At 38.6% G+C, this 72,089-nt stretch overlaps 2 protein-coding genes and 1 long non-coding RNA gene across 8 annotated transcripts; 2 read left to right on the plus strand and 1 right to left on the minus strand.

The window, feature by feature from the left end:
- Positions 1–2,570: 2,570 nt before the first annotated feature.
- Positions 2,571–6,845, plus strand: LOC104093737 (pentatricopeptide repeat-containing protein At2g27610). 3 transcript variants are annotated; one of them, XM_070188658.1, is made up of 3 exons: positions 2,571–5,852; positions 5,961–6,101; positions 6,272–6,845. In XM_070188658.1, exon 1 carries the CDS (start codon positions 2,745–2,747, stop codon positions 5,355–5,357), a length of 2,613 nt encoding a protein of 870 aa, XP_070044759.1. In that variant the 5' UTR covers positions 2,571–2,744; the 3' UTR covers positions 5,358–5,852; positions 5,961–6,101; positions 6,272–6,845. The 3 variants fall into 3 exon arrangements, with proteins under 3 accessions (XP_070044759.1, XP_070044760.1, XP_070044758.1); XM_070188659.1 differs by having other exon boundaries at positions 2,571–5,778; XM_070188657.1 differs by having other exon boundaries at positions 2,571–6,101.
- A 675-nt stretch (positions 6,846–7,520) lies between these two features.
- On the minus strand, positions 7,521–13,420 carry LOC104093735 (protein SUPPRESSOR OF K(+) TRANSPORT GROWTH DEFECT 1-like). Of its 3 annotated transcripts, none has more exons than XR_011412379.1 (8): positions 12,651–13,414; positions 11,200–11,305; positions 9,192–9,421; positions 8,990–9,058; positions 8,844–8,918; positions 8,635–8,733; positions 8,297–8,452; positions 7,521–7,891 (listed from the first exon to the last, which is right to left on the minus strand). XR_011412379.1 is itself a non-coding variant. In XM_009599536.4 (8 exons), exons 1-8 carry the CDS (start codon positions 13,129–13,131, stop codon positions 7,766–7,768), a joined length of 1,311 nt encoding a protein of 436 aa, XP_009597831.1. In that variant the 5' UTR covers positions 13,132–13,420; the 3' UTR covers positions 7,521–7,765. The 3 variants fall into 3 exon arrangements, 2 of the variants coding, with proteins under 2 accessions (XP_009597831.1, XP_018625470.1); XM_009599536.4 differs by having other exon boundaries at positions 9,192–9,390; positions 12,651–13,420; XM_018769954.3 differs by lacking the exons at positions 7,521–7,891; positions 8,297–8,452; positions 8,635–8,733; ... (1 more) ...; positions 8,990–9,058; positions 9,192–9,421 and adding an exon at positions 10,108–10,322.
- A 626-nt stretch (positions 13,421–14,046) lies between these two features.
- Positions 14,047–39,140, plus strand: LOC104093739 (uncharacterized). Of its 2 annotated transcripts, XR_011412198.1 has the most exons (4): positions 14,047–14,301; positions 14,460–14,553; positions 37,968–38,220; positions 38,290–39,140. It is a non-coding gene; the product is annotated as an uncharacterized lncRNA (long non-coding RNA). The 2 variants fall into 2 exon arrangements; XR_011412197.1 differs by lacking the exons at positions 14,047–14,301; positions 14,460–14,553 and having other exon boundaries at positions 37,162–38,220.
- The last annotated feature ends 32,949 nt before the right edge of the window (positions 39,141–72,089 follow it).

Here is a 72,089-nt window from a genome sequence, read left to right on the forward strand (position 1 = left end):
TCTTAGGGAGCTTCCTAAAGCAGTAGACTATTTAAAGAAAGAATTTGAAATGAAAGATCTTAGAAAGACAAAATTTTATCTTGGTCTACAAATTGAGTATATGAAAGATGAAATTTTTGTCCATCAACCAGCATACACTAAAATAATTTTAAAGCGATTATATATGGATAAAGCACATCCATTCCGACCTCATGAAAATAATGAAGAACTTCTTGGTCCCGAAGTACCATATCTTAGTGCAATTAGTGCACTAATGTATCTTTCTAACATTACAAGGTCTGACATAACTTTTTCAGTTAATGTCTTAACAAGATATAGCTCTGCTCCTACAAGGAGACATTGGAATGGAATCAAACACATATTGCGGTATCTAAAAAGGACTACCGATATGAGATTATTTTATGATAATGATTGCAGTCCTGATCTTGTTGGTTATGCCGATGATGGGTATTTATATGACCCACACAAGGCTTGATCTCAAACAGGCTATGTATTTACATATGGAGACACTGTCATATCTTGGCGATCGACTAAGCAATCAATCGTGACTACTTCATTTAATCATGCTGAGATAATTGCTATTCATGAAGCAAGTCGAGAATGTGTATGGTTGAGGTCTATAATACATCTTATTCGAGACAAATGTGATTTGAAGTGTGACAAACTACCCACAATTTTGTATGAAGACAATGCAGCATGCATAACCCAATTGAAGAGAGGATTCATAAAGGGGATAGGACAAAACAAATTTTACCAAAGTTATTTTTCACACATGATCTTCAAAAAATGGTGATATCAATGTGCAACATATCCGTTCAAGTGATAATATAGCTGGTCTATTCACCAAATCTCTATCGACGTCAACCTTCAAGAAACTAGTGTACAAGATTGGGATGCGAAGGCTCAAGGATGTGAATTGATGCTCTCATCAGGGGGAGTTAATACGCGTTGTACTCTTTTTTCCTTACAAAGTTTTGTCCCACTAGGTTTTCCTTCCAAGGTTTTTAACGAGGCAACCAAAAGGCGTATTTCTAAACATGTGTACTCTTTTTCCTTCACTAGGATTTTTTTCCCATAGGGTTTTTTCCTAATAAAGTTTTAACGAGGCACATTATCTATGGACATCCAAGAGGGAGTGTTATAAGAAAAATTAAATTACGGTGGATGTCTACTCTTCCTCCATGATCTTCTCAAATGCTTAATGACATATTCAATGACATATTTCTATGCTTAATGACATATTCAATGACATATTTTTCTTTACTTTTCATGCCTATATAAAGGTCTTGTAATAGATAAGAAAATACACACAATTGAAGAAGAAAATCTCTTCCTTCTCTCTATCTCTATTTCTTGTTCATGTTTTACTAAATTGCTTTTATTTCATAACAACATGTCTTGTTCATGTTTTACTAAATTGCTTTTATTTTATAACAACTTCAACAATTTCTCATCATTATTATTTTCAACTCCATAACTATAATACAAAAAGACAGAGAAGATGAACTTTTACCTTCTCTTTTTTTTTTTTGCAATTATATACTTCTAATTTTTATAATTTTTTTCAAAATATTTCCTTCCATGTTTCCGCTAATAAAATTTTCATTATTGTGTATGGAAGTCACTTTATTAAATTTTGTGAGCCAAAAAAAGAGCTTAGAAATATTTTGTAGAACAAACACTTGTAAGTAAAGCAGAATAGAGAGTGTAATCCCAAATTTGACCAATCTTGTAAAGTAGAGGCATATATCATTTGCTATTAAAAATTTGAGTTTAACTAATATCCACTATGGTGTTAATATTTTTTATAATATTAAATCATTTTTAGTTATTGTAGTGGGTGATTTATTTTGTTATCAAGATTATAAATCGTAAAAATAGTACGGACTAGCCAGTTTTCGGACTGGTAATTCAAAAATAGCCAGCGTTTGCAAAGTCATTGAAAAATAGCCACTATTTTGCTGCAACACGGACCGGTCCAACATAATATACTGTAGATTGATGCACCTGTGTATGAACTTTCAGCATATTATGTTGGAACTCCAACACGCAGAAAGTTCCAACATAATATACTGGAGATTAGAGCACATGTGTATGAACTTCCAGCATATTATGCTGGACCGGTATATTGTACTGGAACTCCAGTATTATACTGGAGTTCCAGTATATTATGCTGGAGTTCCAGTATATTATATTGGAACTCCAGTATATTATGCTAGAATATTTTTCGGATTTTGAATAATATTTTTGTTCAGATTTATCTTTACATAAAAAAAGGTTAAATTTCGATTACTTTTGAAACTGTGACTATTTTTCAATTACCACTTGTAAATGTGCCTATTTTTGAATTTCTCCCTTATAAATCTCACTTTATAGGGTTACCAACAGATATATAGTGTAAAAGCTTAGCGGATCATGACAACTCGACCCGATTCAGAGACGAACGTTTAAATTTCAGTTCCAATGGTTCCAGCTGTAAAGCCAGCAAAACGAGCAATGATTGTAAGGCCCTGTTTTAAAAAATGGTTAAATTTCGATTACTTTTGAAACTGTGACTATTTTTCAATTACCACTTGTAAATGTGGCTATTTTTAAATTTCTCCCTTATAAATCTCACTTTATAGGGTTACCAACAGATATATAGTGTAAAAGCTTGGCGGGTCATGACAACTCGACCCGATTCAGAGACGAACATTTAAATTTCAGTTCTAACGGTTCCAACTGTAAAGCCAGCAAAACGAACAATGATTGTAAGGCCCTGTTTTAAAAAAATAAGGCCGCTCCTGCATTTCAAGAATCCATTAGACAACCATTATTGTTCTCATTCGCACGCCATTGATTTGGCAGCAGAAACTCAAACTGTACCGCCTGAATGTTCAGATTATCGCCACGCCCACCACCTGTTTGATGAAAATCTACAGAGAGTTTCTCTGAACAATCACTTACTTTTTGAGTACTCCAGGAACAGTTTCAATGAAGAGGCTCTGAATCTCTTTGTGGGTATTCATCGTACAGGACTTTTGATTGATGGATCTAGCGTTTCTTGTACATTGAAGGTCTGTGCATGCCTGTCTGATCTAACTTTTGGTAAACAAGTGCATGCTCTCTGTATAAGATCCGGATATTTTGACAATGTTAGTGTTGGGACTTCACTTGTTGACATGTACATGAAAATGGAGAACGCGGATGAAGGTCAGAGAGTGTTTGACGAAATGGAGGACAAGAATGTTGTGACTTGGACTTCGTTGCTTTCGGGTTATTCGTGCAATAAGCTGGTTGATAGAGCGTTACAAGTGTTTCATATGATGTTAGTTGGAGGAGTTAATCCTAATGCGTTTACTTTTGCAACAGTTCTTGGAGTTTTGGCCGATAAATGTGCAGTTGAAAAAGGAATTCAAGTGCATACTATGGTTATCAAGTGTGGTTTTGAGGTGATAACATCTGTGGGAAATTCTTTGATCAATATGTATTTGAAGTCTGGGATGGTTAGAGAGGCCACAGTTGTATTTGAAAGTATGGGAAATAGGAATGAAGTGTCTTGGAATGGCATGATTGCTGGTCTTGTGATTAATGGGCTTTATTCTGAAGCAGTTAAGTTGTTCCACATGATGAGACTTGCAGGTGTGGAACTGACGCGGTCGATCTATGTTACAGCTGTCAAATTATGTACTAACCTTAAAGAATTGGTTTTTGCTCGGCAGCTTCATGGTCGCGTAACAAAGAACGGGTTCTATTTAGACAATAATATTAGAACGGCACTCATGGTCTCTTATACTAAGTGTGGGGAAATGGATGATGCCTTCAACTTATTCTGTATGATGCACACATTCAGGAATGTGGTTTCTTGGACAGCGATGATTGGGGCGTATATGCAGAATAATAGACCAGAGCAAGCAGCAAATCTCTTTTGCCAAATGAAAAAGGATGGTATTAGACCAAACGATTTCACTTATTCAACTATTCTTGCTGCTCAACCCTCTATTTCTTTGTTCCAAGTACACGCAGAAATTATCAAAACCAAGTACGAAGGTTCACCTACTGTAGGAACTGCATTATTAGACGCTTATGTGAAAACAGGAAATATTGGTGAGGCTGCAAAAGTTTTTGAAGAGATTGATGAAAAGGACATCATTGCTTGGTCTGCTATGATATCTGGTTATGCGCAAAGAGGAGACATTCAAGGTGCTGTGAGAGTTTTCCGGCAATTATCCAAAAGTGGGGTTTGGCCAAATGAGTTTACCTTCTCCAGTGTCATCAATGCATGCACTACTTCCATGGCATCGGTGGAGCAAGGAAAACAATTTCATGCAAGCTCAATAAAATCAGGTCACAGTAATGCTTTATGTGTGAGCAGTGCCCTGGTTACTATGTACGCTAAAAGAGGGAACATAGAAAGTGCAAATGAGGTTTTCAAGAGACAGCAAGAAAGAGACTTAGTCTCATGGAACTCAATGATATCAGGATATGCACAACATGGTTATGGCAGAAAAGCTCTAAAGATATTCGAGGAAATGCGAAAAAGGAATTTAGAAATGGATAATATAACTTTCATTGGAGTTATTTCTGCCTGTACTCATGCAGGACTGCTGAATGAAGGTCAAAAGTATTTTGACATGATGGTAAACGACTTACATATTTCACCAACAATGGAGATCTACTCTTGCATGGTAGACTTGTATAGCCGAGCTGGTATGCTGGATAAAGCCATGGCTCTTATCAACGGAATGCCATTTCCTGCTGGTGCTATCGTATGGCGTACTCTTCTGGCAGCAAGCCGAGTTCACCGCAATGTAGAGCTTGGGAAACTTGCCGCAGATAATCTAATTTCCCTTCAGCCTGAGGACTCAGCTGCATATGTCCTCCTATCTAATCTCTATGCTGCAACTGGAAATTGGCAAGAAAGAGCAAAAGTAAGAAAACTAATGGATGTGAGAAAAGTTAAAAAGGAGATTGGTTATAGCTGGATTGAGGTTAAGAACAAGACCTACTCATTCATGGCGGGTGATGTTTCACATCCCTTATCTGACAGTATATACATGAAACTTGATGAGTTAAACGTCTGGTTGAAGGATGCAGGGTATAAGCCAGATATGAATTATGTTCTTCATGACGTGGAAGATGAACATAAAGAAGCCATTCTTTCTCGGCATAGTGAAAGGTTAGCTATTGCTTTTGGATTAATTGCCACATCTCCGGGAATTCCTATCCACATTGTGAAGAATCTCAGAGTCTGTGGTGACTGTCACACTGTTATTAAGTTAATCTCAAAGATAGAAGGAAGGGAAATTGTTGTCAGGGATTCAAATAGATTCCATCACTTTAAAGGAGGTCTATGCTCGTGTGGTGATTATTGGTGAATTGAAGCTCCTTCGAAAGATCTAAGAGATATCAGCATATCATTGTTGGTGTTTATAGAGGCAAAGGTTCCATTAGCTAATGGAGCTTTAGCTGACAGGCCTATATCCAGAGTTGCATCAATTATCAGCTTCCAGATAGTGCTATCATAATGGTTGTAATGTTCATGGATCCAACCTTTGATACTGCATTGTCAAGAGGAAGAAACAGAGACTATGCCAACTTCAGATATCTTAGGGAAGTCATGAGATTTTATTTACGGACTGAGGAGATAGCAGAGTTCTTATTTTGGCTGATCTTTCAAGAGCAGTCAACACCCTGATCGGCCTTAGAGATAACAGTCAGAAGCGTTAATTTGAGTGGAGGGGTTTTCTCCTGCAGCTACAAGAGGTGGTGCCTCTTGTCACTACCCCCAGATTCAAAGTACGTCTGCTAGTATGCTGTTCAACATGGTTTTTCTGGCCTTGATGCTCCTAAGGCTGTATTCTATAGAAAAGGTGATCTTGCAGCAACGATGCAAAGATCAACTAGCTGCTCTTTCATTTCTACTCTTCTTTATGATTATGTTCTCATTATAACCTACTGAGCATGCCAAATTCATGAAGGATCTGGAAATAAACGCGCCCAGGAAGGACCATTCAGTAATGTCTTTTAACCTGGCTGAAACCATGGAGATCTCCCTGCTACCCATATAAACCTCTTCTAGAAGATCTATATCCTCGATGCTGCTATTGATTCAGATACTGGTGAGAACCTTTAAATGTGTTTATGCCTTGCTACATTACTGAAGTTCATCTAACTGATGAGTTGATTTTTATATTGACGCAATGAGTTGAATTATCTTAGGTTTTCCCTGATTTTTTGAAACTTGACTAAATCCTCACTATTTTCTTCCTTTGTTACTGGCAACATGAAGCTTTGGACTCAATTGCTAATGAGGACGTAGCTACAAAGACGAGGGGAGAAAAATGGAATAGCAGTTGCCTAGCAAATATGTGCTGGGATGCTGGTGCATATTCGCCATCTTTTGATTCTGTTGACCTTTGTGCGTGTATACATCAGACTTGGAGAAGAGAGGTTGTGCATATGTACTGGCTTTTCGACTTGTGTGCATCTGTGGTCAACTATGTTTTCTGGAAATTGTTAGGTTTCCTTGTTTGGTGAGGATTCTGGGGGGGGGGGGGGGGGGGTCTGTAAGAGAAGCTTGTAGTATGTCTAAAAGGAATCTTGGATGGAGTTTTTGAGGAGAGAACAAGGACTGAGAAAAGAATTCTTGACAAGACAAGGGTTTTAACCAGATATTCTTTTTCTTTCTACTTATTTAATTCCTAGATTCTTGATGTTCAGGAGTTCAACAATGATGTTCTTAAAGTCCTATCTTGAGCTAAATTTGTTCTAGGTTATGATGGATCTTATTATGCAACTTGGATTGTTTTGCTACCGTTCGTGATTCCTATTAATGAAGAATGAGTCGTTTATTCAGTCATGTATTTCATGATTCTAATTGACTGACCGATTAGATTGTTCAAGTAATATGATTCGTTCATGCAATATAGATATATATACTTATTATAATCCACATGCAGTCAAAGTATGATTGAGTCTTCATGCATCTGCCATATCCTAATAACCACAGTGATATAGGTTATTAGTTAAGAAATGTTTAAAAGAATGTGCGCCCACACATGTTAGATCCATTTGAAGATGAAGCTTGCACCAATCATGAGCTTGAGCACACTTGTATTTTACTTAAGAGGCATCACCTTGAAAACTTAAAAAAGGTAAGTAGGAGGTTATGAAATGACTACAAACATGACTGAAATTTAAATTTGGAGTCTGGTGAGTCAGTTTAACATCGACTGGAATGTTGCAGATGAGGAACCAATTCTCACTATTTTGTTCTTTGATGGCAAGTCTTTGATGTCAGGTAAACACTTGGAAATTGTTTGATGTCTCACTATAAACAGAGCAGCAGTACTTTTTCCTTTAATATATTCCCAACCGGTAACACTCGGAAATTCTAGTTAAACTGTCACATTAATTAAGCTGATCACAAGAAAAGAGAGGTTACTAACTTTTGCACTATTCATTGTCACCATTCAACCAGCAGGTTTGGCATTTCCGGAGAAGCTACAATATAAAAGAATGGGAGCAAGTGCTGACAATTTGTGAATAAAGTGATTGCAATTAGAATTGTAAAAGGCATACAACCAAAGATTCTTGCAATGTTGTCTTGACAATGATAGATACATGCAAAGCTAAAACTAACACAATTCCTAAAAGGGTAAAGAATGTCAACATCCCGTTTGAAGAGCCTATGATGAATATCGCAAATTTTTCATACAAGAAGCAGAGAATACAAATCATGGCAACTCCAGGTATAGCAGTTACCAGTGATGAATCAATTTCTTCAACCTTCTTCTCCAAACTCCTTTGTGAATCTGTCATGCACTTCAAGGTCAGATTTACTCACTGTTGGTCTTTGACGTGCGAGAACCTTGTCAAAGTCTGTCTTTGTAATGGGTGGCGGGATTATCTGCAAAGGCATTAAACAGCAAGCTGTTTTAACTAGTCCATCCAGTTAGAAGGACAACTTATCCAAACCCATATCATACTAAAATATCAGGTGATATCGGCTACCCTTTCTTTTGGGTAATCTAGCCATTCAGGATAGAAACTTATGAAGATGTAGTTCAGTAACTGCTCCATCTCTTTTGTATGTAGTTCAACATACGTGTATGATGCGTAAACCTTATCAAAATATACAGTAGAATCACACTTAATTACTGAATGACTCAAGGAAGTCAAGTTTCCAGGAATGTGCAACTATTGACCCCCAATATATCCAGCTAAAACCCATATAAGCACAAGATACAGTTTAGCGGCCAAGTGAAAAATTAATTATCGTAGCGATCTCAAACTATAGATGTATCCAGAGTACCTGGGATGCAAGTCCTTTAGCAGCAAGCTCCTGCATAGTTGTCTGCACAGCACCCGGTTGCTTTGGTCCACATGGCACCCAGGTACCATTAGAAGTCTGAGTAAAGAACATAGCATCTTGCGTTTTACGTACAGGTTCAAATAGCACGTCCTTGACCTGTCCAGGAAGAGCAAGTATACATACATTAGCAGAACATAGAGGAATTGCACCCTTGTTTTCCTTCATTGTTTACCAGGCGGGATTGGAGTTGGAGAAAAGATTTCTTCCCAAACTACAAACTGGCAACGGACATGTCAGACGTACTACATAAAGTCAAACTCATTAGGCTCCAGACTTACGCAAACGGAAATATCTGAACCAGAAAACCCCTCTGTCTTACAGGCCAGGTCTTCAAAGTCACTCTCGCTCAAGTTATGGGGGGTATCGCCTAAGTGAACCTGCAAGGTGTGACAAGCCAAACTAAATAACCTAAAGTTCTGACAAGAGTAATAGCAGTATATATTTCATGAACTTCACTTTCCGAGAAAAATAACAGAACAGGATTTACTTTGAACATGTGTTGCCGTGCCTTCAGATCTGGGAGAGGAATGTAGATACGCTTATCAAATCTTCGCCGTATAGCCTGTAGAGAACAATATCTGTCAGCAAAAGACTTCTATGATATGCTACTTTATACCGCAGATCATTCTATACCTGATCTAGGGCATAGGGTGTATTTGTTGCTGCAAGTACAAGAACTTTATCATCATTGTGTCCAACACCCTGAAAATACAAATTGAATAAGAAAAAGGCGTATTTAGCCAGGGGGATTTCTCTTCCTCTTTTCTTTCTGATGGGGGAAGGGGTGGTTATGAGAGATCAAAGAATCACACCATAGCCACGATAAATCAATTACCTGCATCTGCACAAGGAGTTCTGTTTTAATACGTCGGGAAGCTTCACTCTCATTTCCTTCTCCTCGCTGTCCACACAGGGAATCGATTTCATCAACGAATATAATGGAAGGAGCGCTTTCACGAGCCATTTGGAAAAGGTTTGAAACTAGCTTCTCACTTTCACCCATCCACTTGGATACAAGGTCTGATGATGAGACACTGCATGAAAGTAGCAGTTGGCACTCGCCAACTTTATGGCCTAAGTTCTTGAAAATGGCACGACAATATTCATGCAAGCAACTCATGTTTATATACATTCATCTAGATCGTTATATGCAAGTTTAAAAGAGAAATCCATAGTGCAGTTGGAAGATTTATTACCAGCGGAAACTGCAGATATTTCAGAGTACTTGCAGGTAGGGTCATTAAATAAATCAGGCATCTTACATTGCCAGCATATTATGGCAGCAGAGCGCATCAAATTTTCAGGGAAGTAGTCATTATACATCTTATTTTTTGCTTTCAGAAAGACATCAAACCAATAACTTCAAATGCTATAGCATGGTTTTCCCTATACCAAAAATGCAAGGCATCCATATGACCTCGGCAGGGCAACTTTTTCTTTTGGTTTGGGGGGGGGGGGGGGGGGAGATTAGCTATTAAAGCATAGCTTCTATGAAGCAAAAGCTCTAAACGTTGACCTCAACCGGAAGTTACTTTGCGACAAACAAAGCTGATGGATCGAGCTCATATAACCCTACTAAAATTTATTATTGTAAGTTTGAAACTTTTTATTAAAATGGCTGCAATCACAACCAAGGCCTTAGCTGAAAGCTCAATTTGACTCTTCTCTACATCAAAATAGTACAAATATACTGGTCTGATCTTAACATTTATGGGTTTGCAGCACGTACATTGGCAGAGTTATCCGAATTTCCCACAAACAGGAGAACTCTGAGATCATTCCATCAGGTGGTTAAAACCACATACCAGTTGAGAAGCTGAACCATAAAACCCAAAATGACAGGCTTATTGGTCATCCCCACATGCTATACTATAGTCTTCACATCCTGAATACTTCCTAAAATGCACATCTAGGCAAAGTCATTGATATAATGACGGAGGCCGGATGCACTCCTTGATTTGGGCGGCTGTTAAATTGGTATCAAAAGAAAACATTCAACACTCTCGAATACAAGAGTATATATATCAACCAATTCCAACATTACATTCTGCCCTAGATGTATAGATCTGCAAGTGGCACACCACTGAGGCGGATGATCCAGATATGACATCTTTAGAGGAAAAGAAACTCATAAAAAAAAGAATCATAAATCCTTAACAGAAGTAGAGCCAAAGTAAATACTATAATTTATGAGCACAAAAGCATCTCCCACGATAAACAAGGAGAAAGATCTGTCTTGAGCATATAAACGTTCTGAGCGTCTTGAGCATATAAAGAGGCTTAGATCAGTCAACTCTGAGCAAAGACACAAGCCATCCCACCAACTCCAAGTAAAAAACACAGTCAATGTAAAAGTCTAGGCTTGGATAATAAACCACATTCTGTAATTAGTAACTGAGCCCTTCACATTCATTACTACTTCACTTCGGATTCTTTTAAATCAGGCACCAAATTATATGAAAGCAACAATTATGAGAAGAAGAAAAAAAAAAAAAAAAATTGAGAAACAAAGGCCATAAAAACCATACAGGAAATAAAAGAAAAAACCTAACAAACAAATGGCAGCAATCAGTTGCATCTTCACCCCCGACTTCTTCTACGTGTTGGTATTCCATAATTTTTCCTTTATAATCTTAAGGCTTGCTAAGCAGATTCTCATTTTGCTCAAGTTCTTTTCTACTAATGAGGATATGATGTACAAAATTTGCAATATAGAAAACAGCCCTTGGTTTTTTCCTAAAACAAATTGCAGTAAATCAGGAAATATCTGAAGTTGATAGCTCCAAGTGCAGCAAAATGGACGAACATTATAAACAAAAACAATTGCTTAGGAAGACAAATACCTAAAAAAAGTGGATTCTGCTTCAGTAGCAACAGCTTTGGCCAAGTAAGACTTTCCTGTCCCGGGAGGACCATATAGAAGAAAAGCTCTCCATGGCCGCCTCTTGCCTGAAGGGACATGAGAAAGAGAAAACAACACTCAAATTATGATGATTAGGTGATGCACCCGTAGCAAAACTACTCAACCATCTCTAACGTACCACAAAAAGAAAACGAACATAATTACTCACAATTTCCCTGCCTTAATGATTTTTATCCCACCATTACTTTTTTGGATGAGCTGTAACATGAATCCTCAGAGCAACTATAAAGCAAAACTTTAAAATATGGGATTCGCAGTTCATCTCTCGTACTCCAAGCTATTACACGGTCAAATTGATGATACCTATCAAGCTTCCATGTCCAAAGCATTTAGAGAGTACAACAAATAGCTCATCCACAAAATCACTAATCCACAGGCAAAACTGGCACTTTGTGATCCTCAAATTGAAAGGGTTTAAAATGTACAATAGGTAAACAGTCAAACTTACTTCTTCCATTGGTAGTTAACAACTAGGAACTAGTGGAACCCATGTAACCCCAATTCTGACATAAGTTAAAAGCATTGTTACTTATGTGGAGAGGAGGCAGAAACAATTAGTCATCTCTTTTTGCATTGCAAGTTGACTGTACAATTATGGAGAATTTTCATCAACTTAAGGGGAATTTATGGGCAATGCCAGGAAGAATACTTGAAGTTCTACCTTGCTGGAATAAAGAGGGTAATCTTTCTAGACATAAAGAGAGATGGAGAATTGTCCCAACCTGCATATGGTGGACAATCTGGGAAGAGAGAAATCAGAGATGCTTTGAAGACAAGTTCAGTAACATCCAGAAGATGAAGATGAAATGTCTAGCTCTTTTCTATTTTTGGAGTAAAGGAAAGTTTTTGGAGGATCATGAATCCATTTTTGATGTTCTAGAATCCTTGTGAGAAGACCAAGGATTATAAGTGTTTTGACTCTCTTTTGTAATTATGGGTGACTTCACAATATTAGTGAAGTCTATATACTAATATACAAATATGTTACCTTCTCAAAAAAAAATCTTTCTAAAATCAAGACTTCTCTTCCCAGAATCTCAAGAGTATCCAATCATTCAATGTATAGCAATAAGGGGTAAAGGAAAAACAATAGCAGCATAAATTCGGCATAACTGATACAATATTTGGTTTGCAACACAATACTCTGTATAACTACCTGTAATTTTCACCGCATAATAAGTACTATAATCCCTCTATTACCAATCTACGTCAAACCACGCCTAACATCTTAAAGCTACTTCCTTTACCACAAGATAATAAACCTCTCAAAACTACTTTAGAATCACAAGAAAACCATAAATCAAATCTTTACTAACAGGCAAAATCACAAATAAATCCAACAAGACCAAACACACACACACACACGCACACCTGTAAAGAACTGAGGGAACTTGACAGGCAAAATAACAGCTTCCTGCAACGCCTGTTTAGCACTTTCCAATCCAGCAACATCATTCCACTTCACATTAGGCTTCTCCCTAATAATCGCCGAATTAAGCCCAGCTCTAAGCTTATCTTTCTCAGGATCCTCCCCCCCACCATCTTCACCACCATCTTTGGGCTTAGTCTTGGGCTTAGCAACCACAGCTCCATCACCTCCATTTGAACCAGGCCCACTTCCACCACCTTCATCTAGCACGGCCCGAATCTCCTCGGCCCGGCGCAAGTACTCTGTAAACTTCTGAGTAATTGCTTCCTTAATCTTAGGGTTTTTCTCGTACTTCAAATGAGTTTTAAAGTACTCTAGAGCATTCATATATAAAGGAAATGCCTTCGCATAGTTTTCAGCATTGTCTTCTTGTACTGCTTGCCTAACGTACTCTATTGCTTGCTCTTTAAAATTGCTATACATCTTCGATCATATAGAAAACCACAATAATTTTCCAAAAGAAAGTTTATGGGTTTTGGTCAGAACTCAAAAGGGTGTCTGAAAAAAAAAATGATTTTGAAATTGGAACCCTAAAAGTTGGGATCTTTTTTTGATTTGATCAGAGCTGAGAACAGTGTTTGAGTAATTGATCTTTTTGTAATTTCTGAAGTTTTTGAGCATTTTTTCTTTTTTTTGTGTTTAAAGAAAGATTAGAGATAGAAGGTAATAGGAAAATGGATTATGGAAGAAGAAAACATTTTTGAAAGAATCCAAAATTCAGAGTTTGAACGTTGAATTATAGCAGAGTGGGTTTGGGTTCGGATTCGGGGAAAAGTTTATGGGAAGTACGCGTGAGACTCACGTGCGTGTTAAGGAAACAATAACTTTATTTATTGCGGTATGGCATCGTAAAATTTTGAAAATTATTGGAATCACTTCGAGCTTTTTTGGTAACATTTGAAACCATATTCGTATTTGTTACTAGGAAAGTTAAAGAGAAAACAATTAAAGAAGTAAGTACATATTTAGAAAAGGCTTTTGAGTTTTGAGGTTTTTTAGTTTGAGAATTTACTATGGGTTAACTTTTGAATATTTAAGTAGGTCAAACTCATAAATGGTCCCTTTAAATTGATTCCGTTTTTTATTTTGGCACCTCTACTCAGACCTTTTTCATTTTGACACTTCAACCCCTTACCTCATGTGTCATTTAAACACAAAACACTAACATGTGCTTTAACTTAGGCGCGTGTTCATAACCGCTGCCCACATGTAAAGTTAACGAATTACTTTCTGCCACTTGGGTTAATTATCCACGTAACTCCCTACCGGAAATATGATCTTGTACCATGTAAATAACCCGCCCCGTGAAAATAACCCGCACCCACTTAAGTAAAATAACCCACACCCACTTAATTTTCCATATGCACACATCGTCTCTCTCACCCCGCTAAACCAAAATCCCAAGCCCTAGGAGATGAAACCATGGATTCTCAGTCATTGTCCGTTCATTTGAAGGCTAGATAATCCAAAATTCGTCCGAAATTTCATCTGTACTACATTGCATTCAGTTTTTGTTTGGATCGATTCTTACACTGGACCTTCATTGTTTGCTTTACATATCACTAGTGTTCTAGTTCGTGCTTTACAATACTGGCAAGTGTCGATTTACCTATTTTAATAGTGTATTTATAGTATATTTTGGGTTTTGTTGTTACGATGGTATTTTTGAAATTTCAGATGGAAAATTAGGGTTTTCATTTGCGAATCCTCTGACGTGTGTCTTTCTTTTGCCTTTTTTCTTCTTATTGTAGGGTAAAATCGAAGACATGTCAGAAATATATTCTTTTCCGTTTTCATCACGGTGGAGTTTTTACCGAAGCTCCTGTCGCCAAATACATTTGCGAGGTAAAAGAGTTTCATATAGATAAGGACTATTTATCCTTGTTTGAGCTTGAGGGTATGTTTATGTTAAGGGCTTTTATGTATTTAATTCTAGGTCAGAAAAGTTTGAACACATTGAAAATGATGAACAATTGTATAATATTGGCTGTCATTGCAAAGAGGGGGTATTAGACTTATTTGTTTGTCATGTTATTGGGGACCCTCATTTGGAGGCGGTCCCAATTGCTCTTATCTGTGGGCCATAGGTGGTTGAAATAATTAATAACTCATTGCATGATGAGAATAGGGCAGAACAATATGCTGAACAGGTTGTGGAGGCTACAGTAAATACAGCTGTAGAAAATATTCAAATTGAAAATGGAGAGAGAGATTTAGATGCTGGTGGTGAAAATACAGAGGTGGATTTATCAGATTTATTGTCTAGTGACACTGATTTAGTTGATATACCTAAGGAATATGATAGTCAGTTAGATGAGGAATTAATAGCAATAAGGAAAGAAAGAAGAAGGAAGATTCTGGAGAAAGAAAAGATGAAAGAAAAGCTAAAGAAGAAGAAGAAGAAGAAGAAGAAGAAAAAGAAGAAGAAGAAGAAACCTACTCCAACTGAGGAGATTGAGCTAGGGGAAGCTGGAGCACACATAGGTTTTGATGACATTGAAAGGACAAGTAAGAGAGACAAATATACTGAAAAATTGGGGAGGGGGTGGTGAGGATTACTATGATAGTAGTGATATAGGAAGTGATGATAGTCAAGATGAGCTAGATGTGCTAGTTGAATTTGGTATTGACTTACCAGCTAGAAGGAGTAGTAAGAAGCTCAGGTTTGACCTAGACTGTTGGTTGGCTACTTTTGAACTTGGTATAGTCTTTGAAGGTGTTGTTGAGTTTAGGAAGGCTGTTCAATCCTATGCTGTTGAAAACAAAGTGCAACTCACACTTAAGCCTAATGAGAAACATAGAGTTAAGTACAAAAGTAAGGGTTTGTGCAAATGGAAGCTACATGCAAGCACATATAGAGATTCTGGTGATTTTATGGTGAAAAAGTATCATCCATGGCATAAGTGTACCACCAAAAATAAGAACATGTTGTGCACTTCTAAGTATATTGCTCATAAATTTAAGGATAGAATAGTTTCACAACCAAACATTAAATTGTGGGAGATTCAAGATTGGGTTAGGAAGAAGCTTGTTTTGTATATTGGGAGGACTATAGCATACAGAGTTAAGTCTATTGTAATGCAGGAGTTCATGGAGGACTGGAAACTAGAATTTTTCAATTTAGCTGACTATGCTGACACAACTAGGAGGACAAATCCAGGGAGTTCTTGCTAGATAAGAATTGATAGTGACACTGTACCAGGGAAGCACTTATTTGTCTACTTTTATGTATGTTTTGATGCTCTTAAAAGGGGATGGTTAGAAGGGTGCAGGGGAATCAGTGGCTTTGATGGATACTTCTTGAAGGGGTTATATAAAGGTGAATTATTGGTAGCAGTTGAAAAAAATGGGAACAGTCAGATATTTCTAATAGCATGGGCAGTTGTGGACCAAGAGACAAAACAATCTTGAACTTGGTTCATACAATATCTAGCTGTTGACTTGGAGTTAGGAGATGGTACAAACTTAACAGTTATGTCAGATAGTCAAAAGGTACATTCTATTTGATTACTTTATTTGTTCATCATAATTTTGTCTATTATTTTGTATTTATAAATGAAACTAAACTAGAACTTGTATTCTTATTGCAGGGATTAATCCCAGTAATTTAGGACTATCTACCCATGGCAGAGCATAGAATGTGTGCTAGGCATATATGGTCCAACTGGGCTAAAAAGAAAAGGTGAAGAAAGAAGGATACAATTTTGGAGATATGCCAAGTCATCATTTGTTGTCCAGTTTAAAGATGAGCTTGCAAGGTTGTAATTGCTAGGGAGAAACATATGTGAGGATGTACTAGATTACAACAAAGAGCTATGGGTAAGGGCTTATTTTAGTGATGTGTCTAAGTGTGATGTTGTTGAAAATAATATGTGTGAAACATTTAATTCCTGGATAGTAGGACCTAGGCATAAGTCAATTATATCTATGTAAGAGAAAATAAGGTGCAAAATCATGACTAGGCATGTTGATATGAGGAGATTTGCTGAGACATGGATAACAGATATATCCCCAATCGTAAGAATGACATTAGAAGAAAATAAAGAGGCCTCTAGGAGATGTAAAGTTCTTTGGAATGGGGATGATAGATTTGAGATTAGTGATGGTGATATTAGGCATGTTGTTGATCTAAAATGGAAGACTTGCTGTCACGACCCGAAATTTTCGCCTTCGGGACCGGATGACGCCTAACATTTTACTTGCTAGGTAAGCCAATGTTAGAATAATTTAAACTATTTTTAACAATCCGTTTTAATTAATAGTAAAGAAACCAACAAGCGAAATAATATCTGAATTTTAAATGAACAAACCAAAATAATAACGATGTCTAAATACCATCCCAGAACTGAAGTCACAAGTGCACGAGCTTCTAGAATAATACAAATAATGGTCTGAATAAAAATAAAGCTGTCTGAAAGAAAGCACACAACTAAAATAAAGTAGAAGGGGACTTTAGAGCTGCGAACGCCGTGCAACTATACCTCAAGTCTCCACTGATAGCTGAATCCGAGCAAAATCTACAGTATGCCGCAGGGACTAACTCTGAAATCTACACAAGAAGTGCAGAGTGTGGTATGAGTACAACCGACCCCATGTACTCTGTAAGTACCGAGCCTAATCTCGACGAAGTAGTGACGAGGCTAAGGCAGGTCACTTACATTAACCTGTACGCAAAAATAATAATAATAATAATAATAATAATAATAATAATAACATGAATAGAAGTAAGACAGGTAAATCATATCAATAATTGAAATTATTTTAGCAGTTACAACCAATTATTTCTTTTCTCATTCTGTTGCAGCGTGCAACCCGTTTCCCCCAATATAATCCTTCAATTAAATTCCATCGCGGCGTGCAATCCGCTCGAACAATATAAACTTAAAATATAATCTGTTGCGGCGTGCAACCCGATCCCCCAATATATTCATTTTCATCTCCATTGCGGCGTGCAAGCCGCTCCAACAATATAATTTAACAACTCTTAAATGTAATAAAAATACTTCAATAAATACTACATTCAATAAGAAATTATTAGGCAACAAAGCATACAATATTTATAAATTATTTAGGAAACAAGTAATGACAAGTAGCAATTAATTGTAGAAATTAGGGAGAAAATAGTCAATTTAATATCTAATATACTAAATGTCAAGTAGCAATTAAGTCACATAAGTCCAATAAGCATGTAACAATTATAGCATGAATTCAAGACTTAATATTTGACGAAGAATATGATAGAAATAATTAATATAATAATTAACTCATGATAAAGAAAATAATTTATGATTTCCAGATAAATATGCAAACAATCAATTTGACGACATATAGGCACTCACCATCTCGCCTATACGTTGTTACACATGACATTCACGTAACAAATAATTCAAGGGTTCTATTCTCTCAAGTCAAGGTTAACCACGACACTTACCTTGTTCCGTAATTTCAAATGATCACTCGACCACAACTTTTCCTTTCGAATTATTCTCCAAACTAATCAAACCTAGCAAATTATTTACCAATAATTCAATTTGAGCTTTAGAAATTATTCGCAATTTGAAAGATATTTAATTTAAGTCAAAGTCAACCAAAAGTCAATGTGGGACCTACTTTTTGAAAACCCGACGAAAAATTACGAAATCCGTACACCTGTTCTGATACAAGTTCAACCATACAAAAATTATCGAATTCCGACATCGGATTGCCCTTCGAATCCTAAAATTATGGTTTATGAAGTTTCTATAATTTTTCTCAAATTTCCATCTCAAAATGCTAATTGAATGATGAAAACAATGATATATTCATGTATATTAACCAAATCAGAGTTAGAATCATTTACCCCGATGAATTTCTTGAAAAACCCACGAAATATCGCCACAAACCGAGCTCTCTATGTCCAAAAATAAAAAATGAGATGAAACCCTCATTTATACGGTACCACATCTGATCTCCCAATATGCTGACCGCACATTATTTTTGTGTGGTCCGCACATCTCAGCTTTGCACTACTAGGATTCAATAAATTGACCATAACTTTCTCTACAAATGTCCAAATGATTAATGGTATACCTTTCTGAAAACTAGACCCAAAGTACTACAACTTTTATTTTTGAATCATCTCCAAATTATTTGTAAATTTAAAGATATAAGCTTACGAAGTCGGACCATCGAACCTGCAGAATCTCCTTTCTGCGACCGCGAGAGGAATTATGCGGACCGCACAATTTCAACTGCGGTCCGCACATTTTCAACTGCGGTCCGCACAATTACCACTGCCTCCACACTTTGGAAGTTCGCGACCGTACATCCGTACTCCAAAATGTGCCTTCCGCACTTCAACTGTTCCAGAACATCATCAGAGTGCCAAAATGCCCAAACTCGTTCAAAACTCACCCTGAAACTCACCCAAGCCACTCGGGATCCCGTTCAAATATACCAACCAGTCCCGTAACATAACGCGGATCTACTCAAAGTCTCAAATCACATCAAACAACGTCAAAACTATAATTCGCACCTCGATTCGGACTTTTGAGTTTATGAAATTTTTAATTATATAACTCACGCCGAAACATGTCAATTCAATCTGGAATAACCTCAAATTTTACAGGTAATTCCCAAATAACATAACGGAGCTATTCCAACTCTCGGAATCTCAATCCGAGTCCGATATTGGTAAAGTCAAATTCACTATCAAACTTTGAAAATCTTTAGCCTTTAGATTTTTAGTTTACGTTAAATGGCTATAATTTGAGCTACGGACCTCCGAATTCGATTCCGGGCATACGCCCAAGTCCCAAATCATGATACGGACCTACCAGAACTATCAAAATATTTATCCGGGTCTGTTTGCTCAAAACATTGACCGAAATCAACTCAGTTGAGTTTTAAAGCTCTATTTCACATTTTAATCAATGTTTCACATAAAAACTTTCTAGAAAAATTTACGGACTGTGCACGTAAGTCGAGGAATACTAAAAGGTGCTATTTGAGATTTTAGAACATAGAAATAATTAATAATTTAAATATGACCTATCGGTTCATCCCATTCTCCACTTCTAAAACAAACGTTCGTCCTCGAACGGAATTAGAAAAGTACCTGGACTGGTGAAAAGGTGTGGATATCTACTCCGCATGTCCGACTCGGACTCCCAGGTAGCTGCCTCAATCGACTTATCTTTCTATTGCACCCGAACTGAAGGATAATTGTTAGACCTCAACTGTCAGACCTGCCGGGCTAGAATGGCTACCGGCTCCTCCTCATAAGTCAAATCCTTGTCCAATTGGACTGAGCTGAAATATAATACATAGGAAGAATCATCATGATATTTCTAGAGTATAGACACATGGAACACTGGATGAACTATTGATAAACTAGGTGGTAATGCAAGCCTATACGCTACTTCACCCACCCTTTCAAGAATCTCAAAGGGTCCAATATACCTAGGGCTCAACTTTCCCTTCTTTCCGAATCTCATTACACCTTTCACAGGTGAAACCCAGAGCAATACTCTTTCTCCAGCCATGAATGCAACATCACGAACTTTATGGTCGGCATAACTCTTTTGCCTAGACTGAGCTGTGCGAAGTCGATCCTGAATAATCTTGACCTTATCGAAGGCATCATTTACCAAATCGGTACCCAACAACCGAGCCTCTCCCAGTTCAAAGCAGCCAACTGGCGAACGACATCGCCTCCCGTATAATGCTTCATATGGAGCCATCTGAATGCTCGACTGGTAGCTGTTATTATAGCAAACTCTACAAGTGGCAAGAACTGATCCCAAGAACCTCCAAAGTCTATAACACAAGCGCGAAACATATCTTCCAATATCTAAATAGTGCGTTTGACTGTCCGTCTGTCTGTGGATGAAATATTGTACTCAACTCAACCCGCTGCCTAACTCATGCTGTACAACCCTCCAGAAGTACGAGGTGAACTACGTACCTTGTTAAGAAATGATAGACACGGGCACACCGTAAAGGCGGACAATCTCGCGGATGTAAATCTCCGCTAACCGCTCTGAAAAATCAGTAACTGCTACTGGAATGAAATGTGCTGACTTGATCAACCTGTCCATAATGACCCATACTACGTCAAACTTTCTCTGAGTCCGTGGGAGCCCAACAACAAAATTCATAGTGATACGCTCCCACTTCCACTCAGGAATTTCTAACTTCTGAAGGTCTCTGATGGTCGTACTTGACTTGCTGACAATTTAGATACCGAGCTACATATGCAACTATATCCTTTTTCATTCTCCTCCGCCAATAATGTTGCCACAAATCTTGATACATTTTGGCGGCACCTGGATGAATAGAATACCAGAAACTGTGGGCTTCTTCAAGAATTAATTCACGAAGCTCATCCACATTAGGCACACAAATACGACCCTGCATCCGCAGAAATCCATCTTCCCCCACAACAACCTTCTTGGCACCACCGTGCCAAACTGTGTCTTTAAGGATAAGAAAATGAGGATCATCATATTGTCGCTCTCTGATGCGCTCATATAAAGAAGATTGAGTGATTGTGCAAGGTAAAACCCGACTGGGATCTGAAACATCTAACCTCACAAATTGATTGGTCAAAGTCTGAACATCTGCAGCTAACGGCCTCTCACTAACCGGAATATACGCAAGGATGCCCATACTCACATCCTTTCTACTCAAAGCATCATCCACCACATTGGCCTTTCCGCAGTGATACAAAATGGTGATATCATAGTCTTTCAACAGCTCCAACCATTTTCTTTGCCTCAAATTGAGATCTTTTTGTTTGAACAGATACTGTAAGCTACGATGATCAGTAAATACCTCACACGAGACACCGTAAAGGTAATGTCTCCAAATCTTCAGCGCATGAACAATGGCTGCCAATTCTAAGTCATGAACATGATAATTCTTCTCGTGAACTTTCAATTGTCGCGGCACATATGCAATCACCTTGCCATCTTGCATTAATACTGCACCAAGCCCAATGCGAGATGTATCACAATATACCATATAAGATCCTGAACCTGTGGGCAATACCAATATTGGTGCCATAGTCAAAGCAGTCTTTAGCTTATGAAAGCTCAACTCACACTCGTCTGACCATCTGAATGGGGCACCCTTCTGGGTCAGTTTGGTCAATGGAGATGCTATAGATGAAAACCCCTTCACAAACCGGCGATAATAACCTGCCAAACCCAGGAAACTCCAGATCTCTGTTGCTGAAGTAGGTCTAGGCCAATTCTGAACTGCCTTAATCTTCTTAGGATCCACTTTTATGCCTTCTGCCGATACAACATGCCCCAAAAGGCAACTGAGTCTAACCAAAATTCGTATTTTGAAAATTTGGCATATAACTGATTATTCTTCAAAGTCTGAAGCACAGTCTGAAGATGTTGCTCATGCTCATCTCGACTGCTGGTGTAAATCAAGATATCATTAATGAATACAACCACAAAAGAATCCAAATAGGGGTTGAATACCCGGTTCATCAAATCCATAAATATTGTTGGGGCATTTGTTAGCCCAATGACATCACTAGGAATTTGTAATGCCCATACCGAGTCCGAAAAGTCTTAGGGACATAAGATGCCCTAATCTTCAATTGATGGTAACCAGACCTCAAATCGATCTTTGAAAACACCTTGGCACCCTGAATCTGATCGAATAAGTCATCAATTCTTGGTAACAGATACTTATTCGTGATAGTAGCCTTGTTCAACTGCTGATAATCTATACACATTTGCATTGAACCATCTTTCTTCTTTACAAATAACACTGGTGCACCCTAGGGCGATACGCTAGGTCTAATGAATCCCTGGTCAAGTAAGTCTTGTAACTGCTCCTTCAATTCCTTTAGCTCCGGCAGAGCCATACGGTATGGTGGAATAGAATTGGGTTGGGTGCCCGGAGCCAAATCGATACAGAAGTCAATATCTCTGTCGGGTGGCATCCTTGGAAAATCTGCAGGAAATACATCTGGAAACTCACAGACAACTAGAACTGAATCCATAGAAGGAACTTCCACGCTGGGATCGCGAATATAGGCCAAATAAGCTAGACACCCCTTCTCTACCATACGCCGAGCTTTCACGTAAATGATAACCCTGCATGTGGAATGGCCAAGAGTCCCTTTCCACTCTATTCGAGGTAAACCTAGAATGGCTAAGGTCATCATTTTGGCATGATAATCCAATATAGCATGATAGGGTGACAACCAATCCATACCCAATATGACATCAAAATCCACCATATTAAGAATTAGAAGATCCACACTAGTCTCAAGACTCCCAATAGTAACCACACATGAACGATAGATATGATCTACCACAACAGAATCTCCTACCAGTGTGGACACACACACAGAAGCACTCAAAGAATCACGAGGCACAACCAAATATGAAGAAAAGTAGGAGGACACATAGGAATAAGTAAATCCTGGATCAAATAGAACTGAAGCATCTCTATGGAAAACTGGGACAAAACCTGTGATCACGGCATCGGATGACTCGGCCTCAGGCCTAGCTGGAAAAGCATAAAATCGAGATTGGGCCCCACCAGTCTGAACTACATCTCTAGGACAAGCCATAACTGGCTGGCCTCCACCTCTAACTATCTGACCTTCACCTCTAGCAGTCTGACCTCCACCTCTAACAGTCTGACCCCTGCCCCTAGGTGGACGAGCGGGCGGTGGAGCAACCTATGCCGGTATGATGGCATGAGAATCCTGCTGAGATCTATTGCTTGACAACCTAGGGCAATACCTCCTGATGTGACCAATGTTCCCACACTCATAACACCCATCATGTTGTCGTGGCTGCTGAAGTTGAAGCTGAAATTGACCCGAACGGGCCAGACAACCGCTGGAGTGACTTTGGAGTGGTGGTGCACTGATAGGAGCTAAATGGGCATTAAATGTTGGCTGCGCAGAGTAAGGCATAGTAGGACCGTGACTCCCTGAAGCACCGTGAGATGCCTGAAGTGCTGAATAAAATGGCCTGGGGGGATGATCCCTACCATAAGTACCCCTGCCTCCAGATGAGGTACCTCTAAAATTACCGTAATGACGGGGCCTCTTATCTAACACTGGCCCTCTCTCCTGAGCATGAACTAACTTGATCTGTCTAGCAATGTTCACGACTGTCTGGAAAGAAATATCACACCCTGCCTCCTTAGCCATCTGAAGCATGATAGTATAAGTAAGTCCATCGATGAATCTCCTCAGTCTCTCTTTTTTAGTAGGAATCAAGACGATGGCATGACATGCTAAGTCTACAAATCGGGTCTCATACTGGGTAACAGTCATACTACCCTGCTGGAGATGCTCAAACTGCTTGCGGTATTCCTCTCTCAATGTAATAGGAATAAACTTCTCCAGAAATAGTTGTGAGAACTGGTCCCAAGTAAGTGCAGGTGACCCAGCTGGTTTGGTCAACATATAATCTCTCCACCACCTCTTGGCGGAACCCATCATTTGAAATACAGCAAAATCGTTCCCATTGCTTTCAACTATTCCCATATTCCGCAACACCTCATGGCAGTGGTCAAGATAATCCTGTGGGTCCTCAGAAGGTGTATCACTAAAGTGAACTGGAAAGAGCTTAGTAAACTTGTCCAATCTCAATAAGGCCTCAGAAAACATGGCGGTCCTATCACCGGCCTGTGCCGCAACAACTGGCTGAATTACCCCAACGGGCGGGATTACTGGAGCCTGATTATGGGGAGTCATCTACTCCGGAGCGGGAGTAGTGGGAGTTTGTGCTCCTCCCCTAGCCTGTGAGACGGCTGGTGCCACTGGAAATGTACCATTCTGGGCCACGCTCTCCATAAGGCTCATCAAACGGACTAGAGCGTCCTGAAGCACTGGAGTAGCTATGAATCCTTCCGAGACCTGAACTGGTCCAACATGCACAGTCTGAGCTGGAACCTTCGCTCCTAAATCCACACGAGGTTCTACAATAGGTGCTGCTGCTCGAGCTCTAGACTGATCTTTACCTCTGCCTCTACCTCAGCCTCTGGCGCGACCTTGGCCTCGACCTCTATCCCTGGTCATAGTTGCCACCGGGGGCTCTGGCTCCTATTCGACGGTAGGTGTAGTACGTGTTCTAGCCATCTGCGAGAGAACAAGAATAGAATGGTTCAATCATCGATGATAGAATAAAATCGGACGACAAAATAAGAAAGAAGTGTTATTGTTCCTAAACTTCATAGCCTCTGGAAGATAAGTACAGATGTCTCCGTACCGATCCTTCAGATTATACTAAGCTTGCTCGTGACTCGTGAGACTTAAGTAACCTAGTGCTCTAATACCAACTTGTCATGACCCAAAATTCCTACCTTAGGGACCGTGATGGCGCCTAACATTTCACTTGCTAGGCAAGCCAACGTTAGAATAATTTAAACCATTTTTAACAATCCATTTTAATTAATAGTAAACAAATTAACAACCGGAATAATATCTGAATTTTAAATGAACAAACCAAAATAATAACAATGTCTAAATACCATTCCAGAACTGGAGTCACAAGTGCAAGAGCTTCTAGAATAATACAAACAAGGATCTGAATAAAAACAAAGCTGTCTGAAAGAAAGCACACAACTAAAATAAAGTAGAAGGGGACTTCAGAGCTGCGAACGCTGTGCAACTATACCTCAAGTCTCCACAGATAGCTGAATCAGAGCAAAATCTATAGTGCGCTGCTGGGACCAACTCTAGAATCTTCACAAGAAGTGCATGGTGTAGTATGAGTACAACTGACCCCATGTACTCTGTAAGTGCCGAGCCTAACCTCGACAAAGTAGTGACGAGGCTAAGGCAGGTCACTTACATTAACCTGTACGCAATAATAATAATAACAGGAATAGAAGCAAGACAGGTAAATCATATCAATAATTGAAATTATTTCAGCAGTCATAACCAATTATTTCTTTTCTCATTTTGTTGCGGCGTGCAACCTGTTCCCCAATATAATCCTTCAATTAAATTTCATTGTGGCATGCAACCTGCTCCAACAATATAAACTTAAAATATAATCCGTTGTGGCGTGCAACCCGATCCCCTAATATATTCATTTTCATCTCCATTGCGGCGTGCAACCCTGTCATGACCCAAAATCTAATTAGTCGTGATGGCACCTAACCCAACCCGCTAGGTAAGCCAACTTTCAACTATCCAATTCCAAAAATAATTATTAAAGAAATTTAAGTAAATAAAGATCTTAAACTTATACATTCCCCCAAGAACTGGTAGTACAAATCATGAGCTTCTAAGAATAGAATTTACAAAGCTGATATGAAGTAAATACATATTCTGTTTGAAAAGTACATAAACAGAGTTTTTATAATCTAAGGCTACCATGAACAAGAGGTAGCTACCATAAGAACGCAGGTACATCTTCAAATCCGGCAACCATCTTATACAACAACAACATCAGCCAACATCTGCACACAATGTGCAGAAGTGTAGTATCAGTACAATCGACCACATGTACTGAGTAAGTAATAAACCTAACCTTAGGTTGAAAGCAGTGACGAGCTTTTACCAAGGTCGGTTCCAAAAACTAATAGTCCATAATAGTCCATAACCACGTAAAGCAAATAAAATAAGAAGTAACTCAGAGATAAAATGCTCAGCTAAATCATGAATTCAAAAATAATAATCCTTCCTTTCCAATACATCAGTGAAAATCCAAATCGTTTACCGAAGTTTCCAGAAATATGAATAAGTTTGAAAAGAACAATTTTTCCAAAATCCTGTCAACAATAAATGGGATGTTTCATTTTCTTTCCAGATAACCTGTGGAAACACAAATGCATCACTATGACCATCTGTCAATATGTGTGAGAAATCATGAATGATGTGATACTATACAACATGAGAAAAATACATCTCTAGGCATGTATGCCATGTGTGCATGTCAATGCGATAAAACTCAGTGATAAAATCATATGCATACTCTCAGAGTATCATTTCACTCAGTCCTCCCAGTCACTCAGTCCTCACAGTCACTCAATCCTCCCAATCACTCAGTCCTCCCAATCGCTCAGCACTCGGCACTTGGCATTCACACTCAGTAGGTGCTTGCGTCACCTAGCATGTGCGTCACCTCCCAACAATTTACAAAATCCATATATTCAGGGTTCATACCCCCAGTTCCAAGATTAGAAGAGTTACTTACCTCGAACAAGCCAAATCCAATGTCGAGCAAGCAAAATAATGCTCTAGAAATTCCATTCTGCGCGTAACAACTTCCAAACGGCTCGCATCTAGTCACAATTAATTTGATTCAGTCCACAAAAATTATAGGAATTTATTCCATATCAAAATACTAATATTTTCCACAAAAATTCAAAATTACACCCCAAAAATCACTCGTAGGGCCCACGTCCCAAAATCCGATGAAACTTACAAAATCCGACAACCCATCTAATTACAAGTTAAACCATACTAATTTCACTCAATTCCGACTCCAAATCGATGTTCAAAACTCAAATATTCATATTATGAACTTTAGGACAATACCCCCATTTTCCTCTTTAAATTCATCAATCAATTGCTAAAAATGAAGATAGATTCATGGAATATAATCACAAGGGAGTCAAGAACACTTACTCCAAGTTTTGTGAAAAAGTTCCTCTCCAAAATCGTTCAACCCGAGCTCCAAAATCCGAAAATGGGTAAAAATCACGAAACCCCGAATTTAAGTTTCTGTCCCAGCGATTTCCGCATCTGCGGACAAGGGGTCGCACCTGCGACCCTCGCTTCTGCGGACAAAAAAGGGCGCCTGCGGAAACAGCCGGCCTTGTCAAATTTCGCATCTGCGGCGTCATTCTCGCATTTGTGGGCTCGCAGATGCGCATACCCTTCGCACATGCGGCATCGCACATGCGGCAATTTCTTCGCACCTGCGAGCAGTGCCCACTTCCACTCTTGGCCGCTTCTGTGGCTGATTTCGCGCACATGCAGCTTTGCACCTGCGATCAAAAGCTTCGCAGGTGCGATCACACACCAGTAGGCAGCAGTTCCAGCATTTCCTTAAGTTCGAATTTGATCCGTTAACCATCCGAAACTCACCCGAGGCCACCGGGACCTCAACCAAATATACCAACAAGTCCCATAACATAATACAGACCTATTCGAGGCTTCAAATCACATCAAACAACATCAAAACGACGAATTACACTTTAATTCAAAAATCATTGAACTTTGAAACTTCAAATTCTACATCGTGCGCGGAAACACATCAAATAACGTCCGATTGATCTCAAATTTTTGCACACAAGTCACATTTCACATTACGAACCTATTCCAATTTCTAGAATCAGATTTCGGCCCCGATATCAAAAAGTCAACCCCCGGTCAAATTTACTAAAAATTCAACTTTCGGCATTTCAAGCCTAATTCTACTACGTACCTCCAAAAAAAATTTCGAATACGCTCCTAAGTCCAAAATTACCATACGGAGCTATTGGAATCATCAAAACTCTATTCCGGGGTCGTTTACACATAAGTCGACAGCCGTTCACTATTTTAACTTAAGCTTTAAACCTTGAAACTAAGTGTTCTAATTCATTCCAAAACCTCACTGGACCCGAACCAATTACTCCAACAATTCACCCAACAACTGTAAAGTATAATTTGAGCAGTAAATGGGGAAACATGGTTGTAATACTCAAAACGACCGGCCGAGTCGCTACATTCGCCCTCACTTAAACATACATTTGTCCTTAAACGTGCCAACAGTTATTTCCAAGCCATCAAATCATTGTTCTATCTTACCACACACGTACCCGGGGGTGAACCCACGTCACCCTATTCCATATAAGCTTGACAACACAATACAACTGGAATCATTGATTTAACTTTAGCCCATAAACCTTGGAATTAAATTTCCAACCTTTAAAATTTCTTTCAAGACACGAACCTTACATTTGCACATTGTATGAGTGTGAACAAGCTGCATCGAGCTATAGCTATAATCACGGATATAATCACCCAGCATATTACACAACTCGCCCGCTCGTAGCACCATTCCTGGTCACAGTAACTACTCCAAACCAACCAAGTACTAGCATTAAACCCTATATCGAACAAAACCTCACCCCAACACCTTTGTACACCGTTGATAATAAAAGAAACACGTGAAATCTCATAACATCTTATCAGATCGACAAGTCATTGAGCTCTTCCGCCCCAACCAGAACCATACTCACTTTCTAAGTCGATTTTCAATATTATTCTCCCGAATATACCATAATCGAACCTGATAGTACCTATTCTAGGTCCAATGACCATATATTATTAAACACACTGCCCCCCGACATGCCGCACCAATATAACTCAGATCCACAAACTATGCCATCCGTGCACCAATACGCAACAATTCAATTGTACTGAGTCATGGAAAAATGACTCCAATGAGAGAACTGCCCCGCAAGATTAACAAGTATCGCCACAAAGAATTGCTGAAAATCCATCACACACCGTAGAACCATCACACGATTCTAACACAAGGTTCATACCTTAACATAACTCCGCTGCAATATGTGACCCCGTCCTAATGCTGGTCCATATTATATACCCCAAGCCATCCTACTCAAAAATCAATAACCCCGGAGTGGCAAATGACACAATGCCACACAAAACCCGAAAGAATATAACCAATACGCAATCAATCATGCAATACCCAAATACTCATCTCGCTCAAATTCCGCCATAAGGCCCCCAATAGAACTGCACCATGTGTGCATATAATCGATAAATCACAACTCCTCGTAGCATAGAAGAGTAACTCACGGATCACTTCAGAACACGAATAATTTTAACATTAACCGAATGGCACATCCCTCAACAATAGCAGTATGGAGCCAACCAGTCCGACTCAATGTAGAATACACATCCCAATTGGGCCTACCAATGGACCCTCAAATCAATTCTGGTCACCCACAAATAGATAAATAGCCCTCAGAAAATTCACCACGACTAATTCATAATACATCCTATCATCTGACTAACTTCGGCCACGACTTCATAGTATCGCCACAAAGAATTGCTGAAAATCCATCACACACCGTAGAACCATCACACGATTCTAACACAAGGTTCATACCTTAACATAACTCTGCTGCAATACGTGACCCCGTCCTAACGCTGGTCCGTATTATATACCCCAAGCCATCCTGCTCAAAAATCAATTACCCCAGAGTGGCAAATGACACAATGCCACACAAAACCCGAAAGAATATAACCAATACGCAATCAATCATGCAATACCCAAATACTCATCCCGCTCAAATTCCGCCATAAGTCCCCCAATAGAACTGCACCATGTGTGCATATAATCGATGAATCACACCTCCTCGTAGCATAGAAGAGTAACTCACAGATCACTTCAGAACACGAATAATTTCAACATCAACTGAATGGCACATCCCTCAACAATAGCAGTATGGAGCCAACCAGTCCAACTCGGTGTAGAATACACATCCCAATTGGGCCTACCAATGGACCCTCAAATCAATTCTGGTCACCCACAAATAGATAAATAGCCCTCAGATAATTCACCACGACTGATTCATAATACATCCTATCATCTGACTAACTTCGGCCATGACTTCACAGTCCGCAATCATGAAACAATCTGCTCCTGAAACTCCCAAATTCCAAATTTATAGGACACGTGAATCATCATAACTGATCCCAATTCTAGCCTTCGAATGACTAACACATCTTTCATGCACGGTCATTCCACAAGAAATACTCCCATAATTTTTCCGTGCCATATAGAAATAATTTGAATATCAACAGTTTATCAACTATGTGAGTACCGCAATACTAATTATACATCCGTAAGTCAAAATACAATGCGCCTTCTGAAATCCGCCCCCTTCTCATACAAAACCAAGTAGTAATAATGTCCATCTAGTTATTTGGAACCGCCTATGTTGTCCAACATTCGTTACCTTCTCTTTTAGAATGTACTACCGCCTTGTACATGTAAATCTAACTTTCGCACAACACATAACATCTATCTTGCCATCATGTGAAAAGCACAAGAATCTTATTATCAACTTTGAGTCACCAATAATTTACATACCTTATTAGTTAGAAACCTTTTTCTTGCTTCTTTCCAGGAGGAAATCACAATACACAACACGTTCTCCACACCGGTAGAAAATATCTGGTTCAAACCATGGTAGAAACCATCAAGAACACTTTGAAATCCATTTGCATATAACCAAGCCATCAGAACTGAATCTCTCTAACTCAACCAAGTGACGCATGTCACCAAACCCAAGAATACTACCACCAAAACATCTGCAAAGTCTTACCACATCGTAATTACCCAAAAGACCGATCCTACCATTACCATACTGGTCCAGTCTACTACCTAGTTGTCCTATTTCTCCGAGTCCCTTCCGAATTTGTCTTCAGATTGATACTTCTCCTTGCTAAAATACCACGATCTATGACCACAACTCACTATAGGACACCCTAACATAAAACTACACTGCCCTAAGGCCCAGAAGTTAATGTATTCTTCTTAAGTACCCCAAAAGCACCACAAACGAGACATCCACTCTGAAAGACCTTATGTAAATTTAAAATTTTCCCCCTTTCCTTTCTTATACTGAAATATAAAGTGCCTAGTCATACAGAAATTTCGCAAGTCGTGTCGCTATTAAATGCAAATCTCAGATTTTATCCATACACAAGTCCGGAGAATTTCTCAATTGCTATATATAAACCTCGAACCTATTAGAACTTTCTCGAGAGTCACTCACTTTGTTCAAATCCAAATTACACCGCCCAAATGGGCCAAAAGACACGTGCCCCAATAGCACAACAACACTCAAAGAATTAACTCTACTTTAATACTACCTATCAAATTCATACTCTATGCGCACTACATCATTCACAAATAATAACCCACTCATTCCACGATTTCCATATGCTCATAAAGCGCAATAAACCCATATTCAGAAATTTCGGTACTCGAGTTATTCTCGAACTCCACCTCTGCAAGTCATCACTGATTCCCTAATATACCTCAGACCAAAACAAAAATTTGACATATAATCATGAATTAAATTGTCAATAGCAGGCTCCCCCACTTGGCTCAAAGCCATAAATCAAAATATTCGATAACTCATAATAACCATACTCTCTTACTGCCATAATGCTGCAGTCAGTTCAATGAAAATTCTTCTCAAGCTCATCCGACACGAACTATAAAAAAAATACTTCGATCATCCTCTAAGCTCGCATTTATTCTCTTGGCAGTCAAGTCAACTTTCTCACAGAGATTCAAATTCAAATCTCCACACATATAACCCGTTGGTAGAAAAGAAACTCTCCAATCAACATTATAAAGAACACACCTACGTAGATTACTCTGTAGGAGATAACCCACCTGCTTAGCCTCAAATTGGCATCTTGTTATACCCTTTCGCAACCACAATTGCTATGAAATCATTTAATCTTTTTGAGTCCAAACTCATTAACCAGACATGAGAATTTAATTTGCCCCAAAATTTAATAACGTGAAAGATCTTTCAAAACATTCCCACTCAAGACCGTACGTCATATCAAAATGAAAATCAAGCAGCCAATGGCCTTCCTTTACACTTCAAGGAAACACTTCTCGCCACATTCACATCGTCTTAACACATCCCGCGGTTACATCATACTCATCACAAAGCTATTTCACCTCTCATCGATCCACAAATTCCACCTGTAGGGACATTACCGGACATATGAGTCCAAATGTACAAGTTATAACTAAAGCTACCGAGCTTAAACTGCGATCTAACCATGGCCTCAAGTCCTCCAGATTGGCCCATCACCAAAACATAGAATGTAGATCTCGCACATCATCCCTGAAATCACAAGCCGGCAATACACAACTGATACCGAGTGCTTATGTGCACATACGAATATATGGAAGGAATTCAAGGAGTTATGTCTCAAGCTGAATTAATCTCGCACGATAAGGAAAGAAAGATGGGAAGTATATATCCTAAATGTCTCGTAGTCTCTCGAAGATAAGTATGGACATCATCATACCGATCCGCAAGACTCTACTAGACACTTGCTCATGACTTGTAGAACCTATGAACCTAGAACTCTGATACCACCTTGTCATGACCCAAAATCTAACTAGTCATGATGGCACCTAACCCAACCCGTTAGGTAAGCCAACTTTCAACTATCCAATTCCAATAACAATTATTAAAGCAATTTAAGTAAATAAAGATCTTAATCATATGCATTCCCCCAAGAACTGGTAGTAAAAATCATGAGCTTCTAAGAATAGAATTTACAAAGCTAATATGAAGTAAATACATCTTCTGTTTGAAAAGTACATAAACATAGTTTTTGTAATCTAAGGCTACCATGAACAAGAGGCAGCTACCATAAGAACGCAGATACATCTTCAAATCCGGCAACCAATGAGTACATCAACAATAACAGCCAATATCTGCACGTAATGTGTAGAAGTGTAGTATCAGTACAACCAACCCCATGTACTGAGTAAGTAACAAATCTAATCTTAGGTTGAAAGCAGTGACGAGATTTTACCAAGGTCGGGTCCAAAAACCAATAGTCCACAACAGTCTATAACCACGTAAAGAAAATAAAACAAGAAGTAACTCAGAGATAAAATGCTCAGCTAAATCATGAATTCAAAAATAATAATCCTTCCTTTCCAATACATCAGTGAAAACCCAAATCGTTTACCGAAGTTTCCAGAAATATGAATAAGTTTGAAAACAATAATTTCCCCAAAATCCTGTCAATAATAAATGAGATGTTTCATTTTCTTTCCAGATAACCTGTGTAAAAATAAATGCATCACTATGCCCATCTATCAACATGTGTGAGAAATCATGAATGATGTGATACTATATAACATGAGAAAAATACATCTCTATGCATGTACGTCATGTGTGCATGTCAATGCAATGCAACTCAGTGATAAAATCATATGCATACTCTCAGAGTATCATTTCACTAAGTCCTCCCAGTCACTCAGTCCTCACAGTCAGTCAATCCTCCCAATCACTCAGTCCTCCCAATCGCTCGGCACTCGCACTCAGTAGGTACTTGCGCTCACTAAGAGTGTGTACAGACTCCGAAGGGGCTCCTTCTGCCCAAGCGCTATAATATGTACGGACAACTCACGTGCTATAATAATATCTGGAACCGCACGAATAACTCACGTGCTGCACGGACAATCACGTGCTATAATAATATCTGGATCCACACGGACAACTCACGTGCTATAATAAAGCCAATCTGACATGCTGCGGCGTGCAACCCGATCCCATAATTATCCTCACAATCAGGCCCTCAGCCTCACTCAGCCATCAATCTCTCCAGTCTCTCGGGCTCACAATGTCATGAAAAATCAGTGCAAAATAATGATATGATGTATCAATAAATAGCAACAGAGACTAAGAGATCATATGAAGTGAATGAACATGAATATGACTGAGTATAAATTTTTAATTTACAATAAATAATTCGCAGCAATATGACCTCTGTGGGTCCCAATAATACTGGCACATAGCCTCAACATGATTTTTAATATGATTCTCAGCTCAATTTCTTTAGCACATAAAACTGCATGGAAAATACCAAGATTATTTGACTACAAAATTTCACGAAACAATTACGTCACAATTTCTATGGTGCACGCCCACACGCCCGTCACATAGCATGTGCGTCACCTCCCAACAATTTACAAAATCTATATATTCAGGGTTCATACCCTCAGCTCCAAGATTAGAAGAGTTACTTACCTCGAACACGCCAAATCCAATGTCGAGCAAGCTAAGTAATGCTCCAAAAATTCCATTCTGCTTGTAACAACTTCCGAACGGCTCGCATCTAGTCACAATTAATTTGATTCAATCCACAAAAATTATAGGAATTTATTCCATATCAAAATACTAATATTTTCCATAAAAATCTAAAATTACACCCCCAAAATCACCCGTAGAGCCCATGTCTCGGAATCCGACGAAACTTACAAAATCCGACAACCTATCCAATTACAAGTTAAACCATATTAATTTCACTCAATTCCGACTCCAAATCGATGTTGAAAACTTAAATATTCATATTATGAACTTTAGGCCAATACCCCTATTTTCCTCTTTAAATTAATCAATCAATTGCTAAAAATGAAGATAGATTCATGAAATATAATCACAAGGGAGTCAAGAATACTTACCCCAAGTTGTGTGGAAAAGTTCCTTCCAAAATCGCTCAACCCGAGCTCCAAAATCCGAAAATGGGTAAAAATCACGAAACCCTGAATTTAAGCTTCTGTCCCAGCGATTTCCGCATCTGCAGACAAGGGGTCGCACCTGTGACCCTCGCTTCTGCGGACAAAAAGCGCGCCTGCAAAAATAGCCGGCCTTCTCAAATTTTACATCTGCGATGCCATTATCGCATCTGCGATCTCGCAAATATGCATACCCTTCGCACATGCGGCCTCACAGATGCAGCAATTTCTTCGCACTTGCGAGTAGTGCCCAGTTCCACTCTTGGTTGCTTCTGCGGCTGATTTCGCGTACATGCGGCTTCGCACCTGCGATCAAAAGCTTCGTAGGTGCGATCACACCAGTAGGCAGTAGTTCTAGCATTTTCTTAAGTCCGAATTTGATCCGTTAACACAATACGGACCTACTCGAGGCCTCACGTCACAGCAAACAACATCAAAACGACGAATTACACTTCAATTCAAAAATCATTGAACTTTGATGTGCCGAAACACATCAAATCACGTACGATTGACCTCAAATATTTTGCACATAATTACGGACCTATTCCAATATCCAGAATCGGATTTTGACCCCGATATCAAAAAGTCAACCCCCGGGTCAAACTTCCCAAAAATTCAACTTTCGGTATTTCAAGCCTAATACTACTACGTACCTCCAAAAAAATTTTCGGACACGCTCCGAAGTCCAAAATCACCATACGGAGCTACTGGAATCATCAAAATTCCATTCCGGGGTCGTTTACACATAAGTCGATATCTGGTCACTATTTTAACTTAAGCTTTAAACCTTGGAACTAAATATTTTAATTCATTCTAAAACCTCACCGGACCCAAACCAATTACCCAGGCAATTCACACAAGGCATATAATATTTATAAATTATTTAGGAAACAAGTAGGAATTAATTGTAAAAATCAGGGAGAAAATAGTTAATTTAATATATAATATACTAAATGTCAAGTAGCAATTAAGTCACATAAGTCAAATAAGCATGTAGCAATTATATCATGAATTCAAGACTTAATATTTGACAAAGAATATGAGAGAAATAATTAATATAATAATTAACTCATGATAAAGAAAATAATTTATGATTTCCAGCTAAATATGCAAACAATCAATTTAACGACGTATAGGCACTCGTCACCTTGCCTATACGTTGTTACACATGAAATTCACGTAACAAATAATTCAAGGGTTCTATTCCCTCAAGTCAAGGTTAACCACGACTTACCTTATTTTGAAATTTCAAATGATCACTCGACCAGAACTTTTCCTTTCGAATTATTCTCCAAACCAATCAAACCTAGCAAATTATTTACCAACAATTTAATTTGAGCTTTAGAAATTATTCAAAATTCGAAAGAGACTTAATTTAAGTCATTTTCGAAAAAGTCAACCAAAAGTCAATATGTGACCCACTTTTTGGAACCCGACGAAAAATCAAGAAATCTAAACACCCATTTCGATATGAGTTCAACCATACAAAAATTATCGAATTCCGACATCGGATTGCCCTTCGAATCCTAAAATTATAGTTTATGAAGTTTCTATAATTTTTTCCAAATTTCCATCTCAAAATGCTAATTGAATGATGAAAACAATGATATATTCATGTATATTAACCAATTCTGAGTTAGTATCACTTACCCCGATGAATTTCTTAAAAACCCACGAAAAATCGCCACAAACCGAGCTCTCTATGTCCAAAAATAAAAAATGAGATGAAATCTTCGTTTATATGGCACCACATCTGATCTCCCAATGTGCTGACCGCACATTTTTTTGTACGGTCCGCACATCCCACATTCTGTGGCCGCAATCCAAATTGTGCGGCTGCACTTCAGCAGCTCTGTACTACCAGGCTTTAGTAAACTGATCATAACTTTCTCTACAAATGTCCAAATGATTAATGATTTACCTTTATGAAAACTAGACTCAAAAGGCTACAACTTTCGTTTCATCTCCAAATTTCTTTTAAATTAAAATATATAAGCTTCCGAAGTCATACCATCGAACCTGCAGAATCTCCTTTTTGCGGCCGCAAGAGGAATTCTGCGGACTGCGCAATTTCAACTGCGGCCCGCATATTTTCAACTACGGTCCGCACAATTACCAATACCTCCGCACTTCCAAAATGTGCCATCCGCACTTCAACTGTTCCAGAACATTATCAGAGTGCCGAAATGCCCAAACTCGTTCAAAACTCACCCTGAAACTCACCCAAGCCAGTTGGGACCCCGTTCAAATATACCAACCATTCTCGTAATATAACGCAGACCTACTCAAGGTCTCAATTCATGTCAAGCAACGTTGAAACTATAATTCGCACCTCGATTCGGACTTATGAGTTTATGAAATTTTCAATTCTATAACTCACGCCGAAACATGTCAATTCAATCCGGAATAATCTCAAATTTTGCAGGTAAGTCCCAAATGACATAACGAAACTATTCCAACTCTTGGAATTACAATCCGAGTCCGATATCAATAAAGTCAAATTCACGGTCAAACTTTAAAAATCGTTTAGCCTTTAGATTTCTAGTTTCCATTAAATGGCGATAATTTTAGTTAGGGACCTCCGAATTCGATTCTGGATATACTCTCAAGTCCAAACTCACGATATGGACCTACCAGAACAGTCAAAATACCGATCCGGATTTGTTTTCTCAAAACGCTTACCGAAGACAACTGAGTTGAGTTTTAAAGCTCTATTTCACATTTTAATCAATTTTTCACATAAAAATTTTTCGAAAAAATTTACGGACTGCACACGCAAGTCGAAGAATACTGAAATGTGCTATTTGAGGTTTTAGAACATACAAATAATTATTAAATTTAAAGATGACCTATTAGGTTATCACAAATAATTATAAGTATAACTTGGATGTTGAGAGGAATTCCTTATCCTCATGCTATATGTGAATTATATCACTTAGAAAAAAATCCATATGAGTTGGTTGAGCATTGATACAGGAAGGCCACCTTCATGAAAGCTTACCAGTGCTTTATACAACCTATGCCCAATATGAAGATGTGGCCAGAATTAGAAAATCTTTCTATTGAGCCACCTGAACCAAAACCAATGCCAGGGAGACCTAAAAGATGTAGAAGAAGGGCAAAGGATGAGCCAAGAAAAAAATTTGGCAAGTTATCTAAGAAAGGATTAAAGAGGACTTGTTCTAAATGTCACCAGTTAGGTCATAACAAATCTGCTTGCAAATCTGGGGTAAGATCAATTTATTTTGAATATATTTAGCATTCTACAATGCACTCCAACTATTTTATATGCTTTTAGCCTACAATGAGAGATGCAACTCAAGCAAGTAATCCAACTCAAAGGAATCATCCAACTACTAGTGCAACAACCGTGCCTAGCATTCCATCTTCAATTTGTGAAGACATATCTGCTATGAAAAGAAGTGGTCAGAGTCAGTCTAGTTCTACATCAAGAGGAAGAAGAAGAGGCCTAGGAAGGGAATGTTTTAGATCTGATGCCGCTACAATTGGAGGAAGGGGCACTAGCAATGCAAACCCAAGCATACAACAAACACATGAAACTCAACAGGCAAAAAGGCCTAGACAGTCAGGTTTTGGCATTTATCAAGACACAATGACTGGAAGATCTATACTGAATGTAAGATGGTTCTATACCTCTGTTTTTTTATTTTACGTATCAATTGCTAAATTTAATATTTTGTAGCCTACTGCACCTTCCAAAAGAGTAATAGCACATGATACATTTAAAGATGCATCTGCAATAAATATTAATCTTGGATTTAAGCCTAATGGTCTAAAATGGAAAGGAAAAAAAGCAGTGACAACTTCCCAGCTTCAGTGGATGAGTGTAGCCAGGAATATAAGAAGTTCCAGTCAACCCATGGAGGGGAAAAACTATTAAAATGCTTTAGAAGTCTTTCGTCTATGTTATAGGGCTAGTTAAGTCAAGGTTGTTGATGAATCTTTTGTTTGATTTTTTTTGGTATTGCAACTGTAAGACCCCTGTTGGAGCTGTTTTTTGCTATTTTACAACTTGCAGACTTACGTAGTCGATGATTCAGACCAATTGCCCTTTAGTTTTTGTGATGTTATTCTTGTAACTAAAGAATTGTTGATGCATTTAATTCATTTGTTAAAGTTTACTTGTTAGTTTCGGTTGTTAATTTTGTGTTGTTAGTTTCTGTTGTTAAATTTGTATTATTAGTTTCTGTTCTTAAATTTGTGTTGTTAAATTTCAGAATTTCAGCTGTTAAAATGCAATCAATTTGCAGTTAGTTCCAGTCAATTTGTGTTGTTAAATTTCATCTGTTAAAAGACAGTCATGTTTGTAGTTTATGATAGGTAGAATGAAGCTGCAGTCTGTACAGAAGAAGGTTCATTCTTTTTATTATGTTGTGTCCAGTAATAGGGGGTGTTTTTTTTTATGTACCTCAGCTGATCCATTAGAAAACTTAATATTATGTTTGCCTAAATAAAGAGTCTTCCTAATAGAATTCATCTTCACACAGCGAACAATACTACTGCACCCGCAATGAGGCCTATCTTTACAATTTCAACATTTCATAAACTATTCTGGAAAACTAGAAACTTTATCATGCAAGAACTGTAGCTTTTTGTAGGCGAGGACAACAGAATCAATACCACAATATACATGGGTAGACCAACTGGAAGTGATTGATTTCTTCTTGTTTCTTCAACTGCAATTTGATTTACATATGAACCAATACCACTTCATTTCTAACATTATCAGTACATATGCAAAGAACGACATAACAAGCTTCAATTGTCTCGCCCAACAAACGCCTTTAAAATACTGCTCAAAACCTAATTTTACTTCATTAATATTTTTTTGGTATAGCTTCAAATTCTGAATATATTTAGATCTATTTATTTAAGGGGAGCCTTGAAGCAACGTTAAAGTTATCTTCGTGTGACCTATAGGTCGCAGGTCAGGGTAGGTTGCGTACATCACACCCATTGAGGTGCGGCCCTTCCTCGGACCTTGCCCAGACTGCTTTTTATTTTATTTTATTTTATTTATTTAGATCTATTTTATTATTGCTAGTATTGAAATTTTACAACTAGTCAATTTTGTGTAAAATAGTTTATCTATTTTTATTGCATTCTTACATATACAAAGGTCAAGTTATTTTTTTTGGATATATTTCTTTATAATTATTCAAAAATCAAAAGTTGTTATGAATACATTGAATTTGTGGATGTCCAACAACTCATCCATGAACCATTTTGGATTGTACATGAATATGTTTACTACACTCATTTAATATTTTGCAACCTTCAAGTAAATTGTACACTATATATAAGGTGTTTCTAATTCTACAAATGATATCAATAAGATAGACTTGAATACATTGAATACAACTAAGGGTGGCAAGTGGGCCGGTCCAGGTCCGGGACCGCGGGCCAAACGGGCTAGGACCGTTTGGCCCGATTTTAGTGGGCCTGGGCCGGTCCTATGATTTGGGCCCGCCAGGCCCGGGACCGGACCGATCCCTTAGCGGGCCAAACGGTCCCAACGGCTATTTTAAAAAAATAAAAATAAATATAGCCGTTGGGCTGTCAAAAATAGCCATTGGCCATTTAACCCCCCAACTTTGTTTTAATCTCAAACTTTTTATAATTACACTTTTTCCCTATTTTCAACTATAAATACCCCATCATTCTTTCATTTTTTCTTACAAAATCATCAATCTATCACAATCTCTCTCTAATTTTCTTCTATAATTGCTACTATTGCTTATTTTATTGTTATAATTTGTGAAACAATTGTGAAGTTGGTGAATTGAAGTCTTCAACGATAATCAATTTTCAACAAGTTATTCGTCAATTCGGTAAACTCGTTCCAACTCTTAAGTTTTAATATTATAATTTTGTTTATTTTATTTATTTTCTATTACTTTATTAATTAAGATGGCTTCCTTAAAAAAAAAATTTGGTAAAAATAAGGGAAAATCCAAGAGTGACGAATCTAGTGCTCAATCTGTTCCTCCTCCACTGCCCCGGGCTCCCCGAACCAAACTCCATATACGTCCTACACTTGCTATTCTTGATAGCGATAATAGTTTATTATAATTTACTGAAAGTCAATTTTGCCATAATATTAGAGCTGGTGAACAATTAGACCATGAATTAATGAATACTCTTTATTCTAATCCAACTATTGATGAAAATGATGAGAGGAAATAGATTTTGATAAAACTCAACCGGATGATGATACACCAACTAGTCCTACTCCTGATGTTAACCCAACTAGTGATAACCCTTCTAATCCAAATGATGCCCCATTTGATACTCATGTTACTACCCTTACTTTTTCTAGATAACCTAGCAAATGGACGAAAACATCTCCCGTTTGGCCCTTTTTTACTCAACTAATTCCAGAAAATAAGGCTAAGTGTAAAACTTGTGGCACGAAATTAGTTTTTAAATATTTTGGATCGCGGGGGGAGGGGGGGAGGGGGGGTGGGGTACGGGAACTTTGGCTAGACATATAATGAAATACCCTCAAGATAAAGTGAGATATCTTCGTCTGAAAGCTTTGGCCGAGGGGAAAAGTCTACCTACTCCTAGTTAAGTTAACTCTAGTACCGGTTCAAATTAATTTCAACCGGAAATTAACACTGTTACTGGTGGTATTTTATATTATGATCCAAAAAAAATCGAAAAGAATTTGCAAAAATGGTAACTGTTATGTGTTTACCCTATAGTTTTTCTTCTGACCCTAACTTTGTGCATTATATTAGAAAATGTTTTAATCTTACTTATAAAGGTTTTCCTCGCACAAACGTAAAGAGCGATATTTATAAATATAAACATGAATATGAACAATATTTGCGCTATTTATTTACTCATATAAATTATCGTGTTGCTATTACAACCGATATTGGTAGAAGTGATAACGACTGTGATTACCTTACTGTTATCAATCATTGGATTGATGAGGATTGGATAATGCAAAAGCGCATTATTTCTTATAGAATAATTAATTCACGTCACACAAGGCAGTTTATTGCTAGCACAGTTACATATATTTGTAGATATTTTTGCATTAATGATAAAATAATATCAATTTCAATGGATAATGCTACTAGTAACACAAATGCTATAGCCTTACTTACCACTACGCTAAATCCTATATTTAGTGATATTTTTCATGTTAGATGTATTTGTCATATTTATCATTTAATTGTGGGTAATGGTATGAGAATTTTAAATATTAAAATTAAAAAGGTTAAAATGGCTCTTAACTGGCTTTTTTATTCAAACCGTAGAAGTAGACTTAGAGAATATTTTAAAAGATGCGATAAATTTGGCCTAAGAGAAAGAAAGGTTCCTAAACCTTGTCCAACTAGATGGAATTACATGTATGAAAGTTTGGTTGTTGCATATGAATATAGAAACTCCATAAACTCAACATTTAATGCACATGTAAGTGATGATGATGAGCACCTTACAAATGGGGATTGGGCTAATGTTAAAATACTTGTAGATGTTTTAGAAAAATTTCATATTTCTACAAATAAATTTTCTGGGCAATATTATCCTACTATTTCTAACTGTTTAGTTTATATTGCAGAACTTGCAAATTTGTTTGCTCATTTTTCAGAGGGTGAGAAAATTTATAAACTTGCTATTGATTCTATGAGAAAAAAATTTTAAAAATATTTTTTCCTTATTCCCCCTATTTATGGTGTTTTTGCTTTGTTAAATCCTTGTATGAAATTAGGAGGTCCTCATTTTTGGTATGAAACTGTTTATAATAGTTTAGCACTTAAAGATGAGGAATTATCTCAACTTCCGGAAACAATAAACTCAATTAGAATAAATGCTCAAACTATTTTTAATACTTATCAAGTTGCATTAAATCATGCTAGATCAAATGTTCCAACTCATTCTTCTTCTGATTCTCAATCATCTAAAAGAACAGCGGGAGTAAGAGCACTTAGTGCTTGGGCGGGGTTTAGGGGTTCTCAAGGTTCTAGCAGTAGTGATTTTTCACAACTAAATGAGCTTGAAGTTTATTTGTCGCAGGAAATTGAGGAAGTGAATCCCGACAGTTCCTTTAATCTTTTGGAATGGTGGAAGGACAAAGAAAAACACTTTCCGGTTCTTTCAAGGATGGCCCGAGATATTTTAACTATTCAAGTTTCAACAGTGGCATCAGAGAGCGCTTTCAGTCAAGCAAGACTTCAACTCGGTGATTATAGAGCGTCTATGAGGGAGAGTTTGGAAAAATTAGTACTTTTCAGAGATTGGATCCGGTCAGAAAGAAGAAATTTTGGACTTGCTGAATCACAACCAAATGAAGACGAAGCTTACGAAGAAATGCTAGCTGAACTTGCGAAGGATGTTGCTTCGCCCGGAAGTGGCGATGACCAAGCTACTTTTCCGCCACCACCAACGGAAATTCCTCCGGACCTTGATAGATTTATGAAGTTTGTAAGAGATACCATGTAACTTGTATGAACAAAAATTAGTATGTATTATGTAACTTATATTTTGGCACATCTTGATTAGTTTCTTTTTCTTCTCAATGGTGGTATTAGCACCTTGTTGTTCTCATTCCATAGGGGGTTGAAGACTAAGAAAGATATTGCTATATTTTTTAATGCTATAATAAAATTACAAGGCATATCTCTTTACAATAGTTTTTCTCTTTAGACTTAGATATTATTTTTAACATCCTTTTGTCTCTAAAGGGGTGATTCTTTTTGGAATGGACCAAAAATATAATAGGTTCACATAAATTGGAACGGAGGGAATAGTAAATTCTTTTAGAAAGCTAAATAGTTTATTTTTCAACCCAATTTGAATATATACATCTTATATATATATATATTATATCGAATATATATAAATATATGATACATTTTATATACTATATATACATCTTATATATAGTATATAAGATGTATATATAGCTTATCGAATATAGCTTATTACTTATATATATATATATACTCTATATATATATATATATTATACATTTAATATATATACATCTTATATATAGTATATAAGATGTATATATAGCTTATTACTTATAGAAATATGATTTTATCTATATTTCTTGGCTTATATTGCTATAATTTTATAACGTGTTATCAGCACGAGTCTCTAACCAATTGAGGTTATCTGCTTCATCCGGGTTGTATCTTCTTCCTAAAAGAAATATGAAAACTTTCCAGTCTTTAGTTGGCCTTATGAATAATATAGAAGAAATATGCCTTCTTGATATTACTACGACGCACACCATATTAAAAGATAAGAGATAATTCTCTTATTTAATTATGAAAGAAGACAATATCATAATAATATCTAGTAGTATAAAATTAATTAAGAGCTCTGGAAGAGCGACTCTATTACTACTAGGAGGAACTATATTGACTGTTAATGATGCATTATATTGTAGTAGATCTCAAAGAAACTTGTTGAATTTCAAAGATATTCGCCAAAATGGCTATCATATTGAGACCACCAATGAAGGAAAAGTTGAATACCTACTACAATAAAAGCGGAAAAGAAGTATATTCTTGAAAAGCTTCCCGCATTTTTCTCCGGATTATACTACACTAGTATTAGTGTAGTCGAATCACATGACATAGTAAATAAAGGGTTTACTAATGATTTTATTTTTTGGCATGACCGGTTGGGCCATCCCGGTTATAATATGATGCACAAAATAATTGAGAATTCACATGGTCATTCATTAAAGAATCAGAAGATTCTTCAAACTAAAAACATTTCTTGTGCTGCATGTTCTCAAGGCAAACTGATTATTAGATCATCAGTAATTAAAGTTGGAGTTGAATCTCCTGCATTTTTGGAACGTATACATGGTAATATATGTGGGTCCATACACCCTCCATGTGGACCATTCAGATATTATATGGTTTTGATAGATGCATCTACAAGATGGTCACATGTGTGCTTGTTATCAACCCGCAATTTGGCCTTTGCGAGGTTACTGGCTCAATTAATAAGATTAAGAGCACAGTTTTCAGATTATGCAATTAAGACACTTCGCCTTGATAATGCTGGTGAATTTATATCCTAGGCCTTTAATGATTATTGTATATCAACTGGGATAACTATTGAGCATCAAGTTGATTATATTCATACTCATAATGGTTTAGCGGAGTCATTGATCAAACGCCTCCAATTAATTGATAGACCAATGCTTATGAGAAAAAAACTTTCCATTTCGGAACGGGGTCATGCTATTTGCATGTAGCAGCTCTTGTGCGGATTAGGCCCACAAGTTATCATAAAGTGCCCCCATTACAATTAGCTTTTGGCCAGGAGCCAAATGTTTCCCATCTTAGAATATTTGGATGTGCGGTATATATTCCAATTGCTCCACCACAACGCACAAAGATGGGTTCCCAAAGAAGATTAGGGATATATGTTGGGTGTGAATCTCCTTCTATTATAAAATATTTGGAACCTATAACTGGAGATTTATTTACGGCAAGATTTGTTGATTGCCATTTTGATGAATCAGTATACCCAACAGTAGGAGGAGAAAATAAGCAGTTGGAAAAATAGATAGATTGGAATGCATTATCACTATGTCATTTAGATCCTCGAACAAATCTATGTGAACACGAGGTTCAAAAGATAATTTATTTATAAAATATTCTAAATCAACTGCCATGCATTCACTAACCTACCAAGGGTGACTAAGTCACATATTTCAGCTGCTAATGCTCCTATTTGAATTGATGTCCCAACTGGACAATTCAAAAATGCAAATGAGTATAAGCCATGCTTGAAACGTGGTAGACCAGTCGGTTCTAAAGATAAAAAAACCCACAAAGAGAAAAGTAGCAAATGATCCAGGGGATCATAATATGGAGGCAATTATTCAAAAAGAGTCATGTGACGTAACAAATGATAAAACCTCAGAGGAGGTCCAGGTACCTGAAAATAATAAGAATGAAGAGATCTCAATAAGTTATGTCTCTACGGGGAAAATGTGGAACCGAAATAATATTATTGTCGACAACGTTTTTGCTTATAATGTTGCTGTTGAAATAATACAACAAGATGAGGATCTTGAACCAAGATCTGTCGATGAATGTAGACAGAGAAATGATTGGCCAAAATGGAAAGATGCTATTTAGACAGAATTAACTTCACTTGAAAAACGTGAAGTATTCAGACGTATAGTTCGAACACCTGAATGAATAAAGCCAGTGTGATATAAATAGATTTTTGTGTGAAAACTAAATGAATAAAAATGAATTTATTAGATATAAAGCACGACTTGTGGCACAAGGATTTTCGCAAAGGCCTGACATGGATTATATGAAGACATATTCTCCTATGGTGAATGCAATCACCTTCAGGTATCTTATAAGTTTGGCAGTCTATGAAAAACTTGGTATGTGTCTGATGGATGTTGTCACAGCCTATTTGTATGGCACATTAGACAACAAAATTTATATGAAATTTTTTGAAGGGTATGCCTAAAGCTTATAAAGGTTTACGGGAAACTTAATCAAAAAAGCTTCAAAAATTCTTATATGGATTGAAACAATCAGGGCGAATGTGGTATAATCACTTGAGTGAGTACTTGCTGAAAGCAAGGTATAAGAATGATTCAGTTTGTCCTTGTATCTTTATAAAAAGTTTTGTATCTGAAATTGTTATAATCGATGTGTATGTTGATGATCTAAGTATCATTGGAACTCCCAGGGAGCTTCTAAAAGCAGTAAACTGTTTGAAGAAAGAGTTTGAAATGAAAGATCATGGAAAGACAAAATTTTGTCTTGGTCTACAAATTGAGCATATGAAAGATGGAATTTTTTTCCATCAATCAACTTCTACTGAAAAGATACTAAAGCATTTTTATATGGATAAAACACATCCATTGAGTACCCCGATTGTTGTGAGATCACTTAATATAAATAAAGATCCATTTCGACCTCATGAAAATGATGAAGAGCTTCTTGGCGATGAAACACCATACCTTAGTGCAATTGGGGCACTAATGTATCTTGCAAATAATACTCGACGAGATATAACTTTTGCAGTAAGTTTATTAGCAAGATTTAGTTTCTTTCCAACAACAAGACACTGGAATGTTGTTAAGCATATTTGTAGATACCCCTGAGGGACTATTGATATGAGATTATTTTATTCTTATGAATCCGATTCACAAATGATTGGTCATGCAAATGCAGGTTATTTGTCTGATCCACATAAAGCCCGATCTCAAACATGCTATCTATTTACTTGTGGAGGTACAAATATTTCATGACGTTCAACAAAATAAACTTTAGCTGCTATATACTCCAATCATGCAGAGATATTAGCTATTCATGAGGTTAGTCGAGAATGTGTGTGGTTGAAATTAGTGACTCAACACATTCAACAACTGTGTGGTCTTTCTTTTAAAAAACGAAGATTCCAACGATATTGTATGAAAATAATGTTGCTTGTATAGCTCAACTAAAATGAGGATATATCAAAGGAGACAGAACAAAGCACATTTCACCAAGGTTCTTTTTCACGCATGATCTTCAGCAAAATGGTGAGATAGATGTTCAACAAATCCGTTCAAGTAACAATCTAGCAGATTTATTCACTAAGGCATTGCCAACATCAACATTTGAGAACCTGAGACATAAGATTGGAATGCATCATCTCTGAGATATCAAATAAATTTTTCATCACGGGGAGTATAATACACGTGGTACTCTGTTTCCCTTAACCAAGGTTTTGTCCCAATTGGGTTTTCCTGGTAAAGTTTTTAATGAGGCAACGCTCAATGCATATTACAAGATATATGTACTCTCTTTCCTTCACTAGGCTTTTTCCCACAAGATTTTTCTTAGTAAGGTTTTAACGAGGCACATTATTTATGGATATCCAAGGGGGAGTGTTATGAATGCATTGAATTTGTGGATGTCCAACAACTCATCCATGAACTATTTTGGATTGTACATGAATACATTTAGTACACTCATTTAATATCTTGTAACCTTCAAGTAAATTATAATATATATATATATATATATATATATATATATGGTATTTCTGATTTTACAAATGACACCAATAAGATAGACGTGAATACAACTTGATAGAAGAAAAGTTTTATCTTGTTATAAATAATTATCTAATGGTGGATGTCCACAACTCATAAAGGAGTAATACCCACTACTCTTCTCCATTATCTCTATAACTCCCACTACTTCAATACTTATGGAGTAATGGTTGTTACTCCCATACCTCCATAACCTCCCCATGATTTTCCTCCATGATATCAAATGTTTAATGTCATGTTTATGGCATTGTTTTGTATACCTCTATGTAATACTATAAATAGAGGATGAGAAGTGATATTGTACATACTTGAATACATGGAAGAGATAAGAATCTCACATTTCTTTCTAGGTCCTTACATTCTTGTCTATTTTCTTGTTTTATATTATTACTTTGAGCTAAGTTTCTTAACACGTTATCAGCACGAAGTTCTAACCAACTGTGCTCTCATTTTCATACATGTAATCACCCGACCGGTTGTTTTGAGAATTAGCATTCTGTTCGGTGGCTTAAGGTATCATGCGGTTTCATATTGTGTATCATGACTTGCGTGTATGGCCGGGTTAGGTTTACGGATGATTTGGGATTGATTTGGAAGAATGATTCTTGTTTTAGAAGCTTAAGTGACAAGAGTTGACCGAAGTTTGACTTTTGTGTAGGAAACTTTGAAATAATATTTTGATGATTCCAATAGCTTCGTATGGTGATTTTGTACTTAGGGGTATGTCCAGATTTGGATTTGGAGGTCCGTAGGTTGATTTGATGCATTTTGGCAAAAATTGGAAAGTCGAAGGTTTGGAAGGTTGAGAGGTTTGACTGGGAGTTGACTTATTAATATCAAATTTAGATTTTGATTTCGGGAGTTGGTATAAATCTGTTGTGTCATTTTGGACTTGCATGCAAAAAATAACGTCATTCTGAGTTGATTTGATATGATTCGGCCCGAGTTGTAGAGGTCAAAAGTTCATAAGCTCATTAAGTTCGATTTGAGATTCGATTCATAGTTTTGATATTGTTTGATGTGATTTGTGGCCTCGAGAAGGTCCGTATTATGCTTTGGGACTTATTGGTATATTCGAACGGGGTTCCGAGGGGCTCGGGTGAGTTACAGATAGGTTTGGGGTGTGTTGTGCTAGTTTTTTATGTTTTGACGTCGTTTCGTCAAGCATAAATGATACCACATTAAGAAAATGAGCTCCAATTTCTTTTTTATTGATGCATTATATCCGTATCATAATTACGGAGCCATAGCAAAAAGAATCGTCAAATTTTGGACATCGTATGAGGAAGTTATGCTCATTTTAGTGTCGGAGAAGAGAACTGGTGATGGTGCTTCGCAGATGCGAAGTTGAAATGGTCCGCAAAAGCAGAAATGGCAGCTGGAAATGCGCAGCTGCGGCCTTTTGGGGGCAAAAGCGGAAATGCCAGTGTATAAAAAAATCAGACTGCGTTCTTTTGGTATTTTGAGGATATTTTGAGTTCTAGAGCTCCGATTGAGGTGATTTTCTCGGCATTATTCTCGTATTTTTATGGGGGTCAGTATCTAATCTTAATTTTTGTATTTTAACATGATTCCAGTAGTTAATTTATGAATTAATCCATATTTTGATTGGAGAATTGGGGGGTTTTATCAAAAACTTTTCTAAAGAGAATAATTGGGTTTGAACATCGATTCAGAGTTGGAATTGGATGAAATTAGTATGGTTGGACTCGCAATTGAATGGGTGTTCGGATTTTGTAAATTTTGTCAAGTTTCAAGGTGCATGCCCGGGGTTAATTTTTTGGGTTGACTTTTAGTTTTCATTAAAGATCGAAACTTTATTATCCGAAATTATTTCCTATGATTTTTATTTATGATATTAAGTTATTTTGGCTAGATTTGAGACGTTCGGAGATTGTTTCACACAAGAAGGTCATTTTTGAGTATCAGTTTAGCTTCTTTAAGGTAAGTATCTTGCCTAACTTTGTATGGGGGAACTACCCTTTAGGATTCGAGTCGTTTGTGCTATTTGTGTCATGTGAAAGCCGTGTACGCGAGGTGACGAGTACGTACTCGGGCTTATATATGGAAATTGACCGGTTTAGACTCTTAGGCTTCTTTCATGTATTCATTTGGAATTGTTAGCATATGTTGTATCTTTTATTCGTCATGTTTATTATCACATGCTTTATTTGAAGTTGTCGTTACATGTCACATTCTTTACTTGTCAATTTTGCTCTTATATGCTTTATATGAAGTTGTTATCATTTTTATCATTATGTGATTTCTTTTATTGTGGAGTTATTCTTAGTTGAAGTTGTTGCACATGATATCCCTTTTGTTGCCAAGTTATTCTCATGCATTTAGACGTAGTACTAGTTCGTGTCATCTCTTTCATTGTTAGCCTAATTCATATACTAGGAGCCGAAATTTGCCATTTCATGAGAAATACTTTCACTATTGAGTTTATCCTTAAATAATTAATTGGAATTGAGGTTATCGGAAGTCATTAATCGATTTTAATTGAAGTTGTGTAAAAGAGGGTGTCGTTCCTTGTTGAGTTACTTTCCCATTCCTATTGTTGTTATTGAGATTTTATACATATTGTATTTGATCTGTGGGCTATTTGTGATGGAAATATTGATATTGTTGGATTTTTGGAAAGGTTGTGGCCTATGGGCATTTGTGTTACGAGTTGATACGTCGTATTGTTGTGATGTTAGCATTTGTGAATTGTTGTGTAGTTTTGATTGTTGTTATGCAGAGTATAAGGGTGGCATTTCACCGTTGTTGTTATGCGGAGCATAAGGGTGGTATTTCACCGTTGTTGAATGTACAGAATAATAAGGGTGGCTATTGTGTTATTGTCCGGTCGGAGTGATAAAGGTGTCTATTATACGGAGTGATACAGGTGGCTATTGGAGAGATAAGGGTGAAAATTATTATTGTCAGGGTGAGGTGATAAGGGTGGCTATTACATGGACTGATAGGGGTGGCTATCGGAGAGATAATGGTGGCAATGTCAGGGATGATGTGTGATGGTTTGGAGATATTGTGTTGGTGATTTTCGTTTGATGGTGTGCTTTTCCTTGTGTTTGTCATACACCTTACGTGAATTGCTTTATTGTTTCGATGAGCCACTCGATGTCTTTAATATTACTTGTTGACTTGGGCTGCAGTAGTACACTCGCACAAGCATACAACGTAGCATGCCACTTATACTAGCTCAGGAGTATTAAACTAGACATTTATTGATCATGCCCATGTGTTCTTGTATTATCTGTTTCCATGTTGATATTGAGCCTGCGACCATGGCAGGCGGATTGTGATTGTGAGCCTGTGAGCATGCCAGGCGGATAGTGATTGTGAGCATGCCGAGCAGATTGTGATTGTGAGCCTGGGACCACGCCAGGTGGATTGTGAATGTGAGCTTGTGATCATGCCGGGCGGATTAAGATATTGGAACGTGAGTTGTCCGTGCGGTTGTGATTCGAGATGTGGGCACGAGGTGCCATGAGTATATGATGGTGGGTTGAGACCCGTGACTTGTGACTATGAGATGAGGTATCACATGGTGATTTCGTTGTGAATCCTGTGTTAGCACGACTTGATTAATTGATTGTCCTCTATGTTCCTTATTTGGTTTCAACGATATTTCTCGGTGTTCTTGTTGCTTTATTGTTTATATCACATGTTTATTTTGTTGTCATTTACTCATTTCTGCTTTCCATTATTAGATTTATACTTCTATACTGCACATGTTACTTTGCCTAGTGAGTGTCTTGACTTGTACCTTGTCACTACTCCGCCGAGGTTAGTTTTGATACTTATTGGGTACCGATCGTGGTATACTCATACTACACTTTTGCATATTTTTGTGCAAATCCAGGTACTTTAGAGTCTGTGGATTATTGGATAGCGGATCAGATATTGCTGTGGAGACTTCAAGGTATACCTGCCTTCGCGTTCGCAAGCCTCAGAGTCACCTTCGAAAGTTATTTGTGTACAGTTTATTTCTATACCGGAACAGTTATACTTAGAGATTTTCTAGTGAACTCTGTAGAGCTTATGACTTGTATTACCAGTTTTGGGATTGTTGGCTTTGTATAGAAATTTTTGTTTCATATTTAATAGTTGTTGGTTGAATTTTGCCATTTATTCAGTAAGTGTTAGGCTTACCTAGTCTTAAAGACTAGGTGCCATCACGACATCTTACGGAGAAAAATTGGGGTCGTGACAATACACCTCCGTATAGGCATATATTGTGCTTTATCTTTATACCACAATTCCGTGGCTATCAAACAAAATAAAAATGGAAGTCTGGCAATTGATGGGAGCCACTGGGCTGGTTGCTCATACAAGATACAGTTACATCCTTCTAGTTCATTCATATTTTATCTTTACTAATCTCAAAATTATCTATTTTGCCAGATAATTTTTCTGCCAAGTAGTATCTTACACTTTTTCTTTTTTACATTTTTGGAGCCAATATTTTGATTTACCTGTGTATTATACATATCAGTAGGCAGTCACTTTTTGGCAGTTGATGGAAAGTATGCAGTGACGTGGGGAGTTAGAATAAGAAATCTGATTTCAATAAAAAGTATTGTCAAAGGCTCCCCGTGATTAAAGGCTCAAGGGTGAGGTCTTGTGCACCTTGGCATATTATGCCACATGTTAAGGATAAGATAGTAGGTTTTAAGTCCCACCGCACTATGAGGGTAAGATATGGGGTTCAAGTCTTGATGCACCATGATAATAAGAGATGGGTTCGAGTCCCAACACATGCCTTTATATGGGTAAGGCATTGGGTTTGAGTCCCAACGTACCATATTTATAATATAATGATGACTAAAAAAATATATTTTTCATGAAAACATATAAGCTTGTCCCACTTGATTTGCTCCATTCTTGAAGTGAATGTGATAGCAGTGCATAATAAATCTAAATGAAGACAAGTAGTTGACCAATGAACGTGAGCGTGCCAAAGACCAAAATAATAATAGTCATCATTATGGTAATTGTAAAAAGAAGAATAATAAGAGTTCTCAAAATAATCCTTCAAAGGTGAAGGAAATGTGTATCAATATGGTTTGTAAATATGAGGCACGTTCAGACAATTATAGTCCATTTTTAAAAGAATGCGACCTGTGATATGCATTGTAAATATAAACTCATTCCTGAAAGTGAATGTAGAAATATATATGTGATAATAAAATTATGGATAAGGTTGTGCTCATGCATGGTTGGATAAATACCATAACTCACCTCTAAGGGAGGTTTGAGAAAGATAATGAATTTTACTATGTGATTACATGAATATGTCATCGGTTGCGTACTTATGGTATGACGCCTTATCAAATATTATTAAAGGCAAAAGTAAATCAAGAAACAAGTCTTGCCTATAATGATTTTGACCGTGACACAGATAATATAATTTTCTCCGTGGAGGAAATATTCACCACTTGAATGATGTTATAAAATATCTTGTAGTACAAAATTATTGAGAGCTCCGGAAGAGCTAATTTGTTACTATCCAGATGAATAAAATTATTCATGACATTGATATTGTGGTAAGTCTCAAAAGAAAATTTTTCAATTTCAAATGTATTAGCCAAAGTGGTTGGCATATTGAGACTATAAATGAAAGGATGATTGAATATCTTTATATTATTATAAATATACCGGGTAAATATAAAAGGTTACCTGACTTTTCCTCTATTTGTACTGCACAAGTATAAGCATGATGATGGAATCACATGCCACAAGTAAACTAGAGGTTTACTGAAACAAATATCAGTTGGCATGACCAGTTCGCCATCCCATTTCAATTATGATGCGAAAATTAATTGAGAATTCACATTGGTATATATTGAAGAAATAGAAGATTTATCAAGAATTCTCTTATACTGCTTATTCTCATGATATACCAGTTAATGTTGGATTGAATCCCTTAATTTCTGGAACGAATAAAAGGTGATATATATATATATATATATGTGCCCAATCATCTGCCATGTGGACCGTTTACTATTATATAATTTTAATAGATGCATCTATTGTATGGTCACATGTGCGTTGTTTATCAACTTGCAGTTTGGCTTTTGCAAGGTTGCTTGCTGAAATTATTAGAGCACAGTTTCAGAATGTAAATTGCGATGATAATGTTGGTTTAAATCCAACTTGGTTTAGTAGAAATTGCATGCCTTCAATTATAGCTAAACCATTGGTTATGAGAATAAAATAAATTTTGGTATGAGATGTATTATTTAATATATAGTAACACCTGTACGCATCTAGCCAATAAGTTATGATAAATTCTCCCTATCACAATTGGTTCAGGGTCAGGAGCCAATTAATTTTCATCTAGAAATATGAATGTGCTATATGATTTAATTATTCCACCACAATACACAAAGATGGGTCCCCAGAGAAGGTTGATGATATGTGTTGGTGATCCCAACATTAGAGGGAGAAAATAGGCAGCTGAAAAAGTAATATATGGAATGAATTGTTATGAGTACACTTAGATCCTCGTAAAAGAAAATGCGTACTTGAAGTTCAAGTGATAATTCATTTACAAAATATTGCCAGACGCATTTGCTGACCCAAAGCTAAATATTATATTTCAGCTGCTAATGCTCCAAATAGAATAAAGTCCATGATGGACAAAGTTTATGGGACGCATGAAGCGTAATAGACTAATCGGTTACAAAAATAAAACTCCTTGAAGAAAAGAGGAACAAATGTTCAAGATGGTCATAATAAGGAGGCAAGTGCTTTATAAGAGCACCATGACATAACACTTTATAAGATCTCATGGGAGAGGCTCAGGAACCTGAAAATAATGAGATCTCGATAAATTATGTCTTTATTGAGTGATGATGGAACTGATACAAAATGATCGTCGATGATATTGTTAATATAATGTAGTGCTCAATTTTATTAATATTGACGAGGATCTTGAGCTCAAATCTGTCATAGAATATGGACAGATAAATATTTAGTCAATGAAAAATATGCAATCAAGATTGACTTTACTTGGAAAACGTGAAGTTTTGGACTGATAGTCCCAACACCTGAAAGTATAAAGCAGTGGTGTGACACAAGATTTTTCGTAAATATCCTGACATTGATTATATAAAAACATGTTATCTTGCGGTTGATGTAGTTGCTTTCAGATTTTAGTCTGGCAATATCTGAAAAACTTGATATGCGTATATAAAAATCATTGAAGGATTTAAATTATTCTAAATCATATTAAGATTCTCAAGAAATTTATTAAATAAAACTTCGGCAAATCCTTATGTGGATTAGAGAAAACATGGCGTACATGATTTGTTTTTGTGTCTAGTGTAATTGGTGCACTAATGTATCTTGCTAGAATCATGAGTATAATAATATTCTAGCGAGATATAGTTTTATTCCTATGTGGAGATATTGGAATACGATTAGTATTTATATTGAAAAATGAATCCTTGATATAGATTTGTTTATTATAACAAATATTGTCAATGTTTTGTTAGTGTCACGACCCAAAATCCAACTAATTGTGATGACACCTAACCCAACCCGCTAGGTAAGCCAATTTAACAAAAATCCAATACCAATGTGATTTACTGATAAATAAAATGATAATATAACTGAAATTCTATGCAAAGAATTCCCAAGAACTGGTAGTACAAATCATGCGCTTCTACGATTTAGAGTTTACAAAGATGGTATGAAATAAATGCATCATCTGTTTGAAATATACATGAACAGATTAATAATTCTAAAGCTACCAAGAACAAAAGACAGCAATGAACATAACGCATGTACGTCTTCAATGTCAGCTCCCGCCATACACATCAACATCAACATAAAATATTTGCATGTAAGGTGCATAAGTGCAGTATGAGTACAACCGACCCCATGTACTCAATAAGTAACAAACCTAACCTTAGGTTGAAAGTAGTGACGAGTTGGGACAAAGGCCGGAGTCCAAAACCAATAGCTAATAACAGTTCAAAATAATATAATAAAAGTGATAAAATAAATAACTCAGAGATATGATGCTCAGTTCATTCACAGTTACAAAAAATAGTCATGCTTTTCAGGTATAACAGTAAAATCCAAATCCTTCACCTAAATTACCAAAATATGAGTAAGTGAGAAACTTTTGATTTTTCTCAAAAACTTTCAACAATAGATAAGACGATTCAATTTCAGGCGGCATGAGAAAAGTACATCTCTATGCCTACATGTCAATGTGCATGTGAAGTCAGAAATATCACAAAACCGTGAACATGAGGAAATGTATCTCTATCCCTACATGTCAAGTATGCATGTCAGATGCAATGCGTCACAGTGATTAACTCATGTACTCACACTCTCAGAGTACTCAATATAACAGTTTCACACTCTACTCATCACACTCAATCACTCAGCACACTCAATCATTCAGCACTATACATGGCAGATCCAGCCCAAATACTAATAAATCTTGTTATGGCACTGATCTCGTCCAATTTCACTCCTCTATTCGAAGTTATGAAAACGGTCGATGCAATAGTAATACCCCACAAGAGTCGGGGTCGAATTTCACAGGGAGCTATATGAATGGGAGTTAGTAGTATATATCTTAGCGTGTGAGTTTGTCTATCTAAATTTTCACTTCCGCAAAGTTTGGTCGTTTAAAATCTAAATTACACTATGATTGCAATTTAAAGAGTGAAACTAGAAAATTGTTTTTGTTGTTTTCCAAATGATATAAAAGGCCTAGGGCTATGACCTTCACCTAGGTGTTTTCCTAATGGGTTGTAAACTTTAAAGCTTGTTTTATTGGTCGGGGTGTATTATATATATCAACACTCGGTTACCCACTCAATACCTCTTGGTCAGAGAGTGATTTTTGACCAATTTGGCTTTCTCAAGTCCAAATGGATATTGAACAAAATGGTTGAATAAAAGCTCAAGTGGGGTTTTACTATCTCTAGGTTCAACTCTTTAATTAGGCTTATCAATCTCTCGATTGACCCAATTTCTTGTTAGCCAGGTTTTTCTAGACTAAGTCTCTCTTTCTCAAGTAGAGACTAAGTCATATAGGCATGAACTAATATTTGCAACCAATAATTCTTCAAATAAAAGCAAGAGCAAGGCTAAATATTAAACACCAAACCACAAACAAGCAATAAATCAAACACCCATTAAGTTTACACACTAGGGTTTGGTCACAACCCTAGTAAAAATCTAACTACTCATGCTTAAATTGGAAGAAAAAGAAGAAGAAATGATAATTAAACCCATATTGCTAATTAAAATGATAAACTCTATGTTCAAAAAGCTCAAAATAGCAAAAACTACTAAAAAGAGTAAAAGGAACCGTCTACTGTAGCAGCTGATGTCAAAAGTTAACCTAAAAGAATGAAACTCTTCTATTTATACAGGGCTAGAATTTTCGGACAAAATTACCTTTTCGGAGGTTCTGCGGCCGCACAATTCTATGTGCGGTCCGCACTTTTCTTCAACTTGCAAGGATTGAAAATCTGCGGCCACATAATTCTGATCTGCAGCCGCACTGCAATCTTTCTGTGGTCCGCTCAATTGTAAGTGCGGCCGTACATTGTTCTTCTGCGGTCCGCACAAATGTGATTGCGGCCGCGTAGCTCTTCTTCAGCTGCCACACAATAATTGTGCGGTCCGCACTTTTGGTGGACTTGAGATGCAGGTTCTCTGGACTTTTACTCTGACCCAGCTTCTACGGCCGCACAATTCATTTGTGGACCGCACTTTGCAACATTCTCTGATGGAAGATTCTTCACAACCTGCGACCGTAGATGATATTCTGTGGTCCGCACTTCTGAGGTTTTGTGCCTGTTTTTGTCCTTGAGTTCAGATTACTCCTTCTTGAGTTGGATTTCATCTCGGGAGCTCATCTTCCAATATTCCTGCAATTAAGCATATTTTATCAGTTTTCGGGAACACAATTAAGCGCTTTTGGACTAAAACAAAAGCAAAAAAGCGCTAATAAGTAGTCAAAATCCCCACTTATCATGTGCGTAGCCCGATCCCATCGTCAATTAATAGCAACTGCGCTCACTATGGGTGTGCAGACTCCGGAGGGGCAGATCCAGCCCAAGCGCTATAATAAGACAATCATAGCATGAATCAATAATACTTATTGCGGTGTGCAGCCAGATCCCATCAATGAATCAATAATACCTGCTACGGCGTGCATCCCGATCCTATCAATGTCACTCACAATCTGGCGCTCAGGCCTCAACTCAGTCATCAATTTCTCCAGTCTCTCGGGCTCACAATGTCATGAAAATCAGCCCAAAATGATGTATCAATAAATGGCAACAGAGACTGAGATATGATATGCAAATGAATGAGTATGACTAAGTATGTAATTACAATGTAAGCAAATAACTCAACAACAGAAATGACCTCAGTGGGTCTCAACAGGATAAGCATATAACCTAGACATGATTTCTAATATGGATCACAACTCAATTACTCTAGCACGTAAAAGTTTCATGAATAGAAACAAGATTAGGTCACTACACAGTACAACATAATCAATCCAGACACAATTCACACGGTGCACGTCCATACGCCTATCACCTAGCATATGCGTCACCTCAACACCGAACACATATCACATATATTCCGGAATTCATATTCTCAGCACTAAGTTTAGAAGTGTTACTTACTTCGAACAAGCCAAATCCAATACCAAGCAAGCCAAGCAATGCTCCAAAAATGCCATCCCACACGTACCGACCTCCGAACGGCTCGAAACTAGCCAAAAGCAACTCAAATACATCAAATAATGCCTAAGGAAACAACCCAATCGATAAAAGCCGTATCTTTAAACAAAAGCCCAAAGTCAATCCAAAAGTCAAACACATGCTCGCACCTCGGAACCCGATAAAACTCACAAAATACGACAACCCATTCAATTACTAGTCCAATCATACTAGTTTCACTCAAATCCGACTCCGAATCGACGTTCAAAACTCAAACATTCACTCTATGAAATTCTAGACAACTTCCTCCCCCCCCCCCCCCCCAAATTTCTCTCTTGAAATCCTCAATCAAATGCCAAAACGAAGATAGATTCATGAAATAAAATCAAAACCTAATATAGAACACTTACCCCAATCTATATGGTGAAAATTACTTCAAAACGCGTCTCAATACGAGCTCCATATCTCCAAATATTCAAAAATGGCCGAAACCCCCGAAAATAGAGTACTTATAATCACTGGTCGAATTAATGAATCGCGATCACGAAGAAGAAAATGCACTGCTCCTGAAAATGCACTATGCGATCGCAGCAACAGACTCGCGATCACGATACGTAAGGCTGACAGAACTACGCGTTCGCGGAAGCAACATCGCGAACGCAAAGAGATAACCAGTACTCTGCCCAGCTCATCCCCAAACACTACGTGAAAGCGTAGAAGCAGATGCGAATGCGATGAAGACCAGTTCCAACTCTACGCGAATACAACCATCCAATCGCGACCACGATGAAGAAAGTGCCCAGCTCCATATTTCCTCTATGCAATTGCATACCCTTCCTCGCGATCGCGAAGGACAATCAAGGCATCAGAAACCAGTAGCAACCAGAAATGAAAACATGAAGAAAATAGGTCCGAAATCAATCCGAAATACGCCCGAGCCCCTCCGTACCCCGTCCGAACATACCAACAACTCCCATAGCATAATACGGACCTACTCGAGACCTCAAATCACACACAACAATACCGAAATGATGAATCGCACCTCAATCAAACTTAATGAACTTTTGAACTTGCAAATTTTAAAACTCGCGCAGAAACATATCAAATCAACTCGGAATGAACTCAAATATTGAACACAAGTCCCAAATGACATAACGAAGCTATTCTAATTCCCTGAACCACAATCTGAATCCGATATCCTCAAAGTCAACTCTCGGTCAAACTTATGAACTTTCCAAACCTTCAAATTTCTAACTTTCACCGATTAGCACCGAAACCTTCTAGAAATATCCAAATGCAAATCCGGGCATACGCCCGAGTCCAAACTCACCATTCGAAATTAACGGAACTAACAAAACTCCAATCTGAGGTCAAATACTAAAAGTCAAATTTGGTCAACTCTTCCAGCTCTAAAGCTTCAATCATGAAATTGATTAGTCCAAATAAATTGCGGATAGCATGAAAACCAAAACCGAAGATTCACACAAGTCATAATACATCATACAATGCTGCTCAAGACTTCAAATAGCTTAACGGAAATGTGAATGCTCAAAACGATGGGCTGGGTCATTACATTCTCCCCCACTTAAACATATATTCGTCCTCGAACGTGCTAAGATTCGTTCCCAAGCCATCAAATCACCGTGTAACCTTACCATGCACATACCCGGGGGTGATCCCACGTCACCCTAATCCATATAAGCCTGACGACACAACCTAACTGAAGATCCTTAATTCAACCTTAACCCATAAACCTTGGAACCCAATTTCCAACATCCGGAATTCCTTACAAGACTCGAATCTCGCACCTACACACTGTATAAGTATGAACAAGATGTATCAAGTCATAGCCATAACCCAAGATATAATCATATGATATACCACATAACTCAGATGATCCCAGAAATAACTTTTGACTATAATAGCTGCTCAAAACATACCCGGTACCGATAACAAACCTCATATCAAACAAAACCTCGCTCTAAAACCTTCGTACACTGCCGATGATGAAATAAAAGACACAGAAACTCATAACCACTCATCAGATCAACAAGTCACAGAGCTTTCTCTTGTTCGACAAGAACCAAAGTCAAATTCTAAAATTGTTCCTCCATACATACTGTAATCAAATTTGATAGCAATCACTTCAGGCCCAAAGACTCTGTCATATCAAATACAAGCTACTCTATTGACACGTCACACCAATACTACCTAGAATCACAAACTGTGCAATCCGTGCACCAATAAGCAAAAATTCAAATGCACCCAAAAATGAAAAAATGACTCAGATGGGAGAACCGTCTCGCAAGCTCAACATGTACCACCATCAACGCAATGCTACAAATCCATCACATATAGTATAACCCAAATACACGAATCTATCACTAAGGATCACATCCTATCATAACCCAGCTGCAAAACGTGGCCCATCCAAGCACCGATCCATGTGAAATACCTCGAGCCCTTAATGCTCAAAATGAACAACCATAAGCAATTCGACACCAAGTATACAAGTGCATAACCATAACCATGGAGATGCAATTAACACAATATACCACATCTTGGAAAGACCATAACCTAGGCGCAATCAACCATTCAACACCCCAATAAACATCTCGCTCGAATCCCGCTACAAGGCCCAAATAGAACCGTATCACGTGTGCATATAACCAACAAATCACGACTCCTCGTAGCATAGAAAAGTAACACATAGAACATATCAAAACACGCTCAAGCTCAACTCTAACCGAATGACACACCTTCCAACAATAACGATGCTGAGTCAACAACTTCGACCTGGTGTGGAATACACATCCTCCTCGGGCCTACCAATGGGCCCCCAAATCAACTCCGGTCATCCCCAAATAGATAAATAGCCCTTCAAAAGTCCATAACAATCTAACCATAACACGTACTACTATCTAGCCAACTTTGGCCACATCTTCACAATCCGCAACCCCGAAACAATCTGCTTGTGAGGACTCCCAGTCTTTAAATCCATAAAACGTATGAATCAACATAGTCGATCCCAACTCCACCACTTGAATGACTAACACATCTCTCATACATAATCATCCCCACGAGAAATATTTCTATAATTCTTCCATGCCACATAGCAAAATCTGAACATCAGCAGTCGATCAACCAGGCGAGTACCGCAATATCAGTGAAGCATTCATAAGTCAAAAAAATAGTGTACCTTCTGAAATGCGCACCCTCTTAGGTATTACCAAGTAGTTATAACATTCATCTAGTCATCTGAAATCGTCCATGTTGCCTAAGAATTCATGACCTTTTCTTCAAAACTGAACCATGACCTTGCACACGTAAATCGCAATCCCACACAACATACTGCATTTATCATGTCATCATATGAAAAGTACGAGAATCTCATAATCAACTCTGAGTCACAAGCAGAAACATACCCGGTTAGTCAGAAACCTTCCATTTGATCTCATCCAGGAAAAAATCATAACACGCAACATGCTCCTCATGCCGGTAGGAAATATCCATCTCAAACCGTGGTCGAAACCATCGAGAACTCTTCGAAACCCAGTTGCACATAACCAAGCTATCAAAACTGAATCTCTCTAACTCAACCAAGCCACGCAGGTCACCAAACCCAAGAGTATTTCCCCAAAACACCTGTAGAGACTCAGCACATCATAAGTATCCAAAGAACCGATCATATCCATTACCGTGCTGATCCAACCTACTACCAAGTTGTCTTATTCCTCCGAGTTCTTTCTAAATTACCCTCAAGTTGACACCTCTCCTTATCAGGACACCACGATCCTTACCCTAAGCTTACCACAAGATATCCTAGCATAAAATCACATCGCCCTAAGGCCCATAAGCCGTTGTATTCCCTCTTAAGCACCCCAAAAGTACTACAACCGAGACACCCACTCCGAAGAGAGATTCTGTGAATCTAAAGCCGTTTCCCTAACCTTCCAGATATTGAAATATAGGATCCATAATGATATAGAAATACCGCGAGTCCCAACACCATCTGGCGCAAATCTCGGATTCTAGCCATATACAAATCCGGATAAATTCTCAATTGCTATATATAATTCTTGAATCCATTAGATCCTTCTCAAGAGTCATCTACTCTGCTCAAATCTCAATTGCACCACCCAAACGGGTCGAACGACCTGTGCCCCCATTAGCACGACAACACCCAAAGAAGTAACCCCGCCTTAATGCAACCGAGCAAATTCCTACTCCATGTGTACTACATCTTCCATGAATAACAACTCAATCATTCCATGATTCCTATATACCTATAAAGTGTAATACATCAGGCATCCAAAAATTTTCGTGCTTAAGTCATCCTCAAAACCAACATCTGCAAGCCATAACCGATCCACAAGTATGCCTCAGACCGAAACTAATACAACACATAACCGTAAAATCAACTCGTCGATAGCAGACTCCCCCACTTGGCTCAAAGCCATGGAACAAAATATCTGATAACTTACAATAACCATACCCGATTACTGCCATAGTACCGCAGTGAGATTCAACTAAATCCTTTATAAACTCATGTAACACAAACCATATAATACCTTAAATCATATGCTAAGCTCGCATTCATCCTTGTGGTGGACAGATCAACTTTCTCAACCAATCCAAACTCAAATCGCAACACCTATACCCACCGATAGACAAGAAAGCCTCCACATAACATCATAAGGATCACACATCTGTAAATTACCCCGCAGGTGATAACACACTTGCTTAGCCTCAAACAAACATCTCTCTATACCTTTTACAGCCATAACTACTACATAATCACTTAATTTTCCTGAATTTGAACTCATCAACACGACATGAAAATCTACTTCGTCCCACCAATGAAATAACATGAAAGAATCCCTCAAAACCCTCATAACTCCAGACCGTATGACATATCCACATAAACCGAGCATCCAATAGTCCTTTCACATCCCAAGCAAAATCTTCCTATCATATTAAAACCATTTGAACACATCCCACAGTCACAACATAATCATCATATAGCTATCCTATCACTCACCGAGCCATAAATCCTACTCATAGGGACACTACCAGATATATAAGTCCAAAAACATATATTTACACAACTGAAACTATCGAGCCTAAGTTGCGGTCTAAACCTGGCCTCAAGTCCTCCAGACTGGACCATCACCAAAACATCGGAAACACATCTCGTACTCCATCCATATAATCACAAGCCGTCGATGCACAACTGATACCAAGCGCTCACATACACATATGAGTGAGTGGAAGGAATTCAAAGAGATACGCTTCAAGCTAAATCAATGACACGGGATAAAGAAAGAAAGATGGGAAGTTTATCCTAAATTCCATGCAGCCTCTCGAAGATAGGTATGGACATCATCAAACCGATCTGCAAGACTCTACTAGACACTTTGTCACGACCCAAACTCCCTCTGTGTAATGTCGTGATGGCACCTAATCTCTACGACTAGGTAAGCCTAACAAATTGCAGAATATAACAAAAACGAAAGTAAAACTTGGCAACTAACACCAATGGATAACTAAATAACTAATAACAATGCCGCTCGGCATGTGCAATAACCAATACTCTATAATACACAGTCTTCCCAAAACCCGAAACATCATAAGTCACAAGCTACAGAAGGAAACTAGTATCTCTATACACCAAAGTCTAACAAAAGAAGTACGGAAGGTAAATGACATAGGAGAGAATAGAGGGGGACTCTGAGGTCTGGGGACGTGACAAATGTACCTTGAAGTCTCCGTATAACAGCAAGCATTCTCAGCTAGTAGCGGGGCTGATAAGGAGCACCTTGATCTGCACAAAAAAATATGTGCAGAAGAGTAGCATGAGTACACCACAACGGTACCCAGTATGTGCCAAGCCTAACCTCGGTAGAGTAGCGATGAGGTCAGGTCAGGCCCACTGGTATATAATAAATAAAGCAGGAAAATATAACAGTATAATAAGAGACTGGAATTTAACAAAAAGAAAACACAATGATATAACAATGCAACACACAGGGATAAACAACATGGGATCTATCGAGATACCGTCTCGTAGTCCCAAAATAAATATGCAGGGAGAACTCTCGAGGTACCGCCTCGTAGTCTTAAAAGTAAATATACAGGGAGAAATTCCAATGAATCGCCTCGTAGTCTGCAAAGTAATTGTGTAGGGAGAACTCCCGAGGAACCGCCTCGTAGCCTCAAAAGTAAATATGCAGGGAGAACTCCCGAGAAACCGCCTCGTAGTCTCAAAAGTAAACACACAGCTCAACCGATAAATACCATAGTTAACAACAAGAATTCTATAGTTAAGACTTATAAAGAACAAGGAAAAATAGGAAAATCAACTAGGCATGCTTCACAGAGTTCAAATAAGCAGTTAAAGCACGTAGACATACGATATCAGGCTAATCAGGATAACTATGCATGTTGAAATAACTCAATTAAGAATGAAAATAGACTAATACTCATTTAAACGGTATAACTCAAATTAAAGGAAAAACATGTTACTACTCAGTAAAATAAATCAGGTTTTTCAACAAATAGCCCATGTACGTACTCCTCACTAAACGTACACGGCGCTCACATATCACGACAGTACCAAATCCTAAGGGAATTTTCCCCCACACAAGGTTAGGCAAGCCACTTACCTCGAACCAAGTTCAATCAATCGGGGACAATGCCTTTTCCACGAATATCCGACTTCGAATGGCCCAAATCTAGCCAAAATCAATTACATAACATAAATATAACTACAAGGAACTAATCTAACTAATGAAATCAAAGCTAAAGCAAGAAATTAGAAAATCGCCCTAAAACGCCTCCTTGGGCCCACTTCTCGAAAACGGGTAAAAGTCACAAAATATGAATACCCATTCACTCAGGAGTTCACTCATACCAAAATTACTCAAATCCGATACCAAAATTTTGATCAAAATCCCAAAATTCAGCCTAAGAACTTTTCTCAACTTTTCCCTAATTTTCAAACCCAAATCCAAAATTAAATGGAGAAAACAACTATAGATTAATGTAATACAACAAAAAACGAGTTAGGAATCATTACCCCAAAGCTTCCTCTGAAAATCCCTCGAAAAATCGCCAATTTCCGAGCTTTCAAGTCCAAAAATGAAGAATGAAATCAAACCCTCGCACTTAGCCCTTTTTCTGCCAGTCAAACCGCTTTTGCGGGCCTTCAACCGCAATTGCGGTTCCGTACCTGCAGAAATTTTATCGCAGATGTGGTTTTCACTTAAAACCCATCGCCCGCTCCTGAGATCAAAAGGTCGCACCTGCGTGTGCGCACCTGCAGACCTATGTCCGCTACTGTGGTCCTCCACCGTTCCTGCGATCTCTCCAGCGCATCTGCGGGTATCGCAAGTGCGGAACTCACCTCGAACCTGCGGGCGCTGACCACTCCCTCAAAATCCTCTTCTGTGCTTAATCATCTGCACGTGTGGCCTCGCATCTGCGGTCTCCCCACCGCAGGTGCGAAAACACCAGATGCCTCAAGGCTTCAGCAATTTCCTAATTCCAATATTTCTTCTGTTAAGCATCCAAAACACACCCGAGGCCCCTGGGACCCCAACCAAACATACCAACCAATCCTAAAACACCATACGAACATAGTCGACCCTCAAACCATATCAAACAACACTAAAATCACAAATCATCCTCCAATTCAAACTTAAAGAACTTGAAACTTCCAAATTCGACAATCGATGCCGAAAGCAACCAAACCACGTCCGATTGACCCTAAACTTTGCACACAAGTCGTATTCAACCCTACGGACCTATTCTAACTTCCGGAATCGGAATTCGATCCCGATATAAAAAATTCCACTACCAGTCAAAATTTCCAAAACTTTGACTTTCGCCATTTCAAGCCTAAATGAGTTACAGACCTCCAAAACACAATCCGGACACGCCCCTAAGTCCAAAATCCCTAACAGCGCTAACAGAACCGACGAAAGTCCATTCCGGAGTCGTCTTCACATAGTTCCGACTACGGTCCAAAACCTAATGCTTAAATCTCCATTTAGGGACTAAGTGTCCCAAAATACTCCAAAAGCCAAAACGAAACCTCCCGGCAAGTCACAATAGCCGAAATAGGTACGGGCGAAGCAGTTAATAGGGGATCGGGGCTATAACTCTCAAAATGACCGGCCGGGTCGTCACATCCTCTCCCTCTTAAAAGAATCGTTCGTCCTCGAACGAGTATAGAGACATACCTAAAGCTGTGAAAAGATAAGGATAACGGCTGCGCATATCTTACTCGGTCTCCCAAGTCGCCTCCTTGATCAGCTGACCCCTCCACTGAACCTTTACTGAAGCAATGTTCTTTGACCTTAGCTTCTGACCTGCCTGTCCAAAATAGTCACTGGCTCCTCAACATAAGATAGATCCTTGTCCAGTTGGACTGAGCTGAATTCCAATACATGAGCCGGATCACCGTGATACTTTCGGAGCATAGAAACGTGGAATACCGGATGAACCCCTGCAAGGCTGGGAGGTAAGGCAACATCATAAGCAACCTCCCCAATACGCCGTAACACCTCAAAAGGACCAATGTACCTTGGGCTTAGCTTTCCCTTCTTTTCGAACCTCATAACGCCCTTCATAGGCGATAACCAGAGCAACACCCGCTCTCCAACCATGAATGCTACATCACGAACCTTCCGGTCTGCATAACTCTTCTGTCTGGACTGGCCTGTGCAAAGTCAATCCTGAATCACCTTCACCTTATCCAGGACATCCTGGACCAAGTCTGTACCCAATAATCTGGCCTCGCCCGGCTCGAACCAACCCACTGGGGACCGACAACGCCTACCATACAGAGCCTTATACGGTGCCATCTGGATGCTCGACTGATAGTTGTTATTGTAGGCAAATTCCGCAAGTGGAAAGAACTGGTCCCATGACCCTCGAAACTCTATCACACACGCACATAGCATATCCTCTAATAACTGAATAGTGCGCTCGGACTGTCCGTCCGTCTGAGGGTGAAATGATGTGCTCAGCTCCACTCTAGTACCCAACTCATGTTGTACGGCTCTCCAGAACCGTGATGTAAACTGTGTACCCGGTCAGAGATAATAGATACCAGTACGCCATGAAGCCTAACGATCTCACGAATATAAATTCGAGCCAACTGCTTGGAAGAATAGGTAGTCATCACAGAAATGAAATGAGCTGACTTTGTCAGCCTATCCACAATCACCCAAACCGCATCAAACCTCCGCTGAGTCTGTGGGAGTCCAACAACGAAATCCATATTGATCCGCTCCCATTTCCACTTCGGAATCTCTAACTTCTGAAGTAACCCACCCGGTCGCTGATGCTCATACTTCACCTGCTAGAAATTTAGGCACCGAGCCACATACTCCACTATGTCCTTCTTCATTCTCCTCTACCAGTAATGCTGCCTCAAGTCCTGATACATCTTCGCGACACCCGGATGAATGTAGTACCGTGAGCTGTGAGCCTCCTGGAGAATCAACTCCCGCAACCCATCTACATTGGGCACACATAGCCTACCCTGCATCCTCAATGCACCATCATGTCCAATAGTGACCTCCTTAGCATCACCATGCTGAACCGTGTCCTTAAGGACAAGCAGATGGGGGTCATCATACTGACGCTCCCTAATACGATCATAAAGAGAAGACCAAGAGACCACACAAGCCAATACTCGACTCGGCTCAGAAATATCCAATCTTATAAACTGGCTGGCTAAGGCCTGAACATCTAACGCCAATGGCCTCTCTGCTGCTGGTAGGTATACTAAACTCCCCAAACTCTCTGCTTGACGAATCAAAGCATCGGCCACCACATTGGCCTTCCCCGGATGGTACAAAATGGTGATATCATAATCCTTAAACAGCTCTAACCACCTCCATTGATGCAAATTAAGATCCTTTTGGTTGAATAGATGCTGCAAATTCCGGTGATCGGTGTAAATCTCACAAGGGACACCATACAAATAGTGCCGCCAAATCTTCAAGGCATGAATAATAGCTGCTAACTTAAGGTCGTGGACAGGATAGTTCTTTTCATGTACCTTCAGCTGTCTGGATGCGTAGGCAATCACCCTACCGTCCTGCATCAACACTGCACCGAGACCAATCCGTGATGCATCACAATATACAGTATAAGACCTCGAACCTGTAGGCAATACCAATACTGGGGCTGTAGTCAAAGCTGTCTTGAGCTTCTGAAAGCTCTTCTCACACTCTTCTGTCCACCTGAATGGAGCACCCTTCTGGGTCAGCCTAGTCACAGGTGCTGCAATAGATGAGAATCAATCTACAAAACGACGATAATACCCCCGCCAAACCAAGAAAACTTCGGATCTCCGTAGCTGATGACGGTCTAGGCCAACTCTGCAATGCTTCCACCTTCTTCAGATTCACCTTGATCCCATCACTCGATACTTCATAACCCAAGAATGCCACCGAGTCTGGCCAAAACTCACACTTTGGAAATTTCGCATATAACTTCTTTTCTCTTAAGGTCTGAAGCACAGTCATCAGGTGATGCTCATGATCCTCCTGAGTCCGGGAGTACACCAGAATGTCGTCAATAAACACAATAATGAATGAGTCAAGATAGGGCCGTAACACACCGTGCATCAAGTGCATAAAAGATGTTGGGGCATTGGTCAGCCCAAAAGACATCACAAGGAACTCGTAGTGACCATACCGAGTCCTGAAAGCAGTCTTTGGGATATCTGGCTCCTGAATTTTCAACTGATGATAGCCTGAACGTAAGTCAATCTTGGAAAATACTCTTGCACCATGTAGCTGATCAAATAAATCATCAATACGAGGCAATGGATACATGTTCTTCATTATAAATTTGTTCAACTGGAGGTAATCAATACACATTCGCATAGAACCATCCTTCTTCTTCACAAATAAGACAGGAGCACCCCAAGGTGACACACTAGGCCGAATGAAGCCCTTATCAAGAAATTATTGTAACTGTTCCTTCAACTCCTTAAACTCAATAGGAACCATACGTTACGGAGGAATAGAGATGGGATGAGTGCCCGATAACAAATCAATGCCAAAATTAATATCTCTGACGGGTGGCATGCCCGGAAGATCAGCTGGAAATACATCTGGAAAGTCCCTCGCTATTGGGACTAACTCAACTGTAGGGGTATCAATACTGACATCTCTCACATAAGCTAGATACGCGCCAAACCCCTTCTCAACCATTCGTTGAGCTTTAAGAAATGAAATAACTCTGCTGGGAGTATACTCTAAGGTACCTCTCCACTCAAATCGTGGTAAACCTAGAATAGCTAGCGTCACGATCTTAGCGTGACAATCAAGAATAGCATAATGGGGCGACAACCAATCCATGCCCAAGATAACATCAAAGTCTACCATGATGAGTAATAATAAATCGGCTCTGGTCTAAAAACCTCTAAGAGCAATCAAACACGACCGATACACGTGGTCCACAACAAGAGAATCTCCTACAGGAGTAGACACATAAACAGGGGAACTCAATGAATCCCGAGATACGCCCAAGTACGAGGCAAAATAAGAGGACACATAGGAATATGTAGAGCCTGGGTCAAATAATATCAATGTATCTCTATGACAGACCGGAACAATACCTATAATGACAGAGTCGGAAGCAACTGCCTCTGTACGAGCCGAAAAAGCATAATATCTGGCCTGGCCTCCCCCTCTAAGGTGACCTCGACCTCCCCGACCTCCACATCAAGCTGGCTGAGGAGGTGGGGCGGTATCTTGTGCTGGAATCATAGCCTGAGAACCCGGTGGAGCACGTTGTGGCCGAGAAGTCTGTGAAGGTGCACCCCTCCTAAATCTGGGGCAATCCCTCACCATATGGCGAGTGTTGCCACACTCAAAATAAGCTCTCGGAGAGCGTGACTGGCTTGGGCAAGGTCTGCTGGACTGGCCGCCAAAAGCACCCCGTGTAGGAGGCACACTAGACACTAGCGGTGCATAATAAGGCTCATGTGGCCTAGAAGGGACCGGAATACCACTGGCGGCTGGAAGATCTGAATGAACGGGGTGACTCCCATAACCCCTACCATGGAGAGCTGCTGGGGCACGAGCACTGGAATAAGAACCAGTCTCTCAAGACCTCTTGGCCTCTCTCTCTTCTCTATCCCGGGTAAGCATACCCTCCAATCTCCTGGCAATACTCACAACATGCAGATAAGAAATATCCATCTCCAACTCCCTGGCCATACTAATCCGGATACTAGGGAGGAGTTCCTCAATAAACCGTCGAACCCTCTCTCGAACTGTGGCAACCAAGGTTGGTGCATATCGGGCCAAATCACTGAAGCGAACTGCATACTCTGATACAGTCATAGCACCCTGGCACAACTTCTCAAACTCCGCGCGCCATGGGTCCATGAGGCTCTAAGGAACATACTCTCTCAAAAACATGTCCGAGAACTGAGTCCATGTGAGTGAGGCTACCTCATCCGGACTACTCAACTCATAAGCACGCCACCACTAATAGGCTGCTCCTCTAAGCTAGAAAGTGGTAAAAGAAACCCTACTCATCTCCGCTACGCCCATAGTACGAAGAATACGATGACACTCCTCCAGAAAACCCCGAGCAACATCTGTAGCCGATCTGCTGAAGGTAGGTGGGCGGTACTTCTTGTACCTCTCAAGTCTGAGCTACTCCACCTCAGAAGTGGCTATCCTAGTCTCGTACTAAACCGGAGCTACCGGCTGCATCAGTATAATCTCTGGAACCTGGTCGGCCTGAACCCGCTGCTCTGGAGTATCGGCGACGGGAGTCTATGCTCCTCCCCCGGCCTGAGATGTGGAAGGAGCTAGTGGAATCAATCCAGCCTGAGCTAAGGTGCTGAACATGCCCAGAAACTGGGCTAGGGTCTCTTGGAGAGCTGGTACAGCAACAGAGGCCTCAGGTGTCTGCCCTCCAGCTGGAGCTACTGGGGGATCCTCTGTGGCAGCTCGTGTGGGTGCCCTGGCTTCACCGCGTGGACGTCCTCGGCCTCTACCCCGACCCCGGCCTCTCGCGGCTCTACCAGGGGGCACGGGTGCCTGGTCATCAGATCCGCCTGTACGTGTTCTCACCATCTGTGAGAGAATAGAATACAGAAGTTCAAATTTTTTTTTTTGATGTCAACAAATTTCACACGATAAGGAATCAAAAAAGTATAATTTTTCCTAACAGTTCCATAGCCTCCCGAAAATAAGTACAGATGTCTCCGTACCGATCCGCGAGAGTCTAATAAATTGGCTTATGACTCACGACACCTATGAACCTAGAGCT

The sequence above is a fragment of the Nicotiana tomentosiformis genome, chromosome 11, assembly GCF_000390325.3.
Source record: "Nicotiana tomentosiformis chromosome 11, ASM39032v3, whole genome shotgun sequence".
In the NCBI taxonomy this organism is placed as follows: Eukaryota; Viridiplantae; Streptophyta; class Magnoliopsida; order Solanales; family Solanaceae; genus Nicotiana; species Nicotiana tomentosiformis.

Coding starts and splice junctions, on each gene's coding strand:
- LOC104093737 (XM_070188657.1), top strand. CDS start 2,745: ATGATTGTAAGGCCCTGTTTTAAAAAAATAAGGCCGCTCCTGCATTTC.
- LOC104093735 (XM_009599536.4), bottom strand. CDS start 13,131: ATGTATAGCAATTTTAAAGAGCAAGCAATAGAGTACGTTAGGCAAGCA. Junction 9,059..9,191: donor AACTCCTTGTGCAGATGCAG/GTAATTGATTTA, acceptor TTGTATTTTCAG/GGTGTTGGACACAATGATGA. Junction 7,892..8,296: donor CTAAAGGACTTGCATCCCAG/GTACTCTGGATA, acceptor ATGCCTTTGCAG/ATAATCCCGCCACCCATTAC.